Genomic DNA, 54,104 nt, shown 5'->3' with positions numbered 1-54,104 from the left:
GAGCAAACCTCCTGGAGGCAATGACCGGTGTTCCCTTTGCTTTCCAGACACAAGCCGTGACAGGGAAATTTCCCAGATCCACATAACTAAGGCCAAGAAATGATACTACTACTTTGTCCAGATAGCACCTTTCATGCATTGATCTCAAAGCACTTGGCAAAGGAGGGGACAGCTATATCGGTCCCATTTTAGGGTGGGGGGGGAACTGAGACACAGAGCGGTTACACTACTTGCCCAAGTCAGCGGCAGGTTCAGGAATAGAGCCCAGACTGGTGGGTCAGTCAGCTTAGACCACAGTCTCTCTTCTCTGTAAGAAACGTCACTTACTGGAAACGCGTTCAAATGCTGTGTCACTTCTACAATATGGGGCCTACTATAATTCATGTTCCTTGAAGGAAAGAGGATAATTCAACTCTGTGTAATGAGGGGGAAATCTATCTATACATTGTGATGTAACCATGCCAAGTTTTCGTCTGACTTTCGACCCCTTATATACCCTCCTTATTCTATGGTATTGATATAACTGTTGGAATAAATACCAGGAGATCTCTATGCATTTCTTTCTCACCAGTATCTCCATGCTAAAAGATGCGTGGTCCAGCATGGGCCATTCCCACCCTGTACAGTCAGTGTTCTTTGTGCAGTAGCCAAGGATGGACTCAGTGAACTACCATAGACTGTGTTCCCTTTTAAAAAGCATTAAGAACATAAGAACAGCCATACTAGGTCAGACCAAAGGTCCATCTAGCTCAGTATCCTGTCTTCCAACAGTGCCCAATGCCAAGTGCCCCAGAGGGAATGAACAGAACAGGTAATCATCAAGTGATCCATTCCCTGCTGCTCATTCCCAGCCTCATTGAACTCAGTGGACTCAGATCTGTCTGTGGGGTGTGTGTATGTCTGAAGCGCTTTGCCTTTTTTCAACCTTTGCCAAGATTTCTAAAAGATGCCTTCTCCAGGTGAAAGAATGTCTGGGAAAGGGTAACCTGCCCAGGTGGGTAATGCTTAAATCTCCAGGCAACTCTGCCACATCTCATAATGATGATGGTAAGAAACACTTTGCACTTCCAAAGCACTTTCCATCAAAGTACTTTACACATGTGAGCCTCAGCACCCCTGGGAGAGAGGGAAGTATTATTATCCTGGTTTTACAGATAGGGAAATTGAGGCACGGGAATATTTCTTGGATTTTAAGGACATTTGGGACCATTATGATCATTTAGGCTATGTCTACACTACAGAGCCTGTGCCGGCATAGCCCCCCAGTGAAGACACCACCTAAACCGGTGCAGGAATACCACCTCCCCAAACGGTAGCTATGTCACCAGAAGTGCTCTTCCATTGGCATAGTTGCATCTGCACTGGGGGTTTTGTCAGCATAGCTAGGTCAGTCAGGGTGTGTTTTTCTCACACCACTGCCTGACAAAGCTGCGCTGATATATAATTTTTAAGTGCAGACCAAGGCCAGTGGTTCTCTTTATGCTGTGGAACCATCCTCCCATCTAGCTAGGACCCTTCTCCCATTTAGCAACATGGGAAGGGCAGACTGGTCATGACCCCTCCTCCCCCCACAAGTCGAGAACCCATGATCTAGCATGAAGCCCGGTCTACACGTAAAATGTAGGCCGACCTAGCAGTGATGCTCAGGAGTATGAAGTGAAGCTTTAGCTCCAACCACAGCAGGTCCTGATCATCTGCAGCAAACATTGGAACAGTACAAAAAATATCTGCACCTCATAGAATCATAGAATATCAGGGTTGGAAGGGACTCAGGAGGTCATCTAGTCCAACCCCCTGATCAAAGCAGGACCAATCCCCTCACCGCATCCAACGCAGCCTGGTGGCCAATTGTATTCAGGGTTTCTGAGCCCTCTGAAAGACGCATCAGAGACAGTGCAAGGGAGACAGCACCCATCAAGGATGCCCACACAGTTCACATGCAGCCCAGAAGTCAGATTCACTGCGATCGAGGAAATCTGAAGCCTCTCCAGATAACATCAAAGCTGCCTTCCCATGAGATGTGGGGTGATAACTGGAAAGCGCAGCAGCACAGGACATTTCTTGAGCATGGACCTAATGACCGACTGCTCCTGCCAAGGAAGCCACCACCTTTCCTTTCCTTTGGGAAGCCTGGATCATCTGGGCATAGCTCACTTCATCTAGCCACTGCATTGGAGTGGTCCCTTGTTCTCTGCCTGTGGCACACCATATTTTAGTGTCCTGGGACATAGGCGCTGACTTTTATTTTTCCTTGTGGGTGCTCCACCCTGAGGTCCCTCACCCATTCTGCTCCTTCCCCCGAGGCTCTGCCCTCCTTCCACCTCTTCCTACCCCTGCTCCACCACCTTTCCCAAGGCCCTGCCCTCACCCCATCTCTTCCTGCCTCCACTCCATTCCAACCCCGAGGTCCCACCCTTGCTCCATCTCTTCCTGCCCCCACTCTGCTCCTCCCCCTGAGACTCCCCACCTGCCTGCCCCTTGCTGCTCTTCACCCTCCCCCAAGTGCCTCCTGCCAGCTGCCAAACAGCTGATAGGTGGCACCGCTGAACAGCTGTGGCTGGCTTTTTCCATGAGTGCTTGAGCCCCAGAGCCTATGTCCTGGGAGCTGTAATACTTTGATCTAATTCTGGTTATTGGACGTGGAGTGGAAGTGACTGGATAGTACTGATGGCCTGTGATATGCAGAAAGTCAGATTAGATGATGTGACAGTCACGTCTGACTTTAAACTCGTGATCTCCACCAACAATCCACTCTAGTTGGCTTTATCAGACGAGAGGGACACACATCCAGATTGTGAGCTCTGTTCTCAGAGAGTTCCCCCAAGATACCTAGAACTTCCCTGAGTAAAACTGGTTAGAACTCAACCAGTGAAGAGGTTGCATTTGTCAATGTGGATTTGCCACTACCGCGGCAGCTAACCTAGTCCAAATTCAAACAACTTGTCCACTGAACTGAAAACTCCTCTCAAGAAACATTCACACTGTTTCTAAGTGGGGAAGCCTGGACTCCTCAATGTATCTGTCCACCATCTGGAGTAACTCCACTGCTTGGACCTTTGTGAACTCTCTAGTGAAGGAAGAGAGCTCTTTGCCTCCAACACAGCCTCAGCACAGGATTTAAAAAACTCTCTGTATCTCAACTGATGCTCACCACGGTACTCTAGCCTCCACCAGGTGAGCTTTTTCTGTCGCAGGTCATCTGAATACCAAATATCTAAAGCAGGGGTCTCAAACACGCGGCCTGGGGGCCGCAGGCGGCCCACTGGGTTGTTTTCTGTGGCCCGCGAGCTCCTCACGGCCCCCCCAGCGTTTACTTAGAGTGGCTCCAGTCCGATGTGCACCGGGGGAAGGGCAGGCTCCCTGCCTGCCCTGCCCCCTGCCGCTCCGGGAAGCGGCCGGAACCTGGTGAAGCGGGGGCACAGGGCTCTGTGTGTTGCTCTTGCTTCAGGCAGCGACCCCAGCAGCTCCCATTGGCCGCAGTTCCCAGTTCCTGGCCAATGGGAGCTGCTGGGGGTGGTGCCTGAAGCAACAGCAACTCACAGACCCCCTGTGCCCCTCCTCCCCCACGTTCCAGCCACTTCCCGGAGCGGTGCGGGGACAGGCAGGCAGGCAGGGAGCCCACCCCACGAACCCCTCCTGCAGCCCAACCCGCTGCTGTACCCCACACCCCTCCTGCAGCCCAACCCACTGCCCTGAGCCCCCTGCTGCACCCCTCCTGCACCCCAACCCCCTGCTGTACCCCGCACCCCTCCTGCATCCCACACTCCAACTCCCTGCCCTGAGCCCCCACCACACCCCACACCCCTCCTGCCCTCCCTGGGGGCAGGAAGGGGGCAGAATTGGGGTGGGGATTTCAGGGAAGGGGTTGGAATGGGGGCAGGGCCTCATGGAAGGGGTGGAGTGGGGGCGGGGCCAAGGATGGTGGGGGGAGGTGTCAGTAATGTGGCCCTCGGCCAATGCACTCGTCCTCATGTGGCTCTCATGGTCATTTGAGTTTGAGACCCCTGATCTAGAGGATCATAATGACCTGTGATAAAGAGGGCCAGCAGATGCAGGGAAATCTCTCACCCGAAATCTGAAATCAGGCTCGGCGAGTGGACCAGCCCTCTGCCCGGGTGGGAATAAGGGTGAACCCCAATTTCCAACTGGAGGAGGGCATGGTCGGACCATAACCAAAGCATAATCATCACAGACACCCAGGGCCTCCTGGCGTCCCCACCTACCATCCCAGCCGCAAAGCAAGGCACAAAAATTGATCTATCATCTCACCTTCAGAATGAGGCTGTTTGGAGGAGCAGCATGGATGAAACCACTGGGGCTGCAGGCCCTTCTTGGCTCATCCTGAGGTGGTACTGAGCAGTGCAACACCCAGGGCTGTCAGCCTGCCACCGCTCATCAACACTACATTCACTGGAGGGAGGGGAAGGCAGAATAACAACACGAATAAAGAGTCCTTTTGCTGAAGTAAGCGCTGGGTTAGGCAGGGACAGGTTGTGGGTTCAGCTTTAAGGAATCAAGAGCATATCTGCACTTCGGGCTTAATTAAAGCAGGAACTTTTCTGTTTTAAACCAGGCCATTTATAAGAGCAGTGAGCAGCTTAGGGAGAAGGATCTCGCCCACATCTAGGGTGTCTGTAGAGTCAAAGTCACTCTGCCATGGGCTTCGTCCCCCCTCAGGGCTGTAGAACCAAAGAACATCAAGGCAGCCTGCTGTGTCTTATTGCTTATTCATAACAGGCAGCTTGGCAGCTTGGCTATATATAGGTAGGAAGTCAGGCAAAGGTGCGCCTCGCTTTACAGGTCAGTGAAACGTACCCTTGCAGCTAGCCTCCTCGAAGGTGGGGCCTGAAGCTGTCAAGGAAGAAAAGAGAGGGGATTTAACTGGCAGCGAATGATTCTTAAATCAAAAGCTTGGGTAGAGCAGGCTTTGTAGGGCAGGAAGGCAGAATGATTGTACTAAACAGGCATTATTTCCATCTGAACCAGTCCCACAAACAGTTAAAATATACAGAGGTTGGGAGGACACTAGGAGACCGAACAGCTCCAGAGACAAACTGCTCCTAGAAACCACTTGTTTTACTTAGTCTCCCTTCCGCTTTGTCTTTTTTAGGGTCATTTCTCCAGCTAATTTCAAATCCAGATGCTTTATTAATAAGGGCTCCGTGTTGTCAATGGCTCGGACAGTCCTGAGTCTTCATTCAATTAGAGAAAATTACTGAGCAATTTGGGAAAAGTCAGCTTTAGCATCAGAGTGTGTGCACACTAACACACACAACAACGGGGCAGCCCCTCAGCTAACGTAAACTGATATGACGTCAACGGAGACTGGCCAGTTTACACTCACTGGAAAGCTAGCCCTGTGCGTGTATCTATTTAATCTCCCTTTTCTTTTTCTATTTTATCCTCTCTGTTCAGGTTGGGATTTTTTTACCACTAGCTCTGAAATCTCAGCTCTGCCAAGGCCCTGTGATGCTCCTCTGGTTTATTTTAGGAGGCAATATGCCCTCCAGTCGTGTGAAAAGAAAGCAGCATGTTATCCTGACTGGAATGAGCATGCGCTAAACATGGGCACCTATAAACTGTCACAAGCTCTTGGGAGTCTCTAGGATGCCGATCATATTCCGTGTGGTTACTGCACGTCTTCTACATGTCATCCCCCCAACAGCAGAAAGTCAGTGCTGCTTCCTGTGCTCTCTGAACATCACTGGCCCATTGCGGTGTCACAGTGTTTCATACGCTGTAAGAGCAGCCAGATGGGGCATTGCAATGCAGCAGCACTTGTGATGGCATCCAAGCTGGGACACACCATAGAACGATGGTAAAAGTAGCACTTTCGGCTAATGGGACAAATGATCTGCTAGTGTAAATTAGCACAGCACCATGAAATCACTGGGGCTGCAGCAGTGTCCACCAGCAGAGACGCCGGCCCAGCGTCTCTGGGCTTGCTCCATGGGAGCTGGTGGTTCAGCACCTTGGAAAATCAGGCCATTTATTTTGGTGCCTACATATGGAGTTGGGCTCCTCGGTTTAGGAAGCCAAGCTGGAAAATGTTGCCCTTCGCCTCAGCGTTTTCATCTGTGAAACAGGGATAAGAAGATTCACAGCCCCTACCTCAGACAGATGCTGTGGGGAGTAATTAACGGTTGCCAAGTGCTACAGCAGCTGTATGTGTTGTTAATTAAAACCCTGGGCTCCGTGATGGACGCAGCAGCAGCAGAAATACCTACTCGGCAGACCGCTAAGAATGACCCGGCTAACTTAGCAGAGGGACATCTGCCCAGTATATGCTAGAGTATGTGTCTGAGCTTGATAAGGCAATAGAAAGCAGTAGCTCTACACTATGGGACGGGGAATTTCTCTGCTGGTAGCTCTCTCTAGTGCCACTCCATTCTCAGCTGCTACTGTCAGATTGTGTCATCTGGATGTTCTGACTCTATGAATAAGAACCTCTCCTAAGCACTTAGGGTTTCCAAGTCACACGAACATCCTGGGAAAGACAGTTCATTCTTAAAATAGCCCTTTCTTAGACAGGTACCATTGCTATTATCCCTATATTCACCCTTATCGACCAAAAGCTGACCCCTCTACGTCAGTGCAATTCCAGTGAAGGGGTTACACAGGTTTGACTGCAGGCAGGGACTGTCTTTTTGTTCTATATTTGTACAGTGCCTACCACAATGGGGGCCTGGGCCATAACTGTGCTCCTAAGCACTACAGTAATACAACCAACAAATAATAATTTGTTCCTAAATGCATGAGCTTTTCCTAACCTATAGGGTGCAACTTTAGACAGCACAGCTCCTTAAACCAGCCACTGATATTAGTTTCTAGATTGGTTTGACTGTACCTGCACACTGCACAGGCCTTCACAATAACTCTGCTCTGCATTGGCTTCAATACTGAGGAGTCTCTCCATAGAGATCCACAAGCTGTTTTTAAAAGGACTCCATTTTCCTGTTTGGTCAATGCCCCATCTATTCAGGAAACACGAGTTCCACTTGCCAGCATCATCCCATCCATTGCATTCCGTCGGGCCTTGGGGCTCTCTTGTCAATGCAAAGACAAGTGGCCCCACACTGCATGAAAACCCTTTCTTCCTTCACCGGCTTGCAGCTCTAGGCTGGCCCTGGATTTCTTGCCACATGAAAGGACTGGCCATAAAACACAGCCTAATAACTTTAAACAAAGCATTACTGGGGATTAAGCCAGAGAATCAATTTTCCCTCCGCTGTATAAATCCCATATAATTCCCTAACCTTTGGTTCTAGGGTTTTTGTTTTATCATCTCAGTCCTGGGCCCCAATTGCTGCTGCTTCTGTCAGGGAGCAGCATTTCCAATCGCTCTGCTCTTCTGATCATGTTTTTTTTTCCCAGTGAAGAGGAAACTAAAAGAGCAAATGTAAAGGGTGATAATTGAAAACAGGGAAGCAACTAAGAATACAGGATTTGCCAGACTGGCTCAACCCATGGATCCATCAAGCCTGCTCTCCACTTCTAGCAGTGGCCAATAGCCAATGATTCATATGGAATTAAGATACCGTTTCAGGTTAAAAAATAGAGCCAGATTGAATGGGGATCAATATTGGAGAACTGTGGTTAAAGAGGAGATTTTATGCATATATGGCGGACATGGCCAGTCATTACAGAGTATCTGTAACCAAATAAATATCACAAATGGTTGGATATTTATTACCAAATGAGCTTTTGGCAAACCGCCTGGAGCTTCCTAATGGAAACGGTCACACAAAAGGAAACGAAGAATTAATCCCTCATCTGCCAGTAGCTTCTCAGCTATTGGTAGCCTCTCATTGGAAAAAGAAAAATAGCCCAACTATTGAGGAATGGTTCAAAAAATACAGGAGGGTGTGATTATGGAAAAATTAACACACCAATTACATACCCAACAAAACAGACAGAGGACAGATAGACACTTAGATATCTGGTTACCTTTTATTCAGTACTCAGATAAAGTAAGTTCACCTGCAAGAAAAACCAAAACCAAAAAAAAACCCCAACACACCCTGTCCAATTTTTGATAGACATACTGGCCCGTTAAATACATGTATATAGAGATTTCACTCCATTTAATAAAATCACTAGAAATGACATAGGTGTTGTAATGATGCTCACTTGTTAATAGAATAACACCCTGTTCAACAGAAAGATCGGATGATTATATTCCCGGATAATGTCCCTTTAAACAACAGCTCACTAGTGTAACAATTGCTTCGTTTCTGATATTTACACGGCAAGAGTCTGTAAACATGTTACAACTTCCTAAATAAATAGTTTAAAAATAAATAAATATGCAACTCATAATGCACCTGGACAATGGAGTAATGCTCTATTTGGGGACAAAAATAATTCCTGGCCCCCCAAAATCTGGATCTGTTATGTTCTTGGCACATAAACAGAGAAACTAGGTAAAAACATACAATGCTCTTTCTGGAACGTCGGAGCGTACCCCTACTTTATTTCTTGAAATCCAGAACCTTTGCACACAAGCACCAAAAGCTGGGAGATAAAGCAGGCTGGTCCCTAAGGCAGCGAAGCATAGCTCACCCCTCCTTGCTCTTTGCAGACTAACTGCTGACAGACCCAGATCACAAGCTTCCCTACAGAGCCTCCTAGCCTGCAAGCAGGACCAGGAAAACCCTTAAAAACTTAAAGTAATAGTTTTGTAATTTTAACTTAGTTTTCAATACACCACAGTGTTCTCTTCCTGGAGCACAGGATCAGATTTAGTTTGCCACATAGGGGTCTTTAGGATGAGACTTTAGAAACCTATCTGACCTGTCTGGATATTAAAGCTTACACAACCTTTTTTAATTAGAGTGGAGATGGTGTTGCTCCTCTGTCCCTCCTCTCACCTGGGTGCGATGTATTAGTTGCTTGCTGCTCTCCACTCCAGAGATGGCTGCATTTCAGTGCTGCTGCAGCTATACTTTCTAAAGCTCTTTAGGATTATTTAGAATTAAGGGCGATTCCACTATTGCTCGTGCAGCTATGAAATTATCTAACCTCTCCCACTCCTCTTTTTAAACCCAGCTATATTCCTGGACCCTCTGGCCTTCTATGGCAGAGTAATCCACAGGCTGAAACACAGGGATGTCAGTGTACTTGCTCTACATTTAGCAGCCGTTTGTGTCACCAAGTGACCCCCTTGGGGCTAGTAATAAAACCAGCAGTAACAGGTTACAGGAGATGAGAAGATGCAGCTGTCTTACCAATTCAAATGAGGATAAGGATGGCTAGATCACCTAGTGGGATTGCTAAGGCACACAAAAGAGCCTCTCAAGACAAGGATAAGGGTATCCACTGTACAGCACAGGGTCCCTGTTTTCTGCAGGGGCTCTAGGCTGGATAATCCAGGCGGTCTATTATTCCATCATCAGTAAGTCTGTGATGCTGACCCTGATGTGATTCTGCCTGACAGATGCTGCAGGCAGAAGAGGGGCCCAGCGTGCCCGCACCTGGGCTGACTCCGTGCTGTCACACCGCGGACTGCTCAGTTAGTGCAGAAGGCAATGCTCGCTGCACTGCCAGGACCAACACGTCATTAGCTTCAGTATGCGCAGTGACATTTTGGAAGCTTTTTTTCAGGCCTTGACGCAGGCTGACTGGGATCTGCCCAGACAGGAACCTCTGACTTGACCCCAGAGCACAGGCCACGGATTATATTCAATTTAGCAAAGCACAGGACGGGACTGCAGGTTCAGACTACGGATAATTGCAGTGCCAAGAGGATAGTTGCTAAGTACACACCTGCCACTGATGCCCCAAACAACATGCAACTCTTAGCGTAACAAGCCACTGTGAAGGAAAGAAAATGCCCTTAGAGGATGGCCACTGACTGCATCTCTCCTTTAAAACATATCTGGGTTCAGATTTACCCTTCTGTTCCAGATTGTGTCCTCTGCAGAAGATAATGAAAGTATGTTGAAAACAACCCTACAGTAGCCTATCAATTGATCAACCTAATTCGGTTTCAGATGGCTCCCAGGGCAGCTGTCATGTCTGCGCTAATGATAGACGAGTGGGGGAGAAAGCTAGCATTAGAAAGCTCTTTAAACCTCAAAATGCATTTATCCACTTAGACTTAAGAATGCATCTGCACATCTGTCCAGGAGCCCATTTTCCCTATGCAGATGTGGGTCCAAACAGGAGCATGGCGCTGGCCAGTGAAGTAAATTCTAGCTGGGTTAGCAGAGTGAAAAGACAACAGCTGTATTAGGGAGCATGAATGTGGAAGGGGGGACTGATCCAAAAGCTAGATCCTGATCCAAAAACTAGAGACGTGGCAGCTTTGGCAAAGAATTATCTTGCGTTTTCTATTTTAGCCGTAGATCAAAAGTTACATGACAAAAAATGAGTGATTATGAATTCTAAGGAAGGACATGTCCCCTTATAAGGCTGATGGAGATTAATCCCATTATCATCTGATAACAAGAAGTACAGCGGCATGCCAAATGGAACCTGAACCAGCCAGTGAAATGAAACCAGTCTACCAGCAGGATAGCTCACCCTGGTTTAGCAATGAACTCCTTAAAAAAAATAATTACACACATGCATATGTCAGCCAATTAGAGCTGTACGTGCTAAAAGGAGCTGTACTTTCATAGAACCACTGTTCTCAGAATGGCACAACTGTGTGCTCCATTCAATGAGAAAGCCCAAATCAATCAAACTAGACAATAAACAACTGCTGCTGTATCACAGCAGGATCTGTCAGGTAAAACAATTGATTCTAATATCTCAAATTTACATCAGCCTTGCAAAACGCTACTCACTCATGCAGTGGGGGCAAGTCAAATATCACTAGCTGCTCCATCGGTAATAGCCTGGACAAGTGGATTTTGTGCCCAAGCTGGTATATGTTCAAGACTGTTCTGCAAAGACGATTTAGAGACACTGAAAGAGGAGACTCTCACCTCTGGATTTAAAAATAACCATCTCTTTTTGGCTGCTGACATTTATCTCAGGGCAGCAGACGATAACAGTCCTGTGACAAGGTTCAATTCGACTGACAAAATGTCTTTATTCAAATGTAGGTTCAGCTGAATTATTGTTATGCTACACATTGGCTTGGTACCTGAGTGGAAGGCGGATCGAGCACACAGGCAGTAACTTGGTGGCGAGCTCTGACGGGTGCCCATGGCTGGCGTCTAGGTATAGAGGGGAAGGGGTTTGAGCAGTGTGCTGTGCAGCCTTGGGCCCATGCACCATGGCCAGGTTGTTCATGCGACACACTGTTCCTGTTATGATACAGGAAGTGAGAGGATCTGGCAGCCTCCACCTTGCCAGCAACTGACATGGCCTCTTGTCCATTTCCTAAGCATCACTCAGGTCAGTGGCCAGTATTTTGTTGGGGGTTGGGGGGGGGTGGGGGGGCTTGCTGCCCTGATGTCTGCATTGATAAATCAAAATTGGATGCTTTTTCTCAAAGATCTGTGCCAAGGATTATTTTGGGGCAGGTCTCTGGTCCGTGTCATACAGGGAGTCAGACTAATGATCACAATGGATCCCTTCTGACTTTGGAATCTATGCATCTATGAAGCCTAGCATATTAACTGGTCCAAGTCGGAATTTAAGGGAAAAAGATCACCTACCAATAACTGCAGTTCTTCAAGCTGGGTGCCCCCAATGCCACAATGACTGGGGTGGGGCTGCACATCCACTTCTTCTTAGGGGCCCACGTGTTTGGCACAAATATAAAAGGAAGCCACCTCCATTCGCTGCAGGGCCTTCCACTACCTCACGCTACTGTCAGAAATATTCAAAGGGAGAGGGTCAGGAGAGTGAGGAGGATGGATGTACAACGCACTCAAATAACTACAGTTCTTGGCAAGTAAACTTTCCTCCTGCTTTGGGGCTGGTGCTTCCTGGGAGGTCAGCAAGCAGTATAACCAGCCCCAGGAGAGGACTGATTTTAATTCAACAAAGATTTCAACACTGCTCCACCAAACTGGACCTCAGAATGAGACGTCATATTCGGAGAGCAGTGCTGCCTAATGCTTTGAACGGCATTTCCAGCAGGGCCTTGCAAATCTCTGCAAGAGATGCAACCTGTCATATATGCTGCCTTGACCTAATCAACCGTGGACCTTCAGGGCTAGGGACGGTAGCTAACATATACCATGTCTGAATACGAGATTTAATACATTTGACTGGTTCTGTAACAACCAGACTCACTGAACAGGCCCGATCCAGCAGAGTGAGCAGCAGGAGGGTTACGCGCTTCCTCCAGGAGCGGGGATGTCAGGTGATACTGACTATCCCTGCAGGCTTACAGAGCGAACCCAGCACAAAAAGTGCATCCCCTCAGCCAGCAGGTCCAGATTAATGCAGGGGCTTTAGGGGCTGCAGCCCAGGGCCTCAGGCTAAGGGGGGCCCCGCAGGCCACATGTGGCCCACTGCTTCTTTTAATCTGGCCCACGGCAAGTCTCTGTGCCGCAGGCTGGACACTGGGTCCCCGAGCCCCAGCGCCCCTCCCCCAGGGCAGGAGCCACAAGCGCCGGCTCGCCGATGTGCCCCTGCAGCCCCTAGGCCTGGGGTGTTCAGGGAATCTCTGTGTGCTGCCCCCACGCCTGGCTCCGCAGCTCCCATTGGCTGGGTACTGCGGACAATGGGAGCTGCAGGGGCAGCGCCTGCGGGCACAGGCAGTGTGCACCACGCAGAGCGGCCTGGCCCCTCTGCCTCAGGGCCGGACATGCTGGCCACCTCGGGGAGCAGAGCAGTGTGGAGCCAGGGCAGGCAGGGATCCTGCCTTAGCCCTGCTGCGCCGCTGACCAGGAGCCGCCTGAGATAAGCACCTCCTGGCCAGAGCCTGCACCCCACACCCTCTCCTGCACCCCAACCCCCTACCCGAGCCCAGAGCCCCCAAACTCCCATCCAGAGTCTGCACCCTGAACCTCCTGCTGCACCCTAACCCCCTGTCCCATCTCTGGCCCCAACCCAGAGCCCACTCCTCTATCTGGAGCTGCAACCCCTCCTGCACCCCAATCCCCTGCCCAGCCCTGAGCCCACTCCTCCACTCCAAACCCAAAATCTAATAGCCCCGGGCCCACAGGAGAGTTAATCCGGCCCTGTCAGCCTGTGCCTGTCTCCTAAGGCCGGCATACAGTGTGCATCCTGATCTGACAGGAATGTCTCACCCCCCGCAAGAAGCATGCTGCTTACAGCTCACCTTGTGTTTGGAATCCACCATCTCGGCCCGACATAAAGGGAGGCAGCGCCAACTGAAAACTGGCCACCCAAACCAGATCGACAGAAGAAGCGACCCAAACTCCAGGCTGGCCAAGGAGCCCAAGGATATCGCTACTGAAGTCATACAACCACATGGGGCAGGTGCCACTTAACAACTATGCTGAGCAAGAGGAAGGAGTGCAGGGAAGATGAGACAATGGCACAAAACCCTGCAGTGGTGAAACAGGAGCTAAGCCACAGGGAATCTCACCCCGTTACACTTGCACTAAACTTATGCCGGCTGCAGAGAACTTACGCCGACATTCCAGTGACCACATGGAACCTTCTCATAAGGTTCCATGTGCACGGTGCCAATGGCGCACACATGTCCCAGGTGTGGGGATCCACAGAAGCTGTTCTGAAGTGTATCTTTGCCCTGTAGCCCGTAGTTAATAAGTGGGTTCAAAACGCAGCCTAGGAATCTAGCGGTCTCCTTTGCTTGGTAACTTTGACTTTGCTAAGTCTTTCAAATGCTCTCCAGGACTCATGGCACAGACTTATGTATCTGAACACCCAGCCATCTGGTGTGGAGAGAGTTCCCTCTCAGCCATTATACATCTCAGGCACAGAACCATGAATGTGAATGATTGGTTCCAAACACCAGCACTGGCATCACACTGGGTACAACACTACACTGCACTAACCCACATTTTAGCATTTAGAGAGTTCATTGGCATTCAAAACTGCTTACAGTATAGTATGAATGGGTACCACAAAAATGATGACCACATGATGTTTCAGAGGAAAACAAAATGTCTTCAGCATTAGGGCTGGATTAAGGCAAACAGGGGCCTAAACACATTAATATCTGGGGTTGTGGTGGCTTTACTTTAGCATTATCACATGACCTGAGTTCAGGGCATGAATCTATTGTTCTTAGTGGTTAATCTCTCCCGGCTGATAACACATCTAGCCAATTATACATCAGAGAAGGAAATTCCTTCCTGACCCCCATAGTGGCAAGCTGAGGGCCTGATGCATGAGATTGGATCCACTATTGTTTAGCCTAGTTAGGCCCATCTATACTGGGACTTTTTGCACCAGAAAAACAAGTGCAATCCCCTGCAATGCAGATGTGCCGCACTGGTGTGAGATGCGACTTGTGCTGCTGCACAATAGAAAAAAAGACACACCGATCCAGACAACTCCTTGACTGTGGACTGAAACAAGGAAAATTAAAAAATGGATAATTAACTAGCAATTATTTATATAACGGTAGTACCCAAAAGCCCCAATCTGCATTCCCTAATGTGCTGGGTGCTGTGCACTCAGAGATGAAGAGACTTTCCCATCCTTTGTGTGCAGCATTCCTCTACACGTATAGGAACAAATTTATATTTCTTCTTTGCGTCAATTATATTTTATTTCCAAACATTTCTCCAATACCGCCTGAAATGTTGCTCTGTCAGCGTTCAGTCAGTGCAGCAGATCCTGAAAAGGCACGGGCCAGATCCTCAGCTGGTGGGAATCAAGGTAGCTCCACTGATGCCAAAAGAGCTGTTCCCACTCCCTCTCCCTCTCTCATGCACTCAAACCAAAACAGTATTATCCAGAGATATAAATTGGTGTTGTGCCATCAAAGCCAATTTGGGCCAGTGTATTTCCATTGCATTTAATCCAGCTCCACCCATTTACACCAACTAAGACTGTCTCCCAGTCTTTCAGTATTGGTGGATTTAGATTCCACCATCTCAGCTATAACCTTTTCGTGCACACTATTGCTAATGCAATTTGTTTCTTCCTCCATTGTGACATGGCACTGCACTCATGCAAGAGTATTATTAGAGAGCAGCTGTTTTAAATTTAAGAGAACAGCTGCTAACAACTTTATTGGTGGGAGGCAAATTATCTCAGGACAGATGTGTGCTTGCAAGTCCTCCTTTCACCTGAATGCCCCTCTCATTTTTCAAGTGCATCTAAGGGTATGTATGTCTACACTATGAAATTAGGTCAATTTTATAGAAATTGATTTAATTAATTATCCTCTTACAGTTGGTATGGCTACTTCCACCTTTTCATGTTCTCTGTATATATATATATTTCTTACTATATGTTCCATTCTATGCATCTGATGAAGGGGTTGTAGACCATGAAAGCTTATGCTCAAATAAATTTTAGTCAGTCTCCAGAAGTACTCCTGTTCTTTTTGCGGATACAAACTAACACGGCTGTTACTCTGAAACCCGATTACATACCGTCAATTGTATATGTCCCCACTAAGCGCATTAAGTCGGCGGAGTGTGTCCACAGTACCAAGGCTAGCATCGACTCACGGAGTGGTGCGCTGTGGGCAGCTATCCCACAGTTCCCACAGTCTCCACTGTCCATTGGAATTCTGGGTTAAGTTCCCAATGCCCGATGGGGCAAAAAGATTGTTGCGGGTGGTTTTGGGTACAGTCATCAGTTTCCCCTCCCTCGCGCCCTCCATGAAAGCAACTGCAGACAATCATTTCACGCCTTTTTTTCCTGGGTTACCCGTGCATATGCCATAGCACGGCAAGCATGGAGCCCGCTCAGCTCAGTGCTGCTGTTGTGAGCATTTTAAACACCTCGCGCATTATACTGCAGTATGTGCAGAACCAGGCTAAGAGACACCAGCACAAGGACGATTGTGAGGAGGACATGGACACAGACGTTCCTGAAAGCATGGGATGTGGCAATTGGGACATCATGGAGACAGTGGGGCTGGTTGATACAGTGGAATGCTGATTCTGGGCCCGGCAAACAAACACAGACTGGTGGGACCACATAGTGTTGCAGGTATGGGATGATTCCCAGTGGCTGCGAAACTTTCGCATGCGTAAGGCCACTTTCCTGGAACTCTGTGAGTTGCTTTCCCCCTGCCCTGAAGCGCAGGAATACCAAGATGAGAGCTGCCCTGAAAGTTGAGAATCGAGTGGCGATAGCCCTGTGGAAGCTTGCAACGCCAGACAGCTACCGGTCAGTCGGGAATCAATTTGGAGTGGGCAAATCTACTGTGGGGATTCAAGTAGCCAATGCAATCACTGACGTTCTGCTATCAAGGGTAGTGACTCTGGGAAATGTGCAGGCCATAGTGGATGGCTTTGCTGCAATGGGGTTCCCTAACTGTGGTGGGGCCATAGACGGAATACATATCCCTATCTTGGCACCAGACCACCTTGCCAACCAGTACGTAAACCGCAAGGAGTACTTCTCAATGGTGCAGCAAGCACTGGTGGATCACAAGGGACGTTTCACCGACATCAATGTGTGATAGCCAGGAAAGGTGCACGACGCTCACATCTTTAGGAACTCCGGGCTGTTTGAACAGCTGCAAGAAGGGACTTACTTCCCAGACCAGAAAATTACTGTTGGGGATGTTGAAATGCCAATAGTTATCCTTGGGGACCCAGCCTACCCCTTGCTCCCATGGCTCATGAAGCCGTACACAGGCAGCCTGGACAGTAGTAAGCAGCAGTTCAACAATAGGCTGAGCAAGTGCAGAATGGTGGTAGAATGTGCCTTTGGATGTTTAAAAACTCACTGGTGCTGTTTGCTGACTAGGTTAGACCTCAGCGCAACTAATATTCCCATTGTTATTGCTGCTTGCTGTGTGCTCCATAATATCTGTGAGAATAAGGGGGAGACATTTATGGCGGGGTGGGAGGTTGAGGCAAATCGCCTGGCGGCTGATTTTGAACAGACACCAGGGCGATTAGAAGAGCACAGCAAGGCATGCTGCGCATCAGAGAGTCTTTGAAAACCAATGTCATGACTTGCCAGGCTACCGTGTGAGAGTTGTGTGTGTTTCTCCTTGATGCAAACCCACCCCTTGTTGATTTTAATTCCATGTAAGCCAACCACCCTCCCCCCTTCGATTACAGCTGGTAAAGGAAACAAAGTCACTATTGTTTTGAAACCATGCATTCTTTCTTTATTAATTTTTTAAAAAGTGAGATAACTGACAAGGTAGCCTGAGTGGGATGGGGTGGGGAGGAGGGAAGGACAAGGCCACATTGCTTATTGTAGCCACACTACAAATCAAAACTGTTTGAATGACAGCCTTCTGTTGCTTGGGCCATCCTCTGGACTGGAGTGGCTGGGTGCCCGGAGCCTCCCTCCGGCGTTCTTGGGCGTCTGGGTGAGGAAGATATGGAACTTGGGGAGGGGGGCAGGCAGTTATACAGTGGATGCAGCGGTGAACTGTGCTATTGGTGGCTTTCCTGCAGCTCCACCAGACACCAGAGCATGTCTGTTTGCTCTCCCATTAGCCTCAGCATCGCATCCTGCCTCTTCTCATCACGCTCACTTAATGTTTTCCTGGACTCTGCAACTGAATGCCTCCATGTGTCCTATCAGTGCGGGAGGACTGCATGAGCTTGGAAAACATGTCATCGCGAGTGCATTTTTTTCACCTTCTAATCTGCGATAACCTCAGGGACGGAGATGATAGGGGGAGCATAGAAACATTTGCACCTGTGAGGGGATAAAAAGGGAGAGTAAAATTTAAGATGATACATTTCTGAGAACAAAAGGGAGACTCTTTCACAGTGAATCAAGCAATTCACAGCAGACCGCACATGTGCTTTAGGTACAAGGTCGTATTTTGCCTTTTATATTGAGCGCCTGCCGGTATGGTGACACATCACACACAGCTAGGCAACAGAATTCAGTTTCTGGGCAGCCATGGTAAGCCAAAGGATATGTGGGGTTGGCTTCTAACACCTTCATAACATGTGGGAATGGTTTCAAACTGCAGTGCCCTCCTTTCCCATAGCAAGCAATGCCGGTTGGGTTTGCCATTTAAAAGGAGGGGCTGTGGTTTTTGGGTGGATGTGCAGCACACACCGCCCCACACCCCACCACGTGGCTATTCTCAGGGATGATCCCTTTTAGCCAAGTGCAAACGGCCCAGCATGAACAGGGTCCTTTTACTGTTTCCTTACAAAAATTTCCCTATTTCAACCAGGTGACCATGAATGTTATCACTCTCCTGAGGCTAACACAGAAAGATATAGACCAAATGTTGCTTGAATGCGACCAAAATCCAGGACCATTCGCTGGCATGCTTTTTGCTGCAATGATTCCAGACTACTTGCTACTGGCTTGGGGTGGTAAAGTGTCCTACCATGGAGGACGAAATAAGGCAGGTCTCCCCAGAAACCTTCTGCAAAGGGTTTCAGAGTACCTCCAGGAGAACTTCATGGAGATGTCCCTGGCGGATTCCCACTCCATCCCCAGACACGTTAACAGATTTTTCCAGTAGCTGTACTGGCTGCGAATGCATCCCAAGTCTTCAGGGCAAATCAAACATTAAACACTATTGCTTTTAAACCCTGTACCGTAGTTACCAATGTGCGCTCACCAGAGGTGCCTTCTCTGCCTTCAGGGTCAGGGATCCTGCCTTGGCTCCAGGGTGATGAAAAGGTCCTGGCTGCCTGGGAGAACGGATTCACCACTTGCCTGCTGCGCATTCTCCTCCTCATCATCCATAAAATCCTCCTCCCTGTTGTGTGAGATTTCCCCCTTGCAGGTGTCCACAAACAGTGGTGGGGGGGTAGTGGTAGGGTCCCCCCCTAGAATGCCATGCAGCTGATCATAGAAGTGACATGTATGGGGCTCTGACCCGGAGTGACCATTTGCCTCCTTTGTCTTTTGGTAGGTTTGCCTGAGCTCCTTAACTTTCACGTAGCACTGCTGCGTGTCCCTGTTGTAGCCTCTGTGCACCATGCCCTGTGCGATTTTGGCATATATATTTGCATTTCTTCTTTTTGATCAGAGTTCTTCCTGCACAGATTCTTCTCCCCATACAGCAATCAGATCCAGTGTCTCCCGTTTGGTCCATGCGATTCTGGGAGGCCTGCATGGTCACCTGTGCTGCTGAGCTCACCACACTGACCAAACAGAAAATAAAATTCAAAATTTCCCAGGGCTTTTCCTGTGTACCTGGCTAGTGCATTGGAGTAGAAAGTGCTGTCCAGAGCGGTCACATTGGAGCAGTCTGGGATAGCTCCTGGAGGCCAATAACGTCGAATTGCGTCTGCACTACCCCAAATTTTAGCATTACTCCCCTCACCGGGGAGGAGTACAGAAGTCCATTTTAAGAGCCCTTTAGGTCAACGGAACTGGGTTTGTTGGTAGACACATTCATTATAAAAATCTACCTAACGTGGCTAAATTAGACCTAATCCCGTAGTGTAGACCAGGGCTCAGGTCAACAATACCCATACTGACTCCATGCAAAGTACTATTTGGGGCTGGTTTGCAAAACTGGCTCCTTGAAGTGTAAAGATTCTGTACTAACCCTGCCAAAAATGCATGGGAGTGTGTAACAAAGGCTCAGCTGAGCCCAGATACATAAATGCAGCACATTTCCATCTATTTCAGGCCTTGTCTAGATTGGGGATTTGCCTTGATTTCAGCCATCAGCATAGCTCCACTAATGCAAGCCCCTGGCGTATCCCAGCTGCTGCCATTTGAAAACAACTACCAGCTGCCAGCGAAATGTTCCTTCTTTCACAGGGATGTGAGATTCCCCTTATCATCATCCAAAAATTACACTCACCTGAGACCCAGGATATGTAATATTCAGTGACAGATTCCAGATCTAATATTTCATCACTTATCCAGGCTCTTTATACAGTCAGAAAGAAGAACAGGAGTACTTGTGGCACCTTAGAGACTAACAAATTTATTAGAGCATAAGCTTTCGTGGACTACAGCCCACTGTTACTCTGAAACAGTCAGAAAGGTCTGTCTACGATGGTATTTATATGGCCCCCATTACTGTAGTATCTAACGCCTCACAATCTTTAATGTATTTATCCTTGAACACCCCTGTGAAGTATGGCAGTGCTGTTACCCCATTTTACAGATGGGAAATTAAGGCACAGAGTGGCTAAGTGACCGTAGTAGAGCTGGGAGGTGAACCCAGGTTTCCCAAGTCCTAGGCTGGTCCATCCTTCCTCTTGCTTTCAGGGACTTTTAACTGTGGTGCCATAGATCATAAAATATCAGACCTTAACATCCTGCCATCATCATATGTGGAAAAGCGAATTCAGGTAAAAGGTATTACTTAGAATTGAGTCATAGGTTCTAAGGCCAGAAGGGACCATTGTGAATATCCAGTCTGACCTCCTGTATAACGCAGGCCAGAGACCTGCCCCAAAATCATTCCTAGAGCAGAGCTTTGAGAAAAAAAATCCAATCTTGATTTAAAAATGGCCAGTGATGGAGAATCCACCCTGACCCTTGCTAATTTGTTCCAGTGGTTAATGCGTCTCTCTGTTAAAAAATCATGCCTTATTCCTATTCTCCATTTGTCTAGCTTCAACTTCTAGGCACTGGATCACATCAATCCTTTCTCTGCTAGACTGAAGAGCCAATTATCAAATATTTATTCCCCAGATAGACACACACACACTGTAAGTCACCCCTTAACCTTTTTTTTTTGTTAAGCTAAATAGATTGAACTCTTTGAGCCTATCACTATAAGGCAGATTTTCTAATCCTTTAATCTTTCTTGTGGCTCTTCTCTGACCCCTCTCCAATTTTTCAACATTCGTTTTGAACTGTGGGCACCAGAACCGGACTCAGTATTCCAGCCACAATTGCACCAGTGCCAAATATAAAGGTAAAATAACCTCTCTGCTCCTAACTGAAATTCCCGTTTATGCATCCCAGGATCGCGTTAGCTCTTTTGGCCATAGCATCACACTGGGAGCTCATGTTCAGCTGAATTTCCACCACGACCCCCAAGTTGTGGCCTGAATGGTTGGACGCACTGTCCTGAAGTAATTTTATAGAAGGAAGGATAGAAAAAACAGGACTAGTAGCAGTGCAAATCATTCTTTATGATATTTCTATAATAGCTTTCCTGTAAAATCCATCCAGAATGGATGATGGGTTGGAGCTGTAGAAGTCATGAGTCTGAGATGGTTCCACCACTCACGAGTAAAATGATCATCCAAATCAATGCTGATAAAAGCTTCCTAGCACACCTGAAAGTTTGCATGCACTGGGCAGCTACATGTTAGAACACAACCTTGAGGAATCATGGTAATGAACACAATGTTAAACGCAGCTTAGAACTGTGCGATTGTCTACTAGGAATAAAGACATGGCGTGTGTTAACACCGGGTAAAAATCACGTTAACACCAGCTAAAATCCTAGTGTAGTTTTAACACGTGTTAGCTGATTGAGGTAAACCCTAGGCTGATGTAAACTTGGCCTTGTCTACACCAGAATTGCAACCCATTAGGTAACAGGTTAGAATCACACCTTAGCATGACATGGCCTCAGTGTAGACAAGAACGGTCATAGTTAACATCTTCTCAGCTTGTTAAAGATTAACCACAACCTGTTGCCACAATGTTAAGCACAACAGTCTGGGTCTACACCATGTGCTAATTTGTGTCGAATGTGTTACCATGACTCCACGAGGCCGTGTTCTAACACAATGGAATTTTCCGGTGCAGACAAGCTCTCAGGGTGCAATACGTGCATCAAAGGAAATGCAACCCAGTCTGCACTTTATGGCTTGACAGCATCTCAGACAGAGTCCTTGGGACCCAAGCTCAGAGCGCTCAGCACCAGGATCAAACCTTTTGTCCTTCCAGATTCTTTAGTTTAATGTATGGGGGTGGGGGCGGATAGAGGTTGTTTCTGGAATCCATCTTCATTCCTCTCTCCTCCCTGGGACACTCCCCAAGGGAAATCAGGAAGGCTTCTTTGTGTTATTGTGCAGCTGGCAAGAATCCTGGGGGCTGCTGCTGCCCCCGCCCTCTGCCTCCTGAAAGCCCAGAGGGTGGGGAAATCAGGTTCGTTTCCATTTCAATGGCTGGGTGGAATGGAGTGAACTGCACTTCTTTGCAGGCTCTCAAGTGCGCTTTGTCAAGGCAATGGCAGTAAAACAGAGGCCATCTGAAAAAGGCCCCTATTGACAGGCTGCAAGGCGTGAACAATCTTCTCTACCATAAAGGCACCAGCTCGCTGCATGGCCCACGGGAGACAAAGGGAATGAACCAGCCCAGAAAATGCTATTCACCCCTTTTACTTGCAGTGATTAAAACCCATATCCAACCCTGTCTCCCCCCCTCCCCCGCTAAACTCCTGACCACTGCCACCCCTTACACACCAGCCCTGCAAACTCTCCGAGCATCAGACACACTCACACTCTGTTCCCACATCCACAGCAATCCCCCAGACCACCAGGGACCTCTCCATGCCCAGAGTCACTTTCACACCTCTGTGTCTCTATCCTTCCCCACAAGCCCAGCCCTACTGCCCTCCCCATTCAGGTCCCTGGCAAGGCTGGCCAGGGACATTTCCCCAAACCGGGCATAAAAATCAATTGGCCTGCAGGTAAGACCACTTGTGCATAGCAGTGTAACCCACCGAGAGCTGACTAGTGCCCACCCTCTGCTAGTCAGTGCTCAATTTACTGTCACCGCCAGCACTGCCCCAGTCACACACACTCCAAGCCTGGCTCACCACTGCCCTGTGGCTTGCACTTACCCTAGTGCAAAAGGCTGCCTCTGCCTGGCATTCTGATTGAGCAGCATTTTGCACAGGCTAAATGGCTGTGCAAGGCACAGAGCAAGGGAGGAATTGGACCCTCCCAGTCCACTCTTCTGCCTCCTCCACACCGAGACAGGCAGCAACCATCCAAGCTAGCCTCTGCTGGCCTCTCCACTCCAGAGGCTCCACCTTTGCTCTTCTTCTGGCCTCTGGAGCCTCACAGCAAATCCCCCTCTGCCTAACCCACACCAACCTCTGCCACCGGCACTGTGCAAAGAGGCCCTGAGCTCATGTTGGCTGCAGAAAGATTAGCCAGATGAGCAGAAGAGATCCATCTGAGGCATGACAAGAATGGCTGTGTGATTACTAGGATGGGGGGGGGGGGGAGAGGAAGGTGTAAGTGAGCCCGTTTCTGCAGAGACTAGCAGGAACCTCTTCCTGCCCCATTTTGGGAAAGCCTGGAGACCACACTGGCAGCTGTAGGAACTGGAAGGCCGGGAGAGCAGAGGGGAAGGGGGCGGAGAGATGGAGGGGGCTCTGGGAAGGGGCTGCAACAGGAGGGGAAAGGGAACAATGGGTCTGCAACTGCCTGGAAGATGAATGGAAAAGATTTCCCCCGTCACTGGGTGTGGGGGTCCCCCCGCCCCTCACCCAGAGGGATGGTAGAAGCAGAGCGCCAGCACTTTGCACCGGGGATCTGACCGCGGAGTGCACCGGGACCGGGGGGAACATGCACCCGGGGGCCTGACTGCACTGCAAAGTGGGGGCGTGCAACCGGGCATCTGACTGCACCGTGAACCGGATAGCGGGGCAAGCAACCGGGCACCTGACTGCACAGGTCAGCGGGGCGTGCACCGGGCACCTGACTGCACCGTGCACCGGACAGCGGGTCGCGCAACCGGGGGCCGGTCTGCGCCAGCCCAACTTGTGACTGGGATCCGACGGCCACTTGCCCTAGGCCGGGGGAGCCCGCCACCGGAACCAGCACTGGGCCCTTCGAGTCACCTGGGGACGGCCCGCTCGGACTGCAGTCGAGCGGTGCCTGGCGGAGCAGGCGGCAGCTGTTGCCTGGCCCCGGGGTAGGAGCGCAGGCTGGAGGCGGAGCCGGGCGCTGGAGCGCATGGAGCCTGGGGCGCCGCTCGCTCCATGTGGCTGTTCCTGCCGCTGCTGCTGTGTTGGGGCCGCGCTGGCGGCGGCGCCCCGGGGGAGCCCTGCTGGGAAGCGCTGCTCCGCTGCCAGGACGAGCCGGACTGCGGCTCCGCCTATAGCCAGTCGCAGGCGGCCTGCGAGCCGGTGCTGGCCGGAGCCGGAGCCGGAGGAGGGGAGCCCCCCGGCGGCTGCCCCAGCCACTGCATCGGGGCGCTGGTGCGGCTGAACCGCAGCCGGAGCGGCCCGGCCCTGGAGCGCTGCGAGTGCGGGCAGGACGCGCGCTGCCGCCGGCTGAAGGCGGCCATCGAGCCCTGCCTGCCCCGGCCCTCCCGCAGCGGCCTGGGCTGCACGGCCGCCCGCTTCCGCTGTCAGCAGGAGCCCGCCTGCCGGGAGCCGCTGGACGCCTACTTGGCCCGCTGCGGGCAGCTCTTCAACGGGCGGCGCTGCACGGCCGCCTGCCGGGCCGCCATGGGGCAGCTGCTGGCCGCGCCGGGGGGCCCCGCGCTGGAGCGCTGCGTTTGCGACGGGCCCGAGCGCCCCTTCTGCCAGGTGCTCAAGGCCAACATGGGCCGCCTGTGCTCCGGGCCGCCCGCCGAGCCGGGCCCGGACGAGGACTACCGGGACGAGGAGCGGCTCCTGCGGGAAGAGGACGAGGGGCCGGGCGCGGGCGGCGCCTGGGTGCGCTCCGGGGGCCGCTCTCGGGACGCGCCGGCCTGGCGCGCCCTGGCACTGGGGGCCCTGCCGCTGGGGCTCCGGCTCCTCTCCTGGCCCTAGGCCGGGCTGCTCGGAGCCTGGCCCGGGGCTGACTCAGGGTGGTCGGAGCGAGCTGGTGTGCAGCACCACGCGGAGGGGCCCCCTAGCGTTGGAGGTGGCTGCCATGAGCTGGAGCAGGGGTCCCGGCTGACACTCAGGGTCGCTAGCCACCCGGAGGGCCCCGTTTAGAGGCGCCTTTCCCGGCACTGGGACTCTGGGTGCTTGTCCAGCATTTCTCCACGGGCTGAGGTTTCCGTAGAGGTAGAGGTGGCTGGAGGGGCCGAGATGCCTTTCCCTTGGACCCCGGAAACATCATTTTCTCTTTCACCGGAGGAGAGATGCGGCAGGTGACTAGAGCCTACCAGGGGAGCCCAGCCAGGGACTGAGTCTGTACTCTATATACTGCTCACCCTAAATTCTCAGTTCCAGGGGAAGAGCTAGTTTGAGGGACACTAGAGGGATCAGAAAATGCTGTAATCCCCATTCTTGCTCTTGTGTGTGGTTCATACCTGTGGACATAGGTATTCACCCAGAGGGGAGCTCTCCATTCCAAACACTAGGGCTAACAGAAGCCAGGAAATCTTCAAACATCTGGTTACAAAGCATTGAATTGAGGATGGCCCCACACTGTCCCAGCTGTTCAGGGCTCATGAGTCAGGCTCCAAGAAATTGAGACTGGCTAGAAAAAATTGTGAGATTTAAAAAATAAAAGTACTCCTGTTCTTCTTTTTGCGGATACAGACTAACACGGCTGTTACTCTGAAAAAAATTAGGAGTTATTTTTCTTTGCCTTTGGGTTTTGAGCCTTTTGAGGGTCGTGTTTTTACACCCAGCCACAAGGGCAAGACATTTCCTTCATTAAAGAAATGAAAGTTTGGAGTCTTATGTGATGACAGATTTAAGTACAGCGCAAGACTTGCAATAGTTTTGCAATGAGTTGGCAATACTGTGTTGGGAAGAGAGGGTCTTGTCTAATGCTTAGAGCAGAAGATGATGAATCTGGATGCTTGGATTCTATTTCTAGCATTTCACTGGGTGAACTTAAGCAAAATTACATAAATTGCACACCAAGATTGAGAGTGGCTTTCAAAGCACATGGCAGCAAAACAGAGTTAGCAGAGGCACATTTTCCAGACACAGGTTTGCAGTGTCCGTAAGGCCTGGCCCTCTCTCTCTGCCTTAGTTTACCCCATCTGTGAAATGGGTTTAATAATAATAATTCCTATCTCACAGAAGTATTGGCAGAATGAACCAAAATAATTGACAAAGCCCTGGCTGAGATGATTTAGTTGAGATTGGTCCTGCTTTGAGCAGGAGGTTGGACTAGATGACCTCCTGAGGTCCCTTCCAACCCTAATCTTCTATGATTCTAATTACCTGGTTGATCCCCACTAGCAGCCTATGGCAAATATGCTCTCGCAACCTCCTAGTTGCTGGGACCTACAAGGCATGGCATGAAGGGAGCTGAAAGCCCATCAGTGGTGAGCAGCCCCTGACCCCTGACCCCTGACCGGCCATCACAGACCTAGGGAAATAGGGGAAAGAGGAATCCAATAGCCCAGGGTGAATGTGAGCGCCCTTTTGCCATCCAAGCTGAGCACTTCACTTCTTATTCCCTCCTGCTTCCCATAGTCCATAGCCAGGAAACTTATCAGTATAAATTAATTTTAGCAGAATTTTTATAACCCTGACAATAACTACAGTGATCATGCCAAGGCCTGCAGGTCTATGTAGTAAACCTAGTCTCTGGTACCGTACACCCCCGTGTAAGCCCACTGGGATTGCTTTCTCTCTGTAGCATGCTTCTTCCTTGTAGGCCTGAGCTTTCCAATGACTTCAGATTGGACCCTGGGTGTACAAGTGATACTCTCCTGTGGCTCACATCCTGATGTGCCAGAACAGGGACATCCAGACATGCGGACCACTCCCCCAAATATGCTGGGAAGTCTTAGGGTTACACCTAACATCTGTATAAGCTCACAATTTGTTTTAACTAAAAACCAAATGCACTGAGTCTCAGAGCCTAGGTCAGTTGACTGAGGTTCGCAGGGCTCGGCTGTGGGGCTCAAAATAGCAGTGTAGACCTTTGGGCTCGGGGTGGAGCCCATGCTCTGAGACCTACCTGCGCTCACAGGCTCTTAGAGCCCAAATGTCTACACTGCAATCTTCAGCCCACAGACCAAGCCCTGGGAGCCCAAGTCAGCTGACCCAGGCCAGGCCCAGCCATCTGGTGGGGCTTTTAGTGCAGTGTAGACGTATCCATAGACTCTAGAGCATGCCATAGGGTTGAGCTGGTCCAAGGGTCACCCTCTGGTTACTCATGTTTTGGAGCTACTTAAAAAAACATTTGCCCTCTCTTCTAGGTGCTCCATTGCTTTTAATGCATGCAAAGCCGCAGATCCTCAACTGCAACCAGACTTTGGCTAACCATTGTGAATATGTATATTGCTTGGAACTTCTTTTCCTGCACACATATTTTGTACAGAAAGTAGGGGGCTAACCTGAGGTTATTTAAATTGTAAAATAAGCATAACCCTGTCACTGTAAACTCTTTACTTTTTTCTAATTCATCATTAGAACATGTATTTTTGGTACAATTTCGATAAAAGTTTTTGACAAAGTTACAATATTGGCTTGGGTATCTTGAATCTCCTTAGAATTCTTCTGGAGCTGTGGGAGTGGGGAGTGGACACAGATTAATTGCAGGTGCCCAAGACTGGCTTTTTTTTTTTAAGGGGTTCCCCCAGCAAAGTTATTCTTGGAGGCTGACAGCAAATGTGGGCTGGTGGGTTCACTGTTCCCTCCCCAGCTCACAGAGCAGGGGCTGGGTCAGTACTGGGAACAGGGGCTGCAAGGTTCATTAATCAGACCCTGTGTGAACAGAGACGCTCGTCACCTACAAACTGTAATATCTGGTCTGTGTCCAGCTGAATAAATGATGGTTCGGTGTCTGAGCCGGCCACTGAAGAAAGGAACCGGGGACTGGAGTATTTGGAAAGTTATTTAATAAAGCCAACAATAAATTACATTTTCTTTATACGCAGCAGACTTTGAGAAAAGCTCTGAGCAGTGCTGGGCCCATTCACACAGCGCTGCCTCCTGCCAAGCAACTACTGCAATTTACATTTCCCTCCCCTACATTTAAAACAAACAGTGCACAGAGCCAGAGGAGCTCACTCATCGACCCAGCCGTCTACAAGCAGAACAGAAAGAAAAACCAGAATCAAAAATAAGAGCTGAGGTGAGGGTCAGTTCAGTCCAAAATAACGTTGGGGGTTTCAGGGTTAAGTGATGTCTATAAGTAGATTGTCACAGGGAGGAAAGGATCAGTCAGGATTGTGGCTCAAAGCAGCTCCAAACAAAAAGACCCAATAAACCCAGTGCTAGAGAGGAACTGGTGGTTAGCAATTCAGCACCCACTTATTTGGGCATAAGAATAAGGCCAAAGCCTGATCCCAATCAGAATTTTGTCATGACCTCCAGTGGGATGAATTTGGCCCAGAGGCCTGCAGCATTTCAGGGGAGTGCAAGAGGGGGGCAAAGTTGTCAGCATATAGAACATTATATGTGATTAGATTGTATCCTGCAAAGTTGGGGGGGGGGGGAATGGAATAGAAAGACCTATGAAAAGTTGGGACGGAGGGGCAAATCAAGGTCTGGGAGGGGTAACGGCCCCCTTTGCCCCATAGCAAATGGCTCCCCTTGTCTGGGATAGTCCAGGATCTACAGAAGTAGACAGAAATAAAGGGCATGAAAATTAGGCTAAATTCAAGCTGGCGTATTTGGCTTCAGACAATAAAGTGCACAGAGGTAGGACCAATGCTCTTAGGGTTGATATGAATCCTTCTGGTCCCCTAGCTTGCTTAATCTCTCCCCAGCCATTTCAGGACAGTGTTGCTACACCCTGAGAGAATGCTGGTTAGGGACACAGTATTACAGAAAGAGATTGGAGAGGGCACACGGTGAAATTCTGTTCCAAAACGGAGCGACTGGACTGATTGAGAGATCTGATGTAGGAGCAGGGAGCTGACTGATTCATTGATGAAGGCACATCTACAGTACTCGAGTCAGCGCTACAGCTGGGCAAATAGATTTTTTTGGTTCACTGGCAAGTTTGGAAGGTCAACAAAAAAATTGTTTTGGGGCAAATGAGATTTTGTTTTGACAAAATCAAACCATTATATTTTGATTTTGACCACGTGCTAATAAAATTAAGAGACAGTTTAGAACTAAAAGCAGTTTCAAACCCATCCCCCCATTTTTTTAAAAAGACCAAAACAATTCAGCAGAATCACCATGAATTCGTGAAACAATTCAGCGTTGCCGAAACTGCATTTTTAACTGGAAAAAATATAAGTTTCTTCACCCAGTTCTAGTCACGCCCGACCTGGAGTGCTGCACACGTCAGTGCTCTGTACGGCATGGCACATCAGCCTCCACTCAGAGCTCCATTGCTCACAAAAGCATCCAGATCATGGATCTGACCCCAGCCCTCAGGAGCAAACTTGCACCTACTCGACTGCAGTTTTAGCTGTTGTTCGGCTTTCCCACACCTTTGAGCGTTTTCTAAGCAACTGTCTGGATTTCCAATCCAGTCAGTCTTAAAAACAAGCTACTACAGACGTGTCTGCTTAACAGTCAGTTTAGGATCCAATTAAAAAAATAGAGCCCTGAATAATTAAAACAGAATTGGTAAAAGCACAACCACAGAGATCCCAGTCATTGGGAGATGCTCTGGTGTGGCTTTTACCAAGATTAAAGGTGCATAGTAGATAATACTTAGACTATGGGCCTGGTCCATTGATTTGGATCAGGCCCTTCTAAGTGTTTTTCTTCCATAGATCCCCAGGGCCTGATCCTGCAAGTTGCTGAGTGTTCTCAGCTCTCGCTGATTTCAGGAAAGATACCAAGACTCTCACAAGAGGTGCTCAGCCCCTTGGGGCCCCAGGGAGGCGAGCTATATTTGTACACCCCACCCCCATTTCTCTTCCCTCAGGTTGTGGACAGAGAGCCAAGCGCTGGCTGCACTTCACCGGCCAATCAGGAGACAGGATTATTTTTAAAAATGTGTCCTAGACGAGGATTTGCAAGGAGAAAGGAACATGTATGGCCCAAAGGAAAGATGAGCACATGGTCTGCAGGGGATGATGAAGAGTTTACAGAGGGGGACAGTGGAGGAATCTGCAGGAGTTAAAATTAAGAAAACAATATTTATCCCACTTTTTAAATAGTGAAGGAGATTCGAGGGTGGAATAGGCCGTCTGCCGCAGTCACGGAGCCCCTGACTGGAGGGATCGAAGCGTGCGACTGGTGATTAGGCCGAAATACATTCATACCATCCTGCAGCCAGGGGGATGGGACTCAGACCCTTTTCTCAGATCCCCCTCAGCCCCTTCCCAGCCCCTCTATCCACGACTCTCTTGTGGAGAGGCAGTGAGTGTGGAAGGAGCAGCCGCAGGGAGCGAATCCTTAAGGAAGGTAGCGCTAAAGCCCCCTGCCTTCTGTTATCATGTCCCTCACCGGATCCCTAAAGGCCAGTAGTCTACAGCAACACATACAAATGCCCTGTTTGTATGATTAGCCCTTTAAGCTCTAAATCTTGCCATTATCCCCTAGCTCCCCAGGCAGGGGTCAGTAATGGAGCTAGGGTTGTTCCTTGACATTAAATACTAAAAGCTCTTTTTTAATTCTCTCTTTGTTTAACATGTGATGACAGCACATACCCATTTTTTACAATGATTTGTACATATATACTGTGTATATACATACGTAAAATCATCAGACAGTGCATATAAGTGAAACCCTCTAGATAAACTCGTATTCTGTAACTAACGTGACAGCATGTATATAAACCATCCATGTGTCTGTTAATACACGTACGCAAACCGCCATGCATGCACATGATTCCTGGATGGGAAGTCAGATGAGGAGGCTGGTGCTGAGGAGGTCTGTCAGTATCTGTTGCCTTGGGTGCTGTACTGATCCCTCAGGGGTCCATGCTCACCTGGGTGTTACTGCAGAGTACAGGCTGTGACACAGGAAACAAAGGAGGGTGGGGGGAGAATGGAAGATTATTTGCTTAGCTTGTGACTGCTTCAAGTGCAGGCACTGGGGTGTCACATTGGGGCCATGATTGCTACCATGGAACAACGAAATAATAAATGACATGGCTGAGACATCAGACTGAATATTTGTTCACTCCTGACCTGCTGGACTCCATGACAATTATTTATCATGTTTATCAAGGTACTGCCTACAGACCAACCGAGATTGGGGCCCCATTGTGCTAGACAATGTACAGACAGTGCTTCTCTGAATTACAGAACTCAAAACTGTCTACAGGTTGTATGGATCTGGATTTTTAGCGAGGCACCAGAAAACACAGGCAAGCAAGGAGGTTTTAAAACCAAACAACATCAGGGCCTTTCTATATTATTTCCCAGTCTTGCTGATCATGGAAAGATCTATCTGCAATCAGAAGCCATTGCCTTTAAAACTTAACCTCCAGCCCAACTACTTCAGGAAGAACGATTCTCAGAGCTACTCTTAAGCCTAGCTGTCCTCCCTGCTAATGTGGGGAAGGGAGCAGGAACTGGGATGGGAGAAACTGGACAGAGTGACATGCTGCATTCTTCTCCTCCTTTCCATTTTGTAGGGCTAGGGGTTCACAGTCAGGAAGGCAGTGGGAGATAAGGACCAGGGAAAGCCATCCCACCACAAGGTTTAGTAGCATCCAAATTAAAGTAAACTCAAGTGCAAGCCACGCTGGTGCTGAGTCTGACCTGAAAGGGCCCACTGATTAAGGACCTTTGGAATGAACTAACTTTGATGTTTCTTCATCCAGCATTGAACGGTGCAGGCTGCTAAACCGACAGGAAGAGCGACTCCGCTGCAAGACTGTCAGGAGCTCAAAGGTTATTGCTTGTGCAACGCAATTCACCGCTTTCCATAAAAACGCAGCTAATTTCTATCCAGGCCCCACTCACCTCATTTCAGAATCCGAAGGGCCTGGTCCAATGAGCGTCTGCGCTCTGGCTTCAGCGGGTGTTGGATCAGACCCCAGATCTTCTAGGGCAGAAGGGAGAGCCTGGCCAGGGTTGCAGCTGCCCTCAATGACATGCTCACAGCCTGGCCAATAGCCACCTTAACTCAGCTCCTCTCTGGGCACCAAGGGGATTTGTGAGCAAAGGAAGCTGCAGCCCCACAGCAAGCAGATCTTTGCAGAGATAGCTGGCTTGTTGCTCTCTGACAGCACAGCTTCTGCCATTTGCTCTTCCTTCTGCCCTAGGAAATCCGGGGTCTGATCCAACAACACCTACTGAAGCCAGAGCAAAGACTCATTTGCTTCAATGGCCACTGGATCAGGCCCTTAGTATCCTGAAATGGGGCGGAATGTAAATGCAGTGAGCTGGGTTTGGATTGCCACGCCCCCTCAATGGGAACAATTCCGGGAAACTCTGGAAGATCGACCCACTAGAGTTGGGTTAAATCCAGATCATATGGGGCTTTTCCACTGATCTCACTGGGCTTTAGATCAGGTCAACTGCGCTGTTCTTCTTTCTAAAAGGACATCAACGTTAAAAAACATCACTTCTGTTGGAAATTGGTTTACTTGCAATTGTAAGTAACGTTTTGGAGTAACAGCTACATTCTAACGAGGCTTGGTGGAATTCAATTTTAGATTTTGATCATTTTGATAGATGTTTATTTTAAAGGTTTTTTAAAGATTGTTTTATCTATTTTTAAATGTTCTCACTTGCGCAAAATTACAGGTTTTCATTTTTTAATTTTTTCTAAACTTTTATCAATTTAAATTGTCCACGTTTTGGGAAATGACGGGGGGGGGAGGGGAGAGGACAGTAATTACTGAAGGACAGGAGATGTTGAGATTCAAAAAGTTAACGATTTAGAACTGTGAAAACACAAATTGTCAACATCACATTGAAATATACAAAGTAAATATCCTGGAGTCAAACTAACAATTTCTCAAGCAGCATTTTTTATTTACTTTGCCTATCTATACATTTTGATTATGATTGATGGAAATATTTTTTTGGTTTGTGTGTGTATGGTAAAATCGACATAGTTCAACATTTACCAATAAAATCTAACCCTTCCAAAACTACTTCTTATAAGAAAAGGGGGGAGGGATAACTCAGTGGTTTGAGTATTGGCCTCCTAAACCCAGGGTTGTGAGTTCAATCCTTAGGGGGGCCACTTGGGGATCGGGGCAAAATCAGTATTTGGTCCTGCTAGTAGTAAAGGTAGGGGGCTGGACTCAATGACCTTTCAAGGTCCCTTCCAGTTCTAGGAGATGGGATATCTCCATTTATTTCTAAGAGAGATTAGAGAGAAATATCATTCTCTGTTTTTGTCTTCACTTTGCATATTGTGAATAGTCAAATTCACTCTTTAACCTGTTTGGTCAGACAGATTCCTCTGTTTATGTGGGTCTCACACAGCAAAGGGAGGGGAAAAAACAACTTAAATTGGGCTGTATGATTATTAACCAATCACAAAATCTGGCCCTGGGGACTAGGGGCAGGACCTGAAACCACTAAGTCACTTGAAAAAAAACAAAAAAAACCAGACAAGATTTCAAGCTGACAGTGCTCCTGTAGGAAGTGAATATTTAAGGGTGGTGAAAGGAAACAGAACACCAGCCCTGAAGTCCTCTGTTTATCTATAGAGCAGGTACATCACATGCAGTGCAAACTTCCAACACCCTGTTCCAAAGGGATTCCTGTAGGAGTGACTGGATCATTCGGGTTTCTTAAACCCTTCGATTCTTATTAAGGCTGCCAACGAGGCTGCTGGAGCCAATCGCGAAGGCAGGCTCCTGTCATACGGAGACCTATCTGTTAAGAACAGGACTGGAACCAACTTACTTCAGGATATGTAACCAGCTACCCATCAGGTGGAAAACGCTTTTGATCACTTCACCACTGGGCTGAAGATCAAGTGATCTTGAGCTTTAGTGATCAGGAGGGCAGGGAAAGACTCCATCTCTTCTTACCAAGCCTGGGGCTCCCTGGTTCTTTGCTTTTAACTCTCCACACTGCATGTAAAAACACGCAGATCCATCCATACTGATGAGACTAGGCAGTAGAAGATACCCCTATAATACAGCATCGTTTTACCAGCTGCCGAGCGGCACCGACCTGAGTTTGCTAAGCAGTGCACCCAGGGGGCAGAGAGCTCTTGTGCACGGATTACCCCAGAGAGAAAGGTGGACGGTCACTTGGAGTCAGTATGCCTGACACACACAACTATCCCCACAGCTGCTGCAAGAGGAGCCTGGTTTATGGCACCATGCCCACTGCAGAGCAGGAACGCCGGAATCCCATGGCTACCCCATTTGACTCCGCTCAAGAGCTTACTGGGGGGAAGATGTAGGATTAAAATAATCATCATAAAATGCACCCTCCAGGCAGGATTTTTATGTCAAATGTGGTGAGCTGAGCCCTTCATTTCCTACCCATCCTAACCTTATAATGTACAAATCAAATCCCCACTCCCCATCTGCTCCCGTATGAGGAGAGCTGGCGGTACAGGGCCTGCAGCCGAAAAACTACTCTGCTCGCAAGCTCCATTAGCCCCTGACCTCCTTCCTCCGTCAGCATGTCAGTAAGGAGAGATGGAAGGAGAAAGGGACAGAAGTAGAGGGAGAGGGGAAAATGCACTTCCCTCCCTCCATTCAGTGTTAAATCCACATGCCCCCACTTCTAGGTGCTGATCAATGGCCTGGTCACATGGGGATTGAGAGACGAGTTGTGGGGGGGGTGCACAGAAAGGCTACAGCCCCATTTGGAAGCCCAGCCTCCCATTTTGCAGGTGCAAATAATTGTGGGTGCAAACACATGGGAGCCACAAACATCGTCACGTGAGCATCTCCAGAGTCACTAGTGGTTTTGGGTGCCAGACTCGATGCACTTGAAAGGGATCAGATTTTCAGAGGAGATGCTTAGCACTTCCAGAAAATCCCTTTAAAGGGGTCTCAAGTCTGACACCCACCAAAATGTCACTAGTCCCTCTGAAAATCCTGGCCTTCACTCGTGTCTTCAGATCGGGTAACAGACATCTAAGAGACCTCCACTGAGGGTCAAGCCCCTGTTCGGGTGGGCAAGATGCCACTTTCCTCACTGCACATACTGCAAGGACAACACCTGGGTCCTGCCATTTATATAGCACCCTTCCTTGGCCAAGGAACCCAGAGCACTTCACAGACCATATATATACAATTTACCATTAAATGCAGCCACCTCTGGGGTGGACAGCAGCAACCAACTAGCACTAGCACATTGTACAGTAGCTGGGAGGGGACATTTTGGCAAGAATGTCATTTGATGTAAATAGGAGGCCAAGAATTCATCCTGTGTCATTAAAATATAGAGAAACTCAGGCTGGCAGGCACAGACAGGGCCTGGAAAATCGACAAAAAGCAAGTAGCGTGAGTGTGTCACACTAGTGAAGTCAAAGCACATTAGGGCTTGCACTTTCTTCCTCCTACAGGGGTCAGGCTGGGAAAATAAGCGCTGGCACCCTCCCAAGCTCTGCCCGCTGGTCACTGAAAGAAGATGCCACTTGCAGCAAATTGTGCAGGTCTTCCCTCTCTCTCAGCTGCTTTGATCAGTGGCGTAATAGTTAACAACATGGACACATAAGCCAACATTAGGTTTCAGAGTCAACATCCCCACAGAATTGAATGGGAGCATTCACACTTCTCAGAGCTATTGTTTCAGGCTGCCTGAAGACTCAGGCATACATCGCTACACCTGTTTACACACACTTCACATGGTGAAGGTTTATACCCATAAGGAGTAGAGACTATTTTTCAGCTCATTAAGCCACCAAGAGCTGGCCAAGCAATGGGAGTCCAGGGAGCATGGATCCCTGTTTTGATGTTAGAGTTAGCAGGGTCACAGACTGGAGCAGGGGGAAGCAGCCTACGACCTCAGGCCTAGGCAGAGAACTGAGGAGAGAACTGATCTGTCTGAGCCTGGATCCCATCACCCAGCTGGGATCTTAGACCTGGGGTGAGGGGTGGGGATAGGGTATTTAAAAGATTTCAGTTCACCTCTATCAAAAATATAAATAATTTAAAAAGAGTGCAGACAAGTATCTGCACAGAGCCCGGCTCCCAACATGGGAGCATGAGGTGAGAACCAACTAAACATTAAAGGGTTAAATCCTCTTGCCACCCAGCCAGGCTTCCCGGACTTCTCCTGGGCTGGAGCAGAACTCTCCCTCTGCCGTGCCAGGCTGTCACGCATCTCACACGCCCACGGCCCCCCTCTTCCCCGCAGCCTGGGGAGCAGCAGGGGAGAAAGGAGCTCGGGGGGGCAGGGGGAGGGGGGCGCCAGGTTTGCTGGCCATGTGACTGCGCAGAGCAGGGAGGAGAATCTGTGGGAAGGGGCTCCGGGGTAAACGGGGGGAGAGCGAGTCTCCTCCTGGCTCTCCACACTACATCCTGGCAGGGAGAACACAGCTCTGATTTTCCAGCTCAGCAGATCACACAGATTTGCTGGACTCCAAGTGCTGAAAAATCTGGACGACGGGTCAGATCAGCCAGTGCAGAGGTACTTGTAGGGACAGCACCCTGCTCGCCCCATCCCAGTCCCAACACATCACCAGGGCATGCAGAAGCCCTGAGCCATCCATGTCCCTTAGCTTCTGCCACTGCCCTGTTGGATCTGGTCCATGCCCAGTGGCCAGTGCAGGCAGGGTCCCTTCCTTATAGCACATTCTCTGGAGCACTGTCCTTTCCAATGGGCCCCTCCCATGGAGACAGAGAGCCAAGCGCCTCATGCCCATTTCAGTTCAAAGGGCTGCCTCTGGGGGCCCCTCTGAACACCTGCCTGTCCCCCTCCGCCCATCCCCTGTGCCTGACAGGACAAAGGGAGAGGGCATCCCCCTGTGATCTGTCAAGCGTAGGAGAGGGACGCAGGACAGACAGACCCCTGCCTCTCCTTATGGCTCCAGATCTGTTCAAGAAGAAATAAAAGGATCCCCACAGCAGCCTCCTGCCCCCACGGGAAGCTAACAGCCTCTGGGGCAGAGAAATGGTCCCACCCGGCATCTTATTCCAATTAAGCAGCCAAGCACAAAGGGGATGGGGATTAGCAGCTACCTGTGGATTCTCCCAAGCTGCAGAGAGAGGACACAAAGGCCTGCTTCTACCCCACTCAAACGGGGAGGGGACGATCGCTCCACCTTCCCCATCAAACCGTTCCAAATTCAGAGGGGGACAAGCACCAAGACCTTCCCTACCCCATCCCCACGCATAGGGATGCCCGCCCTACCCCACTGAACAGAAGGGAGAGCCGCAGCCCCTTCCCCACTTTTGATCCCAGGCAGCCAGGAGCGGGGAGACACCTAGGATTCAGCCTCTTCTCCATTCCTGGCTCTGGGTATTGCCGCTTCTCCTGATTCCAACGTAACGATCCCAGGGTGGGATTTTGAAAAGCAACACGGCGAGTCAGGAGCCTGGAGGGGCGGGGTTGGCCGGGCGCCAGCTCACTATGGGGGCTACTGAAAAATTTGGCCATTCTTCGCCGCCTGGGCTGGTTGTACAGCAGCACGAGGGAGGCGTGGCATTTTAGAGCCAGGTACAGACAACCGGTCTCTTTACCACAGAGCGCACAGTCTCGATTAGATGGAACAGCCTGGGAGGAGACGTCGGAAGGGGCACGGGAACGGTCAGGGGACGTGCCAATTGCTACATGTGCATCTCGCGTGCCAGGCGAGATGGATAAAGGGAGAGGAATGGCTTAAGCAGCATTAAGACATTTGAATTTTTGTGCGTGACGTATGAACTGGGACAGTCGGACGAGGGGCTGAGAGGGATGGACAGCGCTGAAGCTGTGTCTGGAGGCTGCAGAGAGCCCAGGACGAATCCAGGCTATTCCTGGCCTAGTGGGTGGTGCACGAGGACGGGTGGCGCCACTAGGGGGCGAAGGAGATCTCAGGGACAGCAAGCCGAGGATCTGGCCAGGCAGCAGGTGGGAGTAGGGGGCAGCAGGATCAGACAGGCAGTGGGCAGGATGAACACACATGGGGATAGGGCCCAGAGCAGGAACTATGGGAGTGGCAGATGCAGGGCTGAACGGGGGAGCAGAGGCATATTTGGAAGTTGTTAGCAAGGAGATGGCAATTGGTGGCGTGAGAGCGGATGGGGTCGCCCAGGGATGGAGCATGGTGGGAGCAGGAGGGGACTGAGGATGGAGCCTGACAGGACACTGATGGACAGCAGGACATGGGACCACAGAGAGAGACACTGAAGGAGCATCTGGACAGGCCCACAGAACCGGACAGGAGCAGGTCACTGGCTGTCTCAGTGAGAGCTGGGCCAGCGGGGGCGGACGCTGGACTGCAGAGGATGCAGGAGAGAGCTGGGAGGGGGTCAGGAGCAGGTAGCAGTTTCGAGAAGGGGACAAGGAGGAGGAGAGCGGGTAGTAGCTGGAGAGACAGGAGGGGCTGTGGGAGGACTTTAAGGAACTGTTCAGAAGTAGAAGGGAGACGGGCGAGAGGTGAAGACGGCAGGCGGGTGTGGGTCCGTAGTAGGAACAAGTGCAGCCGAGGCGAGACAGCCAGGAGATGGCAGTGGGGTGAGAGGAGCCAAAATCAAATGCTGAGCAGAGGGATCAGGAGCCTGGGAGGTGCAGAGGGGCTTAGCCAGGGAGATGGCAGAGGACAGTCACACGGGCCCTGCACGTTCTCCACAGAGGCTCCACGGGGTGGGAGGCAGAACGGAGGGAAGGGACGGGAAGGGAGACCCCACGGGAGGTGTTAGCGGGGCAGACACAGCAGTGAGAAGCCAGCGGAGCTGAAGGAGACACAGCCAGGTGGAGAAGGGAGGGCAGCTGGCGTGGAGCTGAGCGCTGCAGAGGGACTGGAAGTGTTGCATGGGGGGGGGGGGGGGGGGGGAGGACAATGCTAATGGGAGGCGGTGGGGGGAGCTGGCAGTGGGGACTGGCAGTAGGGAACAGCGAGGGGGAGAGGCCAGTGCTGTGTAAGGCACAATCACACTCACAGCTCCGGACAGACTCCGACAGCATCTCCTTGCCCATGGATTGCGCGTCCCTCATCTGGAACACAGAGGGGAGTTCTCATCACGCTGCGGCCACGGACTGATTGCTGTCTAATCCCCAGACACCCAATTTATCGCCCCCACCTTCCCACACCTGGCAAGTGCCCCAACGCGTCCCCCCCCCCCATCCCACCCAGGCCATTCTCTTATGTTCCCAAGTATCCATTTACATCCCAGCCCCCACCCCATGCATGAATCCTCCCCAATTCACCCCTCAGCCCTGCTGTACCTTGATCTGCTCTTTCAGGTACTCAGCCCGGCCCATCAGAGTCTGAATCTGCCGGCAAGACACAAACAATCACTCGTCCGGCTCCGTGATCAGGAGTCACAGCTGAGCATGAGCTGGCAGCTAAATGATGCCAGCTCAGGAAGTGGGGAAAGGCTGGCCTGGCAGCTTAGCGGCAGGGAGTCTGGTTTGGTTCCCTGGGAGAAGGCAACATGGTTAGCCTCAGGAGAGAGCTGGGTCTGACCTTTCTCAGCCAGAAGGGTCACCTGGGGAGGAATTGGGGAGTGGGGGAAGGACAGCTGGGATCTAGGCAACTCTACCAGTGGCTTCGAGGACCACCATGGGAGTGCAGCTGGGAGGTGAAGAGTCAGTGTTAAGGAGGCTGATTTGGACTAATCGAGCTTGTTTAGTCCAAGGGAGGCAGCACTGTCTAGTGGTTAGGGCACCAGCCTGGCACATGGGGGACTGGGTTCTGTTCCCAGCTCAGCTGCAGACTAATTACATGATTTCCTCCCGCCTCAGTTTCCCCATTCATAAAACGGGACGGAACGTGCTCTAGAACAGGTGCTAAGTACTATTATAATCCAGTCCAGAGCATTGCTTTTTATCTGAAGACAACAACAAAAAATCGTCCCACAACCCACCATATCCCACAGTCCTTTGCAGCTGCCAAGGTTTGTGGGCTTGGGGTCCCAGGAGGAAACCAGGGAAGGTGACGGAGGGCTGCTGCTGTGCTGTGGGGCTGTTCCTCCTTCTCTCCACCACTCCAAGAGGCGGAGGCGAGATGGAGCCTATGCGGCTGTTCTAGAACTGAGTAGCAGGTAGGAGAGGCAGCAGCCCCAAGTGAGTTCTTCCTTCCATCTCCTGCCCAGGTTCCTGCTAAATCTTCCTGAGCCAGGGATATTGCTGCTTTCTCACCTATTTATCCTCAGAGCTCATGTTTTCTAGACCGTTAATCATTTTTGTTGCTCTTCTCTGGACTTTCTCCAATTTGTTCACATCTTTCCTGAAGTGTGGGGCCCAGAATAGGATACAGTCCTATGATCCACTGAGCTCCCCCTGCAAACCCACCCCTGGCTTACACCCCAATCTAGCCTGTTCCCAGGGAGGTCAGAGCAGGATTGTCCCTGACCCAGAACTTGGTCTGGAGTAATGAAACTTCTGCCACTCCCCTTGGCAGAGATCTTGCCACTGGCAAAGGGCTCTCAGTATCCAGCCGTGGGTCATCCCCTCAGCCCTAGCAGGAAGGAATGGAGGCAAATGCTAAAACCAAGGGAGCCTGTAACTGAAATCCCCATTGGGCTGCTCCTCCGGGAGACAGGTGAAGGGAACGACCCCATTGCATACCTCAGAGTGAAGCAGCTCCCGTCTCCTGCCCACAGGCTCTGCTGGAAAGAGAGCAGGCAGCGTTAGCCTCCAGCGCTGCACAGAATAGCAGCATGTACGGTCTCTGTTGCTAAGCAAGATTCCAGCAGCGCCAGCTGGAATCCCACTGCAGGCTGTAACTCACCAGCTAACATAAGCAGCAGCTCCCCCAGACTCTGCTGGTAGAGATCGAGTGTGTCAGAGTCATCCTTGCCCTCCTCCTCCTGGAACAGAGACCCCAGGAGGTTACAGACAAGCTCCCAGACACTGCATAACATCAGTGAGGAGAGGCAGGAGAGAAAGCGCATACAATGGTGGTACCAAGCTCTTATCTAGCACTATTCAGCAGTAGACCTCAAAGCACTTTACAAAGGGAGAGCTGGATCATTATTCCCATTCACAGATGGGGAAACTGAGGCACGGGGCGATGATGTAGCTTACCCAAGGTCACCCAGCACGTCTCCTGAGTCCTGGAGAGAGAAATCCTCAAACAGACAGGTATATGAGCACAGGCCATTCACTTCTGTGAGCACGTGTAAAGGATGATGCCTGTAATATTACATGGCTATTATGTGTCTGTTTGTTTTATGATTACAAAGGGTTAATTCAGGCCTTAGTTTGCCCCCTCGGCAGGAAAGCAGACAGACATGTGTGATAGCCCTCCATTCCCTGACACTTAAAGGGACAATGCAGTTATCAGTCCCTTTGAAGTTTGCCTCTGACCATGCTGAGTTCAACAGTCTCTGGACTGGTAAAGGGGAGAGGGAAATCCAGATGGGAAACGGAAACAAAGAAACTTGGAGTGGATAAAAACTGAGCCCCTGGGGCATAGGGAGAGACAGAGGGCTATGAGGAAGCAGATTGAACCCCAGTTTGAGAAATGGGGGTGTCTGGAGAAGCTAGGCCTACCTAAGCCTTAGCTAAGACAGATATGCACATAAATGGTTCCTTGTCCTTTCTCTTGGTACCCTTTGTTCCTGCTGTTAAGATTAAACAATACTTTGTTTTGAAAAGGCTGCTTTGAGGCTCTGTTTTCACCACAGCTCCCGAAGGGAAGTCCTGCACGTCGCCAAACCCAATCGGGCTTGCTGAGCAATCCCAGCTGGTACACGGGGGGCTGCAGCTGAGATCTGGTCTGAGTGGGAGACTCCAGGAATTCCACCCCAGCCCCGGTGCCGGCAAGAGGCCTGACGCCGGAGCGAGGTGCACTCAGCCAGAATGAGAGGGATCAAAGGTGCAGCTAGCCCTGAACCACGACACTACGTAACACAGCGGCCAGGTGCCCACAGGTCTCAGCAGGGTTCAGACCTGGGATCTTCAGCATCAAACACCCACCAGTAGTGTAGCTAGGGGGGAGTGAGGGAGTGGCTGCTCCCCCACTGAGCACAAGTGGCGCCTTGTCAATTTCTTGGCACTTTTTTACTCACCTGGGGGAGCGATTAAAAAAAAAAGGCGCCACCTGCTGCGGCGCTTAATTTTACTCACCCGGTGGCGCTCCGGGTCTTCGGTGGCGGGACCTTCACTCACTCCGGGTCTTCGGCGGCAGGACCTTCAGTGCCACCGAAGACCGGGAGCGCTGCCGGGTGAGTAAAAGCGCCGCAGCGGGTGGCACCTTTTTTTTTTTTTTTTTTTTATTGCTCCCCCTGTTCCCTCCACCTGGCTACGCCACTGACACCCACCTCTCTGCTACTCAAGCTAAAGGAAAGCTTCTCTAACTGTGAGTAAGGACCAGGCTGCCGCAAATGCTTGGGAAGCCACTAGAGGGAGACATTGCTTTCACACACATCTCCCATCCAATGGGAGCTCTGGGGTAGAATAACTAACTGGGTGGTCTCAGCTCTCTTTCTTTCTCCAGTCCAGAAAAATAAGACACAAATCAGTCTGTGCTGCAAGATTAAGTTCAGAGAGGCTCAGATGACTGTTACCTGGAGTGCACCAATCATGGAAGCTGCACTTCTGTTTCTGCCCCCTCCCAAATTTACCTGGTTTGATATTTTGCAAAGAGCTCTCTGAGGTCAACGCCAAGTGTTGCTGCGTTAAGGGTGGAGCATAAGGTCTGTTGAGTGGCAACTGATTCCCCCACCTGCCATATAACCAATCAGCAATTCTGGGGGAGGGACCAATGGATGCCTTTTAAAGTGTAGCTTATACAATATTTGATATGAAACAATAGCTGCAGCAAGACAATGGGCTGAAAGAGGGTCTGCAGGCAAGACAGCAGTTTGTGGCTCTCAAAGCTGATCAGTTTTCCCAAAGCATGGAATACATGGGAGGGAGGTCGCCTTTCGGCTGGACATTGTTGTGAACCCTACAAGAGGAAGCGATGTAGTGGATGATGTCACAGGAAGGGAATTTTCCCTATTGACTGGAGGACTGGGCATTAGAACTCTTAGGTTCTTTTCCTGACTTTGCCACTTATTCACTAGGTTACGCTGGGCGATTTCTTTCACCACCCTGTGCCTTAGTTTCTCCATCTGTAAAATGGGGATAGTGATATGGCTGCTTTGTAAAGTGCTGCATACATTATTATTACTCAAATGCTTAAAGAACCCACCTATGCCCCTCACTGATTTGGGATCCCAGTTCCCACTAATTCCTTCCAAGCAGTGATCTTCTTGCCCAAGCTGGTTCCTAGCTTTGCCCCTATCCGTGTAGAGGTCTTAACTCTGTCTCTAGCCTCCTCCGCTGCCAGTGTATCAGGTGACTAAGGAGGGACAGCAATGATCCTGGCACTCTGCTGCTACCCAGAACAACAATCCCTGTCCCTTAAGCCCGGGACTCACCTTAGTGATGGCTGCAGATGCCACCTCCAGCGCGGCATACAGGCGGGGCTTGTCCCTGGACATCTCTGTAACGAGAAGTTCCAAGAAAGGGTGAGGCCTCAGAGCAGCACGGGTAGAGGGAATACCCCGCTAGGGGAGGGAAGCTAGGATTCACTACTGCAAGGCAAGGGGGAACTGAGCAGCACTCTCTCCTATGTGCTACAAGCATCCCTGCAAGCCCCGCTCTCCCAGGTGGAATCAGCATTCTCTCCCCCTTTTAAGCCCCACCCCATGCACTCTGGTCACATGGTACAGCCTACATGGGATTCCCCCCAGTCAAGCCATCTTGGGCCCATTCCTGGGGGTGGAAGGGAGGTTTTGCCCATCCAGGGCGTTACCTTTGAGGATGTCCCTGGCGGGGTTGCCCTGCTGCAGGAGGGTCTTGTTGTTGGATGTCACCAGCGTCTTTAGTTCCTCTGCTCGCGAGATGTACTGACCCACCTGAGGAAAGCAGAAGCAGCAGCAAGCCTTAGAGGTGCCCTAGCATGTTACCCCCCCAGGCTGGCTCCAAGGGCACAGCACCGATAGCTGGCTCTCACAGGAGGGTTGTGTGGAGGAGAATGGAGGCAGCAGGAGACCCCCATACAGAGGATCCCACATGAGATGCCAGATGTACCCGCACATAGTGCTGGGCCCACTGTTCTGTTAGCCAACCCTCCCTTCTCACCCTCACATAACTCCCAGCCCAGCCCACCCTCCCCATCCATCCCTGGATGTTCCCTCTCACCTTCATGCCAGTTCCCAACCATCTCCAGCCTGAGCTCCCATGAGACCTACCTCCCCTGCCAGCCTCACCCATCCAACCTGGAAAGATCTATGTAGCTAAGGAAATGGTACAGCCCTCATCACCGCAGTATCTGAGCATCTCACAGTCTTTGGTGTATTTATCCTCACACCCACCTGGGAGGTAGGGCAGCGCTGTTATCCCCACTGTGCAGCGGGGGAAACTGAGGCAAAGAGAGGCTAAGTGACTTGCCCAAGGTCACACAGAGTCTGGCTGAACAGGGACTTGAACCCTGGTCTCCCAAGTCTCCGGTTAGTACTCTAACCACTGGACGGACCAACCTTGCTCTAGTGTGGTCTGTCACTGACCTTCGACCGGATCGCTTCCTTCCTGCGAGCGTCAGTTTCATCTGCAGAAGATAAGATGGGGGAGGAGTTCACACTGATAGCTCCAACCCCCAGCCCAGGGAGTCAGTCTCCCCCCTAGATCTAATGACCCTCAGAACATGACCCCCAAACCCCACCCCATGCAGAACACTTGGGGGTCAGGAAGCCCAGCCAACACCTTGGCCTTTTCTGGCCTGCACGGAGCTCCTTTACTTAAAGTGGTTTCCAGGCCTGGGGTGAGTGAGTGTGAGGGTGGGGAGGGGGAGAGGGAGGGAGAAGGAGACCCACACACTAATCAGCCCCCTCTGCTTCCAGCTCTCTCCCAACCCCCGAATAAGAGTTGCAGCAATCCTCAAATCCCCACTCTTCCCCTGAGAGACCATTCCCAGACCGGTGGGGTGGGGCGGTGATAAAGGCCCCAGAGAAGAAGGGATTCAGGTGGGGGATCACTTTACAGTGAGGATACTTGCACTGGTGACATCATGCAACAGGTGAGCCCTTGTTGCCAGCAACTGCTGTTGGCAGTGTCCCTGTGGGGCCCGGTACCGTTCCCACCAGCCACATGGAACAAGAGGTAGATGGGGGAGAAACAGGTTTAGTCACTCACAGTGCAGGGCAGGGACAAAAAACTCCAGGGCCTTGCAGTAGAGAGAGAGGGCGGCCGAGGGGTCTCCCTGCTGATCCTTCTTTACAGCTTCCACTACCAGGGCGGTCTGGCACAGAGAAGAGGGCAGGGGAGGGGGTTAGAGAGGTGGACAAGGCTAGAATCTGTACTACACCAGCAGAAAGATCAGGCTCAGATCTAGTATACACCAGGTCTACTGCACTGCGACCTCCTCTCACAGCAGTGCCCCGGGTCAGTGCCTGGCAGATCCACAGGGGGCTCCCCTCAGAGCAGTGCCACGAGTGATCTCTCAGCGTCAGTCAGACTCACCGCTTTGCGCAGGCTCTCGGCGCTGGGCATGTGCTCCATGTCCACGAAGGGGTGGGCGAAGAACTCCTCGAAAGAGATGCGCTGCAGCGGGTCCCTCTCCAGGAGGCGCTGCAAGAGATCCCGGCACTCCTGGGAAAGCCGGGGCCGGCTGGGCAGCTGGGGGACAGAGGGATACAACAGGCAGCTACATACGGAGACTTTGAATGGCTGAGGCCTGGACAGCTTGAAAGAGCCAGGGTTACACCTGCAGATACTATTGCCCTTGTACGGGGGCCCAATGGGGACAGGAGGCCCCCTAGGAGATCTCCCAGCCAGTCCACTGCTGCCCCTCCACCGATCACTTCTCACACCTGGACACAGTTCTCCAAGGTTACCAGTGTCTCCATCCTCAGAGGGAGGGAACAGATCGGGGCATGACAACCTTGCAGTGGTGCCTGACGCAGACACTGAATCCCCAAAGCCCAGGCCTGCGGATGGCCCTCCCCTTGCTCCGGGCAGGGCCTCTGGAGCCATCAACAAAGTGCGCTCCTTCCCCGCAACCCCAGGGCTCAGCAGGCTGTGCTGCCCCCCTGCCAGTCCTCGCTCACCCACCACCTCCTGTCTCAGGCATGTTCTTGCCTTCCACTGATTACAGGCCTGCCAGTGGATGGCAGAGGCACAATAGGTGGGGCAGGTGGTCTAGCAGCAAAAGGGCTGGGGGGAAGTATCTGAAATCATCATCACCCCCTCATTAAAGAGAACCTCTCAGGTAGCACTGCCATGTGCCGTTAAGACAGCTCTGGGGTGGAACACAGCTGGAGTCTGCACTGCAGTGATGCGATTCCTGCCTAGAAGGCCAGCCAAGCACTTCATGATCCCTTTGGATGAAGGTGAGACGATATCGTCTCCATGCTGACGTGGCTGGTTACCATGACCACAACCACATCCAGTGCTTGTGGGATTCATTTACCTCCCCCGTGGGACTCTGCTCTGCCTGTAACAGATTTGCTGTCTCTGATAAAGCCCTTGGGTTGCCCTCCAGCAGAGCCAGTCATGTCTTTTTACCCATCAGGGTCACAGGCTGAGGATGGGAGTTAGTCTATTTTTTACACATGCGATTACTTTGAACAGCAATGAAGGGGTAGGCAGGGCTGGGGCATGCAGCTTGCTCAAACTCCAAGACAGAGGTGAACACGGGGCAATCTGACTGAGTCAACAGGCTGAGAGATCCCTGTCTGAAAGGGACACTCAGCTTTGCCAACTCTCACAACATCTGGTGTTTTCTTAAAGCCCCAGCACCTGGAGCCGGACAATCATATGAGAATCTCAGCTTTCATTTTATTTTATTCTTTTTTTAATTAAAAAAATCCAGCCCTTTGATGGTGGGGAAAAAAAGCTTGAAAACCCAGTCCCTTCAAGTCACCAAAGCCAGGGGACAAACATTTATTATTGTTAAAAATCTCATGATTTTCAAGCCAATCTCACAATTTCTCAGGGTCTTGACCGGTGATTTCTGAACCCTGCGGGCTGGTGAAACTGGATGTTGTCAAGCCAAAAATTTGCAGTTTGTTCCAATTGCCTTATCTGGGTTACACCCAAGATTATTCAGAGGATTTTGACACTTCCCACTTGCACTAGTGCTGCCTTCGACCTTTCCCTCTACTAGGCCAATGCAAGGAGATAAATTGCTTCCACTTTTGTTTGGAGGCAGCTTCATTTTTGTTCCTAGTCAGTTTTACTTTCAGGCACCAAGCAGCTGACCTTGCAGACTCCCCAAGGGAATGACTGCTGGTTTTTAAAACCCTCTTTCCCCTGGAATGATATTTTTTTTAACTTAATAGAAATATTTCTACTGCTCTTAGGTTTGGTAGAAAGTTTTTTGGGGGAGGTTTAATCACAAAATCTACACTTTGGACCAAATTTGACCCAACAATGTCTCTTTCCAGCCACTGCCCTCCCTGGATCAATTGTTTCTGTGGTTTTCCAATGTGTCTGGGACTTTCCTCATCTCCCTCTCCATCCAGTGTCTAAACGGGGAAACAATAGACACTGGACTCATGTAACTTGTTTGCTGTACTCCTTCACCTGCCCCCTCCTTCCACCCTGAAGTCCTCTCTCTCTGTCTCAGGACTGGAATGCAGGCCAAGGTCTCTAGAGCCACAGTGCTCCATGGAGCAGCAAGCTACAGAGAAAATCCAGATCAGCAAGGATTGTCTAGCCCTTGGGTGGACACATACTCCTGCTGCCCGCAGAGGCTTCTCGGTGAAAGCAGAGTTGCTTTTGCCTGCACTGAGTTCTCGGCTCTTTAGAGCTTAGATCAAGCATAAGTAGTCTCTCGGCCTATTAAAGGCTATGATCAAGTATCATGATGTGTTTGGTCTTTTGGCCCCGAGATGAAAGCCTGGTCTGTCTCTTGGACCGTGACGTACAAACATTATCTACTAAGTTATATCTGTTCTTATCAGTATAATATCTGACTGAGTCAGATACATTAGAATAGTCACTGCTGCAGAGTGCTTCCTGTTTGCCAGTTCTACCTACACAAGCTCAGACATCACCCACCCCCGAGACACCCTAGCTGGCCCAGTGTTACCTCAATCACCCGGTTGCTGCGGATTTTCTCCTCCAGCTCGGCAAATGATTTGGAGAAAAAAGGCGGCCTCCCAAACAGCGCCTCTGGGGAGGTGGAAAGAAACACCGTGGGTTAGTCCTTTCGGTACAGAATGAGGGGAGCGGCTGCTGCCTTATTCAGAGAGACAGAGCAAACATACAGCTCAGACTTGGGGTCATCTGATGAAGGGAGATGGGGAGAGGGGAATCACTGTAAGTTCTGAAGATACTTATCTCATAGAGCTGGAAGGGACCTTGAAAGGTCATTGAGTCTAGTCCCCTGCCTTCACTAGCAGGACCAATTTTTGCCCCAGATCCCTAAATGACCCCCTCAAGGATTGAACTCACAACCCCGGGTTTAGCAGGCCAATGCTCAAACCACTGAGTTATCCCTCCCGCTAAGGCTGTTTCTGGTGGTAAAACTTGAAGGAGATCTCACAATGACCTTGGGATTAAGGGCGGTTTTATGGCTCAGGCACTGGACTGGGTCTCAAGAGACCCGGTTTAGTTCCTGGTTCTACCACAGACTCCCTCCTATGTGACTTGGGCAAGTTATTTAGGCCTAGATCCTCAAAGTATTTAGGATCTTAACTTCTAGAGCCCTGCATTGATACAAAATTTGTATCCACATCTGATCCACCCTCCACAAACATGGTCTGCGGATATACAGTGGAGATCCGCAGATTTGCAGGGCTCTACTTACTTCCATTGAAATCAATGAAAACTTTTGAGGATCTGAGCCTTTGTCTCTTTGCGTCTCAGTTCCCCATCTGTAGTACGGAAGTAATAGCACTTCCCTATCTCCTAGGGGCAAAATTCATCAGTGTTTGTGCAACAAACGCACACCATAGAAACAGCTACACAGAGAATGGGAAGACCCCAGATCAAGTACTAGATGTTTGTTTCAGTGAAATTTTCAAGAGATCCAGACTTTGGGGAGATTATCCAGACTGAAACTTCCGATCTCCTGGGGTTTGCTTAGCACTGGGTACTGGGTATGTAATGGCAATACTAGTAGATCCATGGCTCCAGCAGGTCCTGATGTAACATACAGGCAGCTAGAAGGCAAAGGCTGAAGAATCTCACCTATGCAAGCAGAGACTGACCCCTTCAACCCCAGCCCAGAGGCAGAGGGACCTACCGTAGAGAATGACCCCCACGGACCACAAGTCCACACGGGCATCATACTGCCGTTGGCACACCATCTCGGGGGCCATGTAGAGCGGGGATCCCCTGAGCACATGCTTCTCGTCCCATGGAGACATGTACTGTGCAAAGCCAAAATCTGCGGAGAACAGAAAGAACTGGAAGGGGGACGGCCAAGGAGACGTAACAGACCACATTAGAACAAGCTCACTAGGGGCAGGATGGATGGCTCAGGGGACTGGTAATGGGATATGGAGCCTTTCACCCAGTTCAAATCCAGCCCAGGTTCAGAGTGGCTCAAAGTTATTACCACCCAATGGGCTGGGTGGAACGAGTTGGCAGGTCTCAGTCCAGCTACGCAGGACAATAACCACGGGGCGCTTTGCTGGCAAAGAATCCAAGGGCCAAATGGAAGCCAGAGACTGAACTCCCCTCAGCACGTGGGCAGGGGACGATGTGTGAGGAAGCCAGCACGCTGCCACCCATGCTCAGTGGAGAGTGGACACGGCAGAACCCGCAAAGGGGTTTTCCCTTTACTGGAGGGGGAAGCCGAGGGCTCTGGCCCATTCCCCGTGGAGATCCAGAGACCTCCCTTCCCCTTAAATCCACCCACTTCCACCCTCCAGGCTCCCCATTACAACCATCAGCTAAGAGGGTGCCAGACTACAAAGCTTGTCAAGGCCACTCCTCAGCTGGAAGAGTGACCCGAGGCATCTCCCCTTTTCCCAGCTCCTGCCTGCAATTCCAGGGAGCGAGGCCTGATACTATGACACAAACCCAGCCGCCCCTCCCCAGGCTCCTGCCCCACCCAGCTGACCTGCCAGTTTAAGATGAGGATTCTCCACAGAGCTGAGGAGAATGTTCTGAGGCTTCAGGTCCAGGTGGGAGATATTCCTGTCATGAAGGAACTTCAGGGCACATGCTGGCAGGACAAACAGACCCAGTGTGAGATGGGAGGGACATCAGAGCATCATTTCCACCCCAATCTGCGGCCCGCCCCCCACCTCCAAGACTCCACTTCCTTCAATGGCTCCACGCAACCAGTCACTTCCATTCCTTCTTACCCCGCTTTCCCTCCCCACCCTGATCCAAATGCTCCCTGCTTCCCCATTGCATTAGGGACCCCAGGGCATTTGTCACAAGAGCAGAGGCGTTCACTCCAGTGTCCTGCCCAAATTCCAGCACAGGGCAACTCTAGTCAGTTTCAAAAAGCTGCTGCACCTGGGAAGCAGTGAAAGTATCATGCAATTACCGCCCCCAAGGACGAGAGTTCTGCAGCCAAGGACTGGTGGGAGAGGTGGGGTCAGGGGTCCCCTCACCCATTTGCTGCAGAAAGAGCCGTGCCACCTTCTCCGGGAGTATCTTCCGCGTCCGGATGAAATGGGACAGATCCCCCCCCGCGCAGAACTCCATGATGAGGTAAATGTTGTCACTGTCCCACTGCAAGACACACGCAGAGACTGTCACGCTGACGGGTGCTGGGTTATCTTGTATCCAAACGTGACAATAGGGATGGGGAGCAGGAAAAACCAACCTGTAACTCCTAGGTGGGGGCACCAGGCATTAGCCTGTCTGACTCCTGCTTCTCCCGGGCTGCAGGCAGAGGGCCTTGCTTCATACACACTTACACCCCAGGGAAGCCAGTGGGGTTGCACTGGGCTTGTGTATGTGGCCAACCACAAACATTGCCCAGGTGCCTCCCGCCAACCAGTCCTTGGAAGCGGCAGGGCAGTTGGCTCAGGAGGCCTCTTGCTCCAACACTTCAGTCCCGAGGCGCCAACTTCCCCAGTTCCCAGGAGGTGCTCGGCCCCCACTCCGCCCCAGGCCCCGCCTCCACTCCCTCCCTTCCCCCGAGCTCCCACCCTGCTTCTTCCCGCCGCCATTCCGCCCCTTCCTGCCCCACCCCGTTCTGCTCCTTCCCCCTGCCTCTTCCTGCTCTTGCTCCTCTCCCTCCCCCGCGCCTCCTGAACAGCTGATCACGGCGGGTGGGAGGCACTGGGAGGGAGGGAGGGGAAAGAGCTGATCCATGGGGCTGCCGGTGGGTGCTGAGCTCCCACTATTTCTTTTCCGTGGGTGCTCAAGCCCCGGAGCACCCGCAGAGTCGGTGCCTATGCTTCAGTCACACATCCCCCTATCAAGCCCCTAAGCTGGCCCTCCGAGTCCTCAAGTCTGGAGAGACCCGCTAGCCAGCCCTCGGCAACCCCAGCATCTCCTACGAAACCCCAGTCAGCCCTGGCACTGCTGCTCTTCACCTGGAAGTCCTTCAGCTCCACGATGTGTGGGTGGCGGATGGTCTTCAGGATCTCGATCTCTGTCAGCAAGTTCTCCACCGACGCCCGGTTCAGGCTCCTCTTGTTCACGCACTTGATGGCCACCACTTCCCGGGCGTTCTTCTGGAAAGGGAATGGAAACCATGCAGGCTTCCTGCATGACCTTGGGCAAGTCACTGAGGGTCTGTTAACACCACATTGTAAACCCAGGTCTGTAGGACACGGGCTTGTAGACTCACTGTTTTCAAGCCCATGCTTGAGTGTCCACACTGCACTGTAGACCTGCGTTTACAATTGCTGGACCCGGGTCTCACAGCCGTGCTAACACATCCGCCATACTGCACTATGCAGACCTTCTGACTCAGGTGTGCGGCTTGAGCTGCGCCCACACTGCAAAATGACAGGGCGTGGGCCTGAATCACAGTGGGACTTGGGCTCTGATCCACCCCCCCAGCAGGACCCAGATCCTGAGTGCTTGCTGACTTCAGTCAGACTGATTTGTGTGTGGATGGAAGCGGGGCTTGGGCTCAGACTGAGGCAGCGCCTGGCTTAGTGTGCAGTGGACATAACCTTAGCGTCTCTGTGCTTAATGTCCCCGTCTGAACAATGGGGATAATAGCACTGCCCAACCCCACAGGGGTGTGTGAGAATAAATATATTAGCGAGCCTGAGGTGCACAGGTACTGCGGGAATGGGACATGTAGTACCTCGGAGATTCAATCCCACATCAGTCATCCATACCTCCTGAGTCAATCATACCACATGGCACCTGCATAACCCAGAGGAGCCCCGGCTCAGCTGCCCCTCAGCAACCACGGACAGTGCAGTGCTGGGGGGAGGAGGGAGGATGATGGAGAAGAGGCAGGATTCAAGGCACTGTCTGGTTTAGAAATACAGCCTCCAAGAATGGGGCAAGATGGGGCTCTTGACCAGGAAACCTCATGAGGAAGGAGAGCCTCTGTCCCCACAGAAATGACAGTAGGGGGCAGCAAAATGGAAACACCTCCCCATAGGGTGTGTGAGTCACGCCAGGCAGGCAGGCATTCCTCTAAGGGGAATCATTATCCATAACACTCTGTCCCTCTATAGCCCCTTCCCCACGAAGCTCTCACAGGGCATCGCAGACAATAACGATACACATGGCCTCCCTTGGAGAGTATCATCATCTGCTTTTCCCAAATGGGGAAACTGAGGCACAGGGCAAGGCTTTGCCCAAAGTCACCCAGAAGAGTCAGGGACTGAAGGAGCAGCCCTGCTCTAGCTAGCTCCCTGCGCTCCCTGCCAGTGTGAAAGTGCTTTAGCTCCGTGCCAGGGAATGGGTTTGTACTGCCAGACCAGCTGTCAGGGGCTGGGGAGACAGTTCTGGTCAGAGCCCGACTCCTTGGTGAGACCCCCATGGCAGAGCCAGAGAGGCTCCCTTGGGAGACACAGCCTCTTAGCGGGGGCTATTTAAAGCATGCTCCCACTGGTGCTCTTCCTCCCTCCAGCCCCCAAGATCCCCCTCTGGCTGTGCCCCTCTCCCAGCCCATCCCCCTCTGGCTGTGCCCAGCAGCCCCATTACCTTCCTGTAGGCTTTGTAAACAGTAGCATAGGTGCCACTGCCCAGCCTCTCGGTCAGGATGAACTCATCCAGGCGTGGCGGTGCCCAGCCAGCCCCTGCCATCCCGCCCGCCCCATGCACAGCCCCCGGAGGCAGGGCCCCAGCCCCTCCTGGAGCACAGAGCCCCTGCACACAGAGCTGGAGCTGATCCCCTCCCAGGGAGGGACATGCAGAAGCAGGCAGCTCACTTCCTGGTTCTCTTAAAGGGACCTGACAGCACAGAACAGAGACAGGCTCCCAGGGAGCCCTCTGCCCTGCTCCCAGCGGCAGCTGCAGCGACTGCAAGGGGACATGAGAGCCCTTAGCAATAGGGTCCTGCAGCATTCTCTGGAGAGAGCCTGACATTTCACAGCTGACTGGCAGTGATGACTAGCCACCCCGGCAGCAATCACAAACCCGGAATCTGGCATGGGACAGCTCGCAGGATCAGGACCTAGGGGCCCAGTTTTGCACATGGCCCCCCTTACTCATGCGTTGAAGTCAATGGGACAATTTATGTAATCTGCATCAATGTTTGCAAGGTTGGGGAATAATTGACAAGGGGGCAGGAGTGAAACTGACTAGACAAAGGGCTGGCACATGCACAATGTAAACTGGAAAAGAGGGAAATCTCCCTATCATCTCTTGCAGTTGCAGTGAATTTAGGTGTTATTTGTAACAGCAGCAAATAACATTCTCATTTTGCGTTGGCAGTTAAATGGACTGACATATTCAAAGACCTGAGCTTTACGTATTTAAATATGTTAGATAGGGTGACCAGATATCCCGATTTTATAGGGACAGTCCCAATTTTTGGGTCTTTTTCTTATATAGGCTCCTATCCCCCTCCTCCCCCCTGCCCCCACACAATGTCCCGATTTTTCACATTTGCTGTCTGGTCACCCTAATGTTAGATGCCAAGCTGGCAACCTACCTACACTGTTAAAGTTTGAAAAATCCATTTTTTTAAATCATGCCCCATTTCTATGTATATAGTGTCCTGTAAACACCACCCCATCACCCTCTTATTAAAGCCCCCCCCCCAAACCCTGGACCTAAAACAAACAAGTGTCCTTAGACTAGAGTGAGAGGAAATTGTGTCTGTGAGAGTGCATTGGGAGCAGGTAGAGAAGGGTTGTTAGGAGACAAGGAGGGATTCTGCTGAAATATTTTTGAAATATTAAGTAACCACTATTTTCCCCACTGTTGCTTTACAGCTTGCCCACCTCTCATCTCCACCACTAACTCAGTGCAAAGCACCAGTGCTAGCAACCTGACTAGAAAGTGGTAAGATTAGTCATAACCAACTCATTTAAAAGCCAGGAAGTGTCACCTCGTTAGAGTGG

General features: G+C 50.9%; 3 protein-coding genes across 5 annotated transcripts in view; 2 read left to right on the top strand and 1 right to left on the bottom strand.

Annotated features, from left to right (window-relative positions):
* CPLX3 (complexin 3) overlaps positions 1-554 on the top strand; it is a 12,065-nt gene extending 11,511 nt beyond the window's left edge. Inside the window, exon 3 of the mRNA XM_054042367.1 lies at positions 1-554. This exon is cut by the window's left edge and continues 729 nt beyond it. The gene's annotated coding sequence lies outside the window, so the exon portion shown is untranslated.
* A 22,574-nt stretch (positions 555-23,128) lies between these two features.
* Positions 23,129-27,255, top strand: LOC128844895 (growth arrest-specific protein 1-like). Its single transcript, XM_054043022.1, has one exon. It carries the CDS (start codon positions 23,873-23,875, stop codon positions 24,647-24,649), a length of 777 nt encoding a protein of 258 aa, XP_053898997.1. The 5' UTR covers positions 23,129-23,872; the 3' UTR covers positions 24,650-27,255.
* A 361-nt stretch (positions 27,256-27,616) lies between these two features.
* On the bottom strand, positions 27,617-52,916 carry ULK3 (unc-51 like kinase 3). 3 transcript variants are annotated; one of them, XM_054043018.1, is made up of 16 exons: positions 52,741-52,916; positions 51,162-51,302; positions 50,229-50,349; positions 49,727-49,831; positions 48,905-49,048; positions 47,747-47,829; positions 45,175-45,330; positions 44,848-44,953; positions 44,223-44,263; positions 43,469-43,571; positions 43,092-43,156; positions 40,454-40,532; positions 40,291-40,331; positions 38,947-38,994; positions 38,661-38,715; positions 27,617-30,656 (listed from the first exon to the last, which is right to left on the bottom strand). In XM_054043018.1, exons 1-16 carry the CDS (start codon positions 52,840-52,842, stop codon positions 30,640-30,642), a joined length of 1,407 nt encoding a protein of 468 aa, XP_053898993.1. In that variant the 5' UTR covers positions 52,843-52,916; the 3' UTR covers positions 27,617-30,639. The 3 variants fall into 3 exon arrangements, with proteins under 3 accessions (XP_053898993.1, XP_053898994.1, XP_053898995.1); XM_054043019.1 differs by having other exon boundaries at positions 40,291-40,328; XM_054043020.1 differs by having other exon boundaries at positions 51,162-51,333; positions 52,741-52,852.
* Positions 52,917-54,104: the final 1,188 nt, after the last annotated feature.

The sequence above is a fragment of the Malaclemys terrapin genome, chromosome 10 (genome assembly GCF_027887155.1).
Source record: "Malaclemys terrapin pileata isolate rMalTer1 chromosome 10, rMalTer1.hap1, whole genome shotgun sequence".
In the NCBI taxonomy this organism is placed as follows: Eukaryota; Metazoa; Chordata; order Testudines; family Emydidae; genus Malaclemys; species Malaclemys terrapin.
The sequence above is the reverse complement of the archived record's forward strand: the minus strand, read 5'-3'. Positions and strand labels throughout refer to the sequence as shown.

Bases quoted from the DNA above. Each gene is read 5' to 3' on its own strand.
- LOC128844895 (XM_054043022.1), top strand. From the start codon at position 23,873: ATGTGGCTGTTCCTGCCGCTGCTGCTGTGTTGGGGCCGCGCTGGCGGC.
- ULK3 (XM_054043018.1), bottom strand. From the start codon at position 52,842: ATGGCAGGGGCTGGCTGGGCACCGCCACGCCTGGATGAGTTCATCCTG. The intron at 50,350-51,161 runs GTGAAGAGCAGC...TGTGTCTTGCAG, and splicing joins TGGAGCTGAAGGACTTCCAG to TGGGACAGTGACAACATTTA. The intron at 49,049-49,726 runs GTCAGCTGGGTG...TGTTCTCCGCAG, and splicing joins TCCTCATCTTAAACTGGCAG to ATTTTGGCTTTGCACAGTAC.